The sequence below is a fragment of the Malania oleifera genome, chromosome 1 (genome assembly GCF_029873635.1).
Source record: "Malania oleifera isolate guangnan ecotype guangnan chromosome 1, ASM2987363v1, whole genome shotgun sequence".
Classification (NCBI taxonomy): Eukaryota; Viridiplantae; Streptophyta; class Magnoliopsida; order Santalales; family Ximeniaceae; genus Malania; species Malania oleifera.
Window position 1 is genome coordinate 33,482,698 of NC_080417.1, and position 72,089 is coordinate 33,554,786.

A 72,089-nucleotide genomic window follows, 5' to 3' on the forward strand; every position below is an offset into this window, starting at 1 on the left:
AATTAATTGGTATCATGAACTAATGAAATTTTCAAAGGATAATATTGCTAGTAAAGATGTTACAACACATATATGAATTACAAATATGAAATATACATGACTATTTAACTATTAAAGCACACTACACATGTCATATTGAAAAATAATGAATTGAGTGTGTACATATGCTTGATATGCAAGTTTGATATTCATATACTCAAAATATGATTTTACTTGAACTTAATCATTCTTGATATCTTACTCTTTTTGATTGATGTCAAAAGGGGGATAAGTTTTGAACAAAAATTGAGCATGGTATTAGAAAATTGAACTTGATATTTGTATCAAAAGGGGGAAAATTATTAAATATTGAATGATATTGATATTGAAGAATGTGATTTCAATAAATGAGCATGATATTGAATTTTATATTAAAAATGACATTGATCTTTTTAAGGCTCACTCCAATTTTTGCTCCTTGTTTGTCATCATAAAAAAAAGGGAAGATTGTTGGCCTTACAAGGCTTAACATCCTATTTTGATGCTAACAAACAAGTGGAACTTTAACATATTTGATTAAGTAATGATATTTCGGGTCTCACATATGACAAAGCAAGGTCTAGTGCTTATATTCTAAAGAAGGATGATCATATGAAGCTTAAGGCATGGATTAAAGCTTGAAGATCATGAGAGCATTGATATTAAAGAAAAAGCTTCAAGAATAAAAGTTCAAAGATCAATGAAGCTCAAAACTTAAAGCAATAAAGATTTAAAAGCTCATATCAAATTCAAGTAATCAATATTGAAAGCTCACGGATCTATGAAGCTCATGAACAAAGAGAACTTAAAGTAGTAACTTGAAGATTTTCAAGGAATTCAAGAAATGAAGAGAGTCAATATTTTAAAACTTAGAACATATTTCTCAAGAAAAAAAAAATTAACATTCCAAGAATTGAGAAGCAAATAGAGTGAATACAAAATATTTTAAAAACAAGATTTTTACCTAACAGAAGCCTAACTGAATCTTGTCAATCGCCTGCCAACTTAAGGGTTTTTAAAATATAGAGACAAAAGGTCATCGGGCTACTGTCTGGACCTTAATAGGCGCCTGATGGTGCAAAATGAAAAGGTTAACTGGGTTTCATCAGGCTACTGTCACCCTTTTGCCCATTTTTTTTTTTAAATAGGGAACTTCAGTGACAGGCGCCTGACCACAAGGTGACAGGCGACTGCCATCCTACTGCCAGTGAAAATTAACTATGCAATTTATTAACAGATGGATGACTAAAAGCTCTCAGGCTATTGCCACGTGGCATATTTTAAATTTCATAACAGACATATTTTAAGAATAAGATTGCTTAGGGCTCAAACTTGTTCAAAACTTGGACACTACTCCAAGTAAACTTGGGGATCAAGTTAAATGCTTTTATAACTCTATAAATACACCCAAGATCAATTAATTCACATACCAAGAATCAAATTCAGCATTTAAACTCTTTCAATTGCTCTAAATACTCAAAGGCCCTCTCACTCTCATCTTGTGCACGAAACCAACTAAAGTACTGTTGTCTTTCATCCCTGAAATTGTGCATCAAGTTCTAAATATTTCATCAATTGAAAGAACCATTTTGTGATATACTCTTGGAGCTTCAATTTTATTTTCATATTTGAATTGCTATGAAGTATATAGATTGAATTTGTACTAATCGACTCTTTTGAGAGCATCTGATGTACACCTTCTTAAATAATGTCTTGTAGACTTATTTTGATGATTCCAAGATGTTTGGATCGTTGGCTAAGGGTGGGGTATCGCTTAGAGAGGTGTAGCTCTAACCTAATTGAAGGAGTGACTGAGTGAGGGGATATCACTTGGAGAGGCGGGCTCTAGCCTATTGAAGGAGTGTGTAATGGTATTGTTCACTCGGAAAAGGAACTAATATGGTGAAATCCTTTGGTGATTTGCCAAAGGCGAGGGCAAAGGCTGGGGATAAGCCGAACCTCGTAAAAGCCTGATGTCTCTCTCTTTTCCTTACTATTTTTACTTTCAGCATACATATAAACTGCGTGGAGTTTTAAATTCCTAATCATAAATACTACGAAGTTTGGAAATTAAATAAATTGAAGTTTAAATTGTTTTTGGGATTGCGGAAACCCAAAGGGAGTACGTTGGTTTATCCATACTTTGTGGAAATCGTAATGAACTACATTGATTGGTTAAACACCCAAAGACTCTTTAACTAAAATTTTATTTAAAGTCTAAAGCTTTTGGAAAGAGTATTGGATTTTATATTGCACTTCATTTTGAGAAAGCAATGTCATATATACAGGGCTGCAAACAAACAAAAGTTGAATCTCATATTATGGTTGATTGGTCTGGTTGATTGGTTGTTTACTTGATTGATTAAATAATTGTGTGGCTGTGAATTGTATCAAGGCTTAATTTTTTGTTATGTATTGAATAAATTGTTAAGGATTCTTAAAAGGAATTAAAAGAAAATTTTTAAATCCAATTCACCCCCTCTTTGGACTACACCGTAGTTTTCAAAGAGTTTTTGAAACTAAATTGAAAAAACAAATTTTATAACTATTCAAGCGATTGAACTTTAGACCTCAGGCACGTGAAGATTTTTTTTGAAGAAATTTTGAACAAGCAGTGTAGGTTCAGGCAACTGACCCTATTTCAAGTTGAAAAATTACATTGTGTTCAGAAGGATCAGGCAAGTGACCCCGAAGCCTCAGGCGCCTAACCCTTGTTAATGGCTACTATTTTTAAAGTTTTTAAATTCAAATTTATATTGCTTATGCCCCAAACTTCGTATAAACTTGGGAAACACCCCAAGTAACTTGGGCAACACGAATTAAACACTTTTTGAGCTTATAAATAAATGATTTCTCAAATCAAATCTATACCAAGAATTGAAAATCTGTTTTCAAGCCATATTGCTCTTTCTCTCTCAAAGTTCTCTTGCTTACACAATCATACTGAGAATTTTTGAGATATATTAAGTCTCTGATCAATCTTCTCTGAACTTAAACCTCTGAATTACTGATTCACATCAAGAGAAGAATTTCAGTGATACATTTTTTAGCTTCAATTCAGTTTCTCTTTGATATTTGTTTTGAAGTATACTAGCTGAGATATAATTGTACTAACCAACTCTATCTAAGAGCATCTCTTGTACAAAAGAAATCTTTCTTGTTTCCTTGTTTATTTGAGGGTTTAGGTTTATTGGATCGCTGTACCGAGCGTGAGGTATTGCTTGGAGAGGGGGCTCCACCCTAAATAAGGGATTGTAAATAGTTTTTTCCGCCCGCAAAGGAATGTTATATAGGAATCCTTAAGTACTCTTGCCTAAGGCAAGGACGTAGGCTGGGTATAAGTCAAACCTCGTAAAAAACTTGGTCTCACTCTCTACCCTTCCTCTTTAATTTTTCTGCATTTATAAATTGTGTGGTTGTGTATTCAAGTACAAGAAGCTGAAAGTTTGAGATTAAGAAAACTTTTAATTTAAGAAAGTACATTGATTAATCTTTTGCGGAAACCTTAAAGGGAGTACGTTGATTGATTGTTTGTGGAAATCTTGTTTAAAAGAAGTGCACCAATATTCATTCATACAAGGCTTTATTTAAAACTCTAAGCTGAGTTTTTGCAAACGCTAAATCAAGGAAGTGCTTCAGCTCTTACAATTAGTTAAGTATCATGTGTTTGAATGATTGATTGTTATTGTTAAAGGTATTTGGCTTGTGTTGATATTGAGTGTGGTTTGTTGAGCATTTAAAATCAAAACATTCTTTAGTGGTTGTTAAGTATACAAAAGGTTATGAATTTGTAGAAAGACTTAAAAGAATTTTATAGACCCAATTCACCCCCCTTCGTAGGACTTCACCTTAGTTTTCAATTGGTATCAGAGCTAAGTTATAGAAAATCTAAATTAGAAGCTATATAAAGGTTTAAATGGCACCTACGTGTATCACCCTTTTCTAAAGGCCAATTCTTAACTAGACCACCTATTTTCTATGGTTTAAACTATACATTTTGGAAACAAAGAAAGAGATTATATATTCAAACTATGGATTGGAAAGCATGGAAAGTTGTCACACATGATGACTACATTCCTGCTAAATTAGTAGATGGTAAAGAAGTTCCTAAAGAAGAACAAGACTTGACCGATAATGACTATAAAATGATGTAAGTAAACTCAAGTGCCATGAATGTACTATATTGTGCTCTAGACATTAATGAATTCAATAGGGTTATGGCATGTAAGTAAGCTAGAGAAATATGGGACAAGCTAGAGGTAACCTATGAAGGAACGGTAGATGTTAGAGATAGTATAATGGACATGCTCACTAGCGAGTATGAAGCCTTTAAAATGAATCCTGATGAAACTATAACTATCATTTATACTAGGTTTACTCACATAATAAATTCCTTAAATGCTTTAGGGAAAAATTATTCAACATATGAAATGATTCAAAAAATCCTTAGAGGACTTCCTCCAATATGAGAACCTAAGGTCACAGCAATCACAGAAGGAAAAAACCTGAAAAATACCTCCCTTAATGAGTTAATTGGATCCCTTCTCACATATGAGATGGTGATAAACAAAAGAAATTCAGAGAACAATAATAAAAATAAGAAATCAATAGCCCTTAAGGCTAACAAAGAAAGTTCTAGTGATGAAGATGAAGACAACGAATTAGATGATGAAGAACTAGCCTTTATTACTAAAAGACTTGGAAAATTTTTTAGAAAGAATAGGAAATTCCCTCGGAAGTTTAAAGGATCGAAAACTAACAAGGAAGAAACAAACATAACGGAAACTAAGAATGAACCACCTACATGTTATAACTGCAAGAAGTTTGGACACATTAAACCTGATTGTCCATAGTTGAAGAAAGACAAGAAGAAGAAAAAGAAGGCAATGAAAGCTACATGGGATGACACAAGCTCAAACAAATAAGAGAATGGATCAAGTGAACAAGAAGTTGCCAACATGTGTTTTAAGGCACACAATGCTGAGGTAAACTCTTACTATAGTTCATCAGAAGAATCTAGTGGAGATTCTTGTAATGATTCATGTGATAGTATGCCTTCATATAAGGAAATCTAAGCTGAATTATTCACCTTACACAATAGGTTCATTAAAGTGTCTAAAACGAACATAGCCTTGAAAGAACAAAATGAAAATCTTAAGAATCAACTAAAAAGTTCTAAAACAGCCGAAAAAGAAAAAGAATCTCATATTGATGGTTTAATGAAGAAAATTAACAACATGTCTCAAGAGTTTGTAAAACTACATGTAAATGGTGAAAGCAAGAAAGACCTAGAAAGAAGTGATCTTAAAGGTAAAATTGAAGATAAAGATAAGATCATTTACAATTTTACTAGAGGAAAAGAGAATTTTGAAAAGATGGTTGGACAACAAAGGATGATTAGTAATAAAGAAGGAATTGGTTACAATGGAATTGAAAACAAAAGGAAGAAGAATTTATTTGTGGGATACTTTGTAAAAGAAGCAAAATACTATGCAAGTACATCCTCTATAAATATACATGAAAACATTACTTGCTACTTGTATAGGAATAAGGGACACATAAAGTTTAACTGTCCACTTAAAAAGAAGTATGTCAAAATAAAAAATGAATGAAAAGTGAACACTAAAAATAGATATGACTTAAAAAGAATTAAGAAGGTTTGGGTTCCAAAGGTAACACCTTAAATCTTTCCTTGGAGGTATGCTTTAGGACCACTCCATCAAATGAAAAAGGTACTTGGACTGCGGGTGTTCAAGATATATGACCAAGGATAGAACAAAGTTCACCACCCTAGTTCAAAAAGATGGAGGGTATTTGACCTTCAGTGACAACGCTAAAGATAAAATCGTCGGGATTGGTAAAATAGGTAAAGAACCCTCCCTTACAATTGACGATGTTTTGTTAGTTGATATTAAAGCGTAACCTTTTAAGCATAAGTCAACTTAGTGACAAAGGGTTTGACATAAGTTCAAAATCCAAGAAAACATAAAATTCTATTCACAGCTTATAGAGTAAATAATGCATATTGTATAAACCTTGAAAACTTAATCTCTCAAGATGTAACATGTTTAACTACCATGAATGAAGCCAGGTGGATTTGGAAAAGAAGACTAGGACATACAAGCATGGATCTATTATCGAACTTATCTAGAAAGAAGTTAGTCAAAGGTTTACCAAATACAAAATTCATAAAAGATAAAGTTTGTGATGCTTGCCAACTTGGAAAGCAAATTAAAACGAGTTTTAAAAATAAGAAACATATCTCCACTAGTAGACCCTTAGAAACTTATTCATTTAGATTTGTTTGGTCCTACTAGAACTCAAAGCATAGGAGGTAAGCAATATGCCTTTGTCATAGTTGATGACTACTCTACGTTCACTTGGGTATTATTTTTAGTCTCCAAGGATAAAGCTTGTAACATGTTAATAAATTTATGCAAGAAACTTCAAAATGAAAAAGGATATAGTGTTTTAAATATAAGGAGTGATCAAGGAAGAGAATTCAACAACAAAGAAGTTGAAAAATTTTGCAATGAATATAGAATTAATCATAATTTTTCATCACCTAAACCTCCACAACAAAATGGAGTTGTTGAAATAAAGAATAGAACTCTTCAAGAAATGGCAAGAATGATGCTAAATGAACATAATCTACCAAAATACTTTTGGGCTGAAGCGGTAAATACCGCATGCTATGTGATAAATAGATTTTCAATAAGATCAAGTTTAAATAAAACTTCCTATGAACTTTGGAAAGGTAGAAGGCCTAACATTTCTTACTTTCATGTTTTTCAGATGCAAATGTTTTGTATTAAATGATAAAAGATGATTTACGTAAATTTGATGCAAAAGCTGATGAAGGTATTTTCTTAGGGTATGCATTAAAGGATAAAGCTTTTAGAATATACAATAAAAGAACTGTTGCACTCTTGGAATTAATTCATGTAACATTTGATGAAGAAAATCCATTCAATAAATCAATAAAAGGTGAAGAATTTCAAACTACTAAAAAAGCAGAAGACTTAGACATAGTAGAAGCAAAAGAAGAAAAAAATGAAGTAAAATCAAATAATGATGCTGTTAAAAATACTGAATTACCCAAAGAATGAAAATATATAAGAAATCATTCAAAAGATCAAATAATAGAAGAACCATCACAAGGTATAACTACAAGATCTTTGAAAAATCTATGTAATCATTATGCTTTCTTATCTCAAAATGAACCAAAGGATTTTGAAGAAGCTTTAAGTGATGACTTATGGATAATAGCCATGCAAGAAGAATTAAATCAATCTGACAGAAATAAAGTATGGTAATTAGTTCCCAAATCGGATAACCATTCAAACATTGGAACTAAGTGGGTATTTAGAAATAAAAAGGATGAAAATGGAATTGTGGTAAGAAATAAAGCTAGACTTGTGGCTCAAGGATACAACCAAGAAGAAGGAATAGATTATGATGAGACATTTTCTCCTATAGTTAGAATGGAAGCAATAAGAATGCTTTTAGCTTATGCATCTTATAAGGAATTCAAATTGTATCTAATGGATGTAAAGAGAGCCTTTTTAAATGGTTTTATAAATGAAGAGATATATGTAGCACAACCACTGGGCTTTGAGGACATTCAAAAACCGGTTTATATGTACAAGTTAACTAAGGCTTTATATAGTTTGAAACAAGCCCCTCGGGCTTGGTATGAAAGACTTAATGGATTCTTACTAGAAAAGGGGTTTTCTAGAGGAAAGGTTGATAGTACCTTATTTATCAAAACTAAAAAAGATGACATGCTCATAATCCAAATTTATGTAGATGATATCATATTTGGTGCAACTAATGATGATTTATGTAAGGAATTTGCTAAATGTATGTAAGAGGAATTTGAAATGAGTGTGATGGAAGAATTAAACTACTTCCTAGGATTACAAATCAAATAAGCAAAGAATGAAACTTTTATAAATCAATCCAAATATATAAAAGATATGCTTAAGAAATTTGATATGGAATGTAGTAAGCCCATAGGTACCCCCATGAGTACTTCCATAAGCCTTGATAAAGATGAAAAAGGAAAACCAACAGATATGAAATATTATAGAGGTATGATAGGAAGTTTGTTATACCTAACAGTTAGTAAGTCAGACATCATGTTTAGCGTATGTATGCGTGCATGATTTCAATCAGCACCCAAAGAATCACATCAAATAGCTGTGAAAAGAATCCTAAGGTACTTGATAGGTACAATTGATTTAGAACTTCGGTATCCTAAGGACACTGGATTCAAAATGATTAGTTATTCGGATGCCGATTATGCAGGCTGTAAGACTGATAGAAAAAGTACAAGCAGGACTTGTCACTTTCCAAGATGATCCCTAGTATCTCGGTTTTCTAAGAAATAAAACTCCGTAGCCTTATCCACCGCTGAAGCTGAGTATGTAGCAACTAGGACTTTTTGTGCACAAACCTTGTACATGAAACAACAATTAAAAGACTATAATCTAGAATATTCAACTATACCAATTAAGTATGATAACATAAGGGCAATAAATATCTCCAAAAATCCAATATCGCACTCAAGAACTAAACATATTGACATAAGACACCATTTTCAAAGAGATCACATTCAAAAAAAAAAGATATGCTACTTGAATTTATAAATACAAATGACCAGTGGGTTAATATCATCAGAAAACCTCTTCCTGAAGAAAGATTTATATCAATTAGAAGAGAACTTGGGTTGTTACACAGTAGGGAAGCGATTTAAAAAGATTTCATGTTGAGTAAAAAGAGATAACTAAAAGATTAAGGGGGTCAAGCGACAGAGCTTGGAAGCTCAGGTGACTAAACAGTGTAATTTGGAGGCTCAGGCACCTGAGCCATCAGACCTTAGGCGACTAAGGTGCTATTGCCTACTGAAAAATTAGTTTCATAAATTGTCAGGTGACTAAGCAAAATCTTCAGGTGCTTGACCTCGCAAGTTCTATATATTTTTAGCGCGAAAAACCCTACCTTTTCAGATTCCAGGCTACTAAACCCTACTCCATCACTCACCTGAGCCTCCTTCTCTTGATCTTCCTTAATTCTTAGCTCAAAATCCCTCAAATCAAAGCCTCACAATCACTCTCCTACACTTTTTCCCATGGATGCTAGGGTTTCAATTAGCTGATATGGCAAGTCAAGGATCTTCTTCCGCGAGAGATGATAATAAAATTGAACAATAGCTAGCCACTCCTCAATCAAAGCTTCGATATCAAACTCATCTTTGTTCTATAGAACCAATTTTTGGTAAGGTCATAGATACCACCTTCTTTGATTTAGAATTTTCGGAAATCCTACCTATGTTTAGGAATATCGATTGGAAGAATTTTTTAGTTTATTAATCCAAAGGAATTGTATCCCAACTTAGTAAAAAAATTTTATGCAAATATGATCCATGGAGAAAATGTCCTAACCACTGAGGTTAGAGGAAATAAGATAGTCTTAACTCCACAAACCTTGCCTCCTATTTTGCATATTACCCTAGGTGAATTTGAATGTCTAGATTTTGCTCAAACATGGATTCTAGAGCAAGGTTTCACACCCAAATAATTTTTGCCACTGATTATAGTAGAGGAACCTATTTACTTTGGTCATCCTCCTATGTATAAACAGCTGAATCTTCAGGCTCAAATACTTTAGAAAATCATCACAAACAATATTCTACCAAAGGCTAGTTCATATGATTACCTCTCCTATGTAGATTGCTTTATGTTATGGTGTCTGCTAAAAGGGAAGAAACTTGATCTCTCTAGCCTAATTTTGAGATGGATGTGGGCTAAATTGGAAGCTACTCGAGTCACTCTTCCATATGGTGGTGTTTTAAACCTTATCTTTGCTCAACCCAACGTTACTACCCCTACTGAATTGTTCATCATGTGTATTAGGTATGACCTATTCACTTCCACAACCCTCAAGCAAATGGGATATGAAAATCATGATCAAGGTTGATTTTTGAAAGAAAGACAACCTCAAAGGCTAGCAGCTATACCTTCTCCTCCTCCAAAACAAGACCAAGGACCTCCAGCTGACACTCCTTGTTGGTCTATCCCCTTCTATCATGAATTCACTACTTTCAGCAAGGATATACATTCAGGCCTCCAATCACTTCAAGAGAACGTATCCTACCTCCACACTACCTGGTCTTCACTTGACTAGTGCCTTACTCGCATAGAGCAGTATAGGGCTAGCTCATCTTGTAGTGTTGATCCCATGGATACCAGTACTGCCCCTCAGAGTGACGCTTCATCTGATGAAGAATCTAAGGAAGGAAGTGAGGAGGGTAATGAAGGGAAGCTGAATTCAGTGATGATTGAAATTAGAATAGTGTTTCCAAGAGGGGGTGAATTTGGGTTAATTAAGAAATTTAAATTCTTTTCAACTTCTTACTTGTTTTAATGCAACAACAAGAATGTAAGTAATCAATCAATTTATGATCACAACTGTTGAATCAGGTGTAATCCCAAGAGGGGGGTGAATTGGGTATTTAAAAATTCTTTGACACTTATTTACCACTTAAACCCTTCTTATATATTTACCAATGAATTCTTGTTACTCAATTACTTATGACTCAATTACTTATGTGCAAGGCTATCCAACCTATATATGCAATATAAAAAATTTAAACGCAGTGCTGAAAGTAAAGAGTAAAAGGGAGAGAGAAGACAAACATGGTTTTTACGAGGTTCAGCCGACTTGGCCTACATCCTCGCCTTGAGCAACCACTCAAGGATTTCACTAAATCTCTGCTCCTTAAATTGGGATGGAGCTTCCCTTACACTCCGCTGCTTACAAGAAGTGCATCTTCCTCCTTACCCGCTGCTTACAAGAGATACAACTCTCTCCTCAAACCCTGGTTGACACACCGAACCGTGTATATAATAGAATTTGTAAAAACACTCAAAAATGCTTCCAAAAAAAAGCTTGTGAGTACATATCAAATTCCTAATACATTAACATATGACTAAACTTGAAGCTCAAAATGTATGAAAACGATACAATCGTTTTATGTATGATATGCTTCAACACACAAAACCTTTTTTTATCAAAAACTCCCAAGTAAAGAAATATTTGAAATGCTTTGGAGTATATTAGGGTTCTAGTTCACTTTGTAAAGATGCACAAATATGTCTAATGTGAACTTGTTAAAAGCTTTATCTTGAATGTTTTATCACTCTATATCAAAAAGCTTTTTATCAATTATTTAATCACAACTCAATCTTTGTAATATGTAAATATATACGATATGTAATTCAAGGATCAAAATACTGAGTATAAGGTTTTCCAAACAAAAGATCCCTCAATAGAATAGATATTTTTGAATACCAAGGATATATATTCAAGTGTTTTAATATACCTAAAATATGAATCTTTTAACTTAATACACACTTGAATCAAACCATTCAATCACTAACACAACCTTAATCAAGTAATGATCTCGTTTTAAAAAAAATATGTATAAGTATATGCACATTCAAGATCAACCTTTTAATACTAGATCAAAAATAGATTTTTCAATAATAAGCTCTATGAAAATATATATATATATATATATATATATATATATATATATATATATATATATACTTGAATCAAAAACCAATCAACCAATAGCTAAAAAACTTTCTCAAGTAATGATCTCTTCAAAAGCAATTTTTATATGTATGTGCACACTCAAGATCAAACTTTTCTAATGATAATCAAGAACAAGTAATGAGATGAAAAATTTTTGAAAATACTAACTTGAATGATCAAAACTCAATACTAGAATGAAATAAAGTTGAATAAATGAATGCCCTTTGATTTCCGAAGTAGATTTGCCCAAAGAAGATGAATGTAGAATGCAGTGCAGGCATTCAACTCAAGTTTCTTTATGTTCTTGCAATAAAATGTGTTCTTCTCTTTCTTGTGTGTCTTAGCTTCGATCTAGGGTTTAGGTATTCAGTATATATAGTGTCTTAACCTTAGGATTGATCTCAACCATTGGATCAAAGAAATAGCTCGCGAGTTCATTTAATAAAATTCAAAATTTTAAGTTTCCTGTAGGTTCAGGCACCTGAGGTTGAATGCCCAGGTGGCCGAAGTTCCTTGACCCTTTGAAAAATTACCTTGGAATGCAGGGTTAGGCACCTAAAGAGAGGGTCGGGCTTTTGAAGCCAGGTCAGGCGCCTGAGGTCCAAAGGTCAGGCGACCAAAGTGCCTCGGCCAACTTGCTGTGTTTCTCATTAATTCTTCAGGCCACCGAACTTAATCTTCAGGCTACTAAGGTTGAGTTCAGGCTACCGAAGTGCCATTTTTCTCTTCTTTTTTTTCTAATTTAAAAACCTGCTTTACTCTCTTTCTTGGGTCTTTTATAAAACATATTTTTCCATGATTTTAAAAGTATTTCTAAGCCCATGAAAGTCTCCTAATGATATACATGAAATGCATGAATCCTAAAATCATTCTAAGTTATGTTGAGCCTCAAATTAAATCATATGAAAATGTAAGTACATGAGTTCTAAATATTCATTCCCAAGATGTTCTTGAACTTTGTCGCTTGCATCTTGATTCTCATACTCTTTGAGTTCCATGGATCTTGCCAAGATTTGTAAGCTTCACTTGAAAGCTTCCATGCTCGTTATCCTTTCATGCATGCTTAATATAGTTTCTATTCACAAACTCAATGCACATATCAAATACCAAGTGATTTGTTATTATCAAAATCGGATTGAACTCGAAGATTCAACAACAACCAAATCACACCACAAGGTACTGAAAGTTAAAAACAATCCAATCAACCACAATATCAAAATCAATCAATCATTCAAGAATTTGATGCTTTCAGCTTTTGGTAGCAACCCTGTATTTATTTGCAAGCCCTGCTTTGGATTGAATTTTATTGTATTTCTCTTAATTAAGATTTATGCAAATTAACCAATGTACTCCCTTATGCCTTTCAGCAAACGGTTAATTGAAACGTACTTTCTAAAATCAAGAGTCTTCTTTGAATTTTGTTTTTAAGCCCTGCAACCCGCACTTAGCATACACAAGAATATAAATAGTCCAGAAAATAAAAGAAGTGGGGATGAGACGAACAGCAAGTTTTATAAGGTTCGGCTTATCCCCAGCCTACATCCTCGTATTGGTCAATTCCACCAAAGGATTCCATTATGTATGCTCCTTTCCAGGCAGAGCAAGCCTTTTACAAAATTCCCTCTTCTTCAGGAAGAGAAACCTCTCCAAGAAATCAACTCATGCTTGGTACAACGCTTCAAATTAGCTTTGAACCATCAAAATAGAACAAGGAGGCTACAAGAATCTGAGTACAACGAAACTCTCAAAACAGAGGAGAGTTGTACAAGTTAGAGCACATAATGTACTTCAATCAAATAATAATAAAAAGAGTATGAAGCTCAAGTATAGAGATCACCAAGGTTTCTTTAAGTGATAGAGAAAACTCAGTGTTAGAACCGTAGGTTGATGATTCAGCAGCAATTTCAGAAGTTATCTCCCAGATGGAGTATGAGCAATAGAGAAATTTTAGAGAGATTGAAAGCTTGAATGCAAGAGTGCTGTGTGATTAATTGGTTATTAAATTCTTGGGATTAAGGGAGTATTTATAGGCATTTTAGGATTAGTTTCCTTATTCCCCAAGTTACTTGGAGTGTCCACCAAGTTTTTATAACGTTCATAATTGAAAAACTAATTTTTAGAATTTTCTCGTCGAAGTTTAAAATTTTGAAATTTCGTGGAGTCAGTCGGCTGGACATGCAATTGGGTAGTATATTTCACAAGGTCATTCGGCTGGATAGGTAGCTAAGACCTTTCTGTCTGCCATAAATTAAATTCAGTAAATTGTTAGTCGGCTAACTGAACCACGTTCAAAAAAGTGTCAATCGGCTAGACATTGTCATTCGGCTGAGTAAGATTAGTTCATTTGGTCAGTCAGCTAGGTAGTTTATTTAACCATTGTATTCGTGTTAGTTGACTGACTGATCCTAGTTCATAATGGTCAGTCGGCTGGGCAGATTTTCAACATTTAGCTTGTGTCAGTCGATTGAGCCATTACAGGGTGTTCTGGTTAGTTGGCTGACCAATCCATTCTTTTTCCAAAAAATTTCAATTTTGATTTGTAAACCCTTTTAATTTAAAAGACTCAAATGTAACTTTTCAAAATCATTTTCCAGGGTTTTTAAAACTGGCCTCTAAGTCTTTGCACTCTAATGAGCTTCATATTTCTAAATTATATTTGATTTGAAGTACTTACAAACGACTTTACTGAATATGACTTCTTAAGTACTAAGTCTTCAAGTCTCTTGATGTTCATCTTGACTTCGAGTCCCACTTAGCCTTTAGGCTTTTGCATTTGTCTTTTATTGCTTAAATACTCGGAGAAGCTTTCACTTGATTTGGCTTTGATTTCCAGCTTGCTTCCATGACAAACATGAGTGTAGAGTTATGTAATCCTAAAATAAAGTCACTCAACAACACATGTTAAAACATCTTCACTTGTTATTATCAAAACAAGATTGAAAAGCCTAGTTAGGCCAACAATCTCCCCCTTTCTTATGAGGACAAATAAGGAGCAAAGATGAGAATAAAAAAGCCTCCCCCTTACTATAAGCATTCTTTAACATGTGACATCAAATATGTATAGCATGTGGAAATGTTCAATATGCTCAAAGTCAAAGATAACGATATGCTCAAAGTCAAATAAGGCTCATCATTGTTCGACATATTCAACATAAATATTCAATACACATCATAAATATTCCATACATTTAATATAACATCTTTGCTTCTCAGAACCTATGCAACATGATATATATATATATATATATATATATATATATATATATATATATTATTTATATTATATTGCTAGATTGGTAAGATATTATCAAACCTATGTGCATTATGAAACTTGTCCGTTGGAAAAAAAAGACATGTTTTTCGTTTTTATACATATAATATAATAATTTCCCATCTTAAAAATGAACATGGGATGCTTTGTATTGTGTGAATGGATATAGGAAGGGCTTGAACCTTGATTACTTTATGGTCATATTTGGTTTTTGTAATCAAATATGATGAGAGTGAAACAAGTAAAAATTTAAATGTAAATAATGAAAAATTAAATTATAGATTTAATTTCATTTTACTTAATTTTATTCAATTTTTATGCACCAAACATGTAATAATATTATTTAGCTAAATTTGCTAGTTCAACAATTTATTGACTTGTAAATTAATCTAAAATGTATGTGCTAAGGTGTTATATAATGGATTTGTCTAAACTTATATGCTATAAAAATGTATTATGCACAACTGATGTTGGATTAGGAAGCAAAATACAATGCAATTAAGGGTAAATTGTAAAACAAGATTTGCACAAGATAAATTTTTTGGGTTCTAAGGGTAGAATAATTATCTATGTTTTAGAGTGAATAGCCAGTAGTTGCCCTATATAGAAATTTACCAAGTTTTTGATAAAAAGTTGGGGGCTGAATAGGGAGTATGGACTTTTGTCAAAAATAAGCCTAATATCTTCATGCTTGTGGATTAAGCATGATAAGAATGGTCTAATCATTTAGGCAATGAGCACTTAAGAGTGTCTGAATTTTTCTTGATCAATGCTCTTGTATTAACAATGACCAAGGAAATTTTCATAGATCGAGTAAAGAAGAATCTTCTACTTTGAGTTAATGAAAACTTCTATTCCATAGTAGAAGCTTCTAATATGATCAAGGATTAAAAGTTTTTAAGGGATTATGAATGGCTCACTTAATAAAAAGTTCAGAAGAGTATTTAGAAGCATTTTTCTTTTTGAATCAACCATATGTTGTTGACAATTATGGTGTGATCTCAAAACCCGGGGGGGGGGGGGGGGGGAGATTAATTGGGTTTTAAAAATTTGGTTAAATTAAATTTACGCTGACTCACCGCAAATCATATCCCATTCAAAATATACGCGTGTATGTAAACTAATTAAACAATTAATACAGACATATACGTGTGGAGCATATCTCATTTAAATAAATGTGGATGCAAAATAATTATAACAATATATGAACAAGCATACATGTACAGAATTCAAAGTGCAGAAATTTAAATGAGAGAGAGAGAGAGAGAGAGAGAGAGAGAGAGAGAGAGAGAGAGAGAGAGAAGATTCTCAAAATAATTTTTGAAATCTTTGAATGAGATGTGTATGATAAAAGCTTCAAAGATTCAACCTTAGTAAATATTTCTCCAAAGAATATTTTTCAATAAAAATGTAGGAGAACCTAGGGTTTGCTTTTGAATGATTTTTGCAAACATAAGATTTATATATGAAAGCTCAAATGCAATAAGACTTTTCTAACACCATATATATGAGTGTAAATATGTGCTTAAGCCTTTTAAAATCAACCCAAGAATATTTTGTAAAAAAAGAGATGAAGAGTAGAATAGTGTAAATATACTCTTGTTTTGAAAGGATGAGTGAAAACAATTTTATGCAATAAAAGCTCCTTTAAGAATCTAAGCTCAATAAAAATGTTTTCTCCAAAGAATATTTTCAAAAGAAAGAGTAGGAAAAAAACTAAACTTTATGTACTCCAAAAATATTTGCAATGAAAGAATGAAATGGAACTTTGGCTTTTGAAATGAAATGCCCAAATTATTTGAGAGAAATTTTTGGCTAATCAAAAGCACTGATTAAGCTTATGAATAGGCTATTTATAAAGTGCTCAAAAATTTGACCATTAAGAGACACGCTTATCATTTTAAAATTGTTTAATTAAAAAATTAATGATGTTTAGCGTTTAAAAAAAATTTGCAACCCGAGAGGCTCGGTCAATTGAGAGCATCGCCGGTCAACTGGGCCAAGCCAAAATTCAAATTTCTTAGGGGCTCGATTGACTGGGGAAAGTGTTGGTTGGCTGGCCAAAGGTAATTTCCCATCTTTTGTAGATTCGGTTGACTAGCCTAATGACCGTTCGGCTGAGATTTTGAAGGTCGGTCGACTGAGCATTTTTTAGTACAATTTTGGCCGGTCGATTGATGCTTTAAACTAGGCCAAAATGCACTGGTTGGTCGACTAAGGATTTTGTGAGTTAAAATAGTTGGTTGACCAAGGTCATTGGAAATCTTAAGTTTGGCCTTGATTTTGACCCTAAAATTACTCCAAAACCTTTGTATAATTTTAACTTTTATGAAAAAGGTTTTTGATGAAAGGTTAGGTCCCCTAAGGTCAGTCTATGGTCTTGTTTGCGTTTAGCATTCATATCATGTAAGACAAACAATTATTATAGACAAAAAACCTAAATGCAGTTACAAATTAAATAAACATATGTTTCCTTTCTTCTTTGCTCTTCTGATTCTTCATGGAATATGCCAAGTGTATAACCTTTAAGTTGTTTAGGCTTCTATTTCCTTTTCCCCTACGTGTGATCTGAATTACAAACCTATTCCTATACTAAGTACACACATAAGATGATTGTGCTTTGTCAGCATCAAAATTGTGATTGGACTCAAAAATTCAACAATCTCCCCCTTTTTGATGATGACAAACACACATGAGTAAAATGGGTGCAGCCTGAAGAGACTCCCTCTAACAATATGTGTAACGCCCCAAAAATGTCCAAACCATAATATCAATAATACAATTATTCACATATAAAATACAACATCTTTGGTACCACAATTGTGACAACTCAAACCCAAAAGGGGGTCATGGTGCATTCCTTCCATAACATAATTTTAACACTTACAGAAGAAGCAAAAAGGCCATCCATTCTATACGTACCAGAGTTCTACCTCACAACCTTTACATCTACCATACCCAAAATTCATAGTACAACCCAGAAAGCTTAAAACATCTAATATAAACAAACTAGTGTCCCACCAACACTCGCCCTTAGCGAGAATGTCTAAGTCCTGCTCTGGAACTCCTAGGCTCGATTCCTTGTAGGCCTTGAAAAGTTGATATATTTATTGGGGTGAGACACTTCTCAATAAGATGGAATAAATTATTACCAATGTGCAGCTAACATGAGTTCAGTGAAATCAACACATTCATTAATTTGCTTATCTGACTAGCATGGCATTTGTAAAAACATAACTCACACCTATATAGTTGAAAAAACATAATTTCCTTCACAATATAAATCAGCTCAATAAATATCACCATTTTACATAAATTCACATATATGCGTAGAAAAAACCCCCGCTTTTGGACAAACAACATCATTATGAACAACCCCCATTATTAGATTGTACGATCTGAAGACTGAACTTAGGCTTGACTGGCCAACCACCAAGTTAAGTCAAAATCCTTGTCTACAAGTTCGATTTGCCTATCACAACCTGGTCCGGACTCTAGCGAGTACAACAACTCTTCGTGGTCAAATCGACTTTCCATTACCAACACTTCCTAATACAGTGTGGCTGCACTATCTCATTCACTAGCCACGTACCGTGCTCTCATTACATCTGGTCCTCAAGGTTCTTAAACTATATAATGCAATTTAAGTAATAAAAAAATTTTCATGATCTCATTTTCTCAACATACATTTCACATTAGTATTTCCAATCATTCATAATCCGATATAAAACCGTCATTTCACAATTCATAGCATTCCCAATATTTCCATAAATGAGTATAGAACCATATTCTCATTGTATAATATTATAAAAATCCTCAGATTCAATTATGCAATAAAAATAAATCATGCTCATGCCACACGATTTAAACGTCAACTCATAATACAATAAACTGCCTAGGAAAAATATGTTTTTGTTGAAAACTATGTCTAATCATCTCCACATTTTTATTGAACTCAAAATATATATATTTTTCGAGAAACCGAGATGTTGGGGATTTGTGTGATCCCAAAGAGGGAGGTGAATTGGGTTTTAAAATATTTTAACTAAATTAAACATTTACCCTGATTCACCACATGTCATATTACATTCAATAAAATAACGTGTATGAAAAATGATTAAGCTATAAGTGCGAACATACACGTGCAGCATATTTCATTTAAATAAAAGTGTGCATGCAAATAATTATAACCATAAATGAACAAGCATACACATGCTGAATTTAAAGGGCATAAATTAAATGAGATAAGGAGAGAGTGACACATGATATTTGTTATTAAGGTTCGGCCAAACTAGCCTACATCCTTGCCTTGAGCATACCCCCCAAGGATTCCACTAAACCTACTCACTTAAATGGGCGGACTAGAAGCCGTTATAACCTTTCCTTACGGGGCAAGGTAAGCCCTAGCTCAATTACAAGGGTGAACCCAACTTGTCTCACTTACGGGGCCGAGACTCCCCAATTCAAATTACGGGTTGAACCGAACTAGTCTCACTTACGAGGTTGAGACTCCCCAATTCAATTAATGAGATGAACCCAACTGGTACATTAAAAATCATTTTTCGTACAAAATAATGTTTCTAAAAATAGAAGCAGAGATGTACACATTTAAGCTCAAATACATGTACTCTCTTATGACATGCATTATGCTCAGTAGAGTAAGGGTGCTATCAAATAATTTTTCACAAATAAAATATATGTGAAAAATAAGTATTATTGTTCACCTATAAATATTTTTGCAAATAAAGAATATTCGGAGAACCTAGAAATTTAAGCTCAAGAAAATATTTGTACAATAAATAGCTTTCTCCAAAAAATGTTTATAAAGGAAACAATCGGGAGAAACCAAAATTGTACTCTTAAAAAGATTTTCAAATATAAATAATAAGTGAGAGAATGTGCATGTGAGATGATAAAATGATTACCCAAATAAAATACTCTCTACCAAAGTAGTTTTGAAATAGATGAATAGAAAAAGAGTTGGAGAGTTTTGTTCAAAAGATTTTGCCCCAAAGAAATGAGTTTTGCAATAAAAGATGATTTGGGGGAGCTTTCATTAACAAAGGTTTAAAGAGAATTTGGAGTTAATCAAAGTTGCTAATATGAGTTATGAAGGGGGTATTTATAGATTTTTCAAAAATTATTACCATTGGGGACACGCTTGGTATTTTGGAAAAGTTTAATTAAAAGTTAATGTCATTTTAGCGCTTTTAAAAAATTCCAACTCGAGAGGTTTGGTCGGCTAAATTTTAAGATCGATCAACTATATTGATAAGTACGTTTGATTGAGACACTTTTGAACTGCAGATATAGCTAGCTGAATTAAGTTGATTTTGAAAACGGTCGACTATATTTGAAATTTAATCTACTATTCATACGGTTTGGTTGACTCAATCATGAATAAACTAGAAGTTCGATTGGCAAAACAGTTGGGTGTCAGACATGAGCTAGTTCGGTCGATTGTGGAAGATACATTCATAATACATTCGGTCGACTGAAACTTGGTCAAACTGTTGACCTTTGAATGATTCAGTCGACTGAATTGAATATAACTAGCTGAGTTCAGTCGATTGAGACCATTTCAAAGATTAATTTAAGTCCTGATTTATACTAGAATTTATAGGGACCTAAAGTCAACCTATGGTCATTGAGAGTTAACCCTAAAAATTTGAAGTCATATCATGCAGCATGTACGCATTTATTATAGACCAAAGATATATAAAAATAAATGCATATACAATTAAAATAAATATGTCTTCTTTTCCTTGTTGCTCTTCTGTCTTCATGGAATGTACCAGTAGTATGTGCTCTTTAAGTGCTTCTAGCTTCCATTTCCCTTTGTCTTATGTGCATGCCAACATAGAAACCTATACAAGCACTCAACGCACAGATAAGACACTGGTGTTTTGTCAGCATCAAAACAGGGATCAGACTCAAAAAGTCAACAAGAGATGATTAACCTACTCACTTGGGTTTTCCCCAAATATGTATAATAATCAAAACTATTAATTTCATATGCTTGATTCATTCAAAAAATCATATACAACATTCACGACTCCATTTATTCGAGTTTAATCGGTTCAAATTTAAGAAAAAGCTGACATAATCTATTTCCCTTACTTGTTCTTGAAAAATGCGCCTAAAAGGTTCCTAAATCGAAATCCTAGCTCCCCTTTAACTCGACCAGTGAAGAGCTGCCACAAGTCGAGAGGAGAGAGAGACAATCGAGGAGTGATAAGGAAGACCCAAGTAGCCTTCGAAGAGAGAGAGACACGTGAGGGAGAGAGAGAGAGAGAGAGAGAGAGAGAGAGAGAGAGAGAGAGAAATGAGAGTTATAAAAATTTTTATGTTATCTCGATACTTAAGGACACTCAGCCCACCTAAAACCATTGATGATTTAGCTACTTAAAAGCTCTCGGTTGTTTTAACCATCAACGATTTTCCTGAGACTCCCTAAAACCGTCGACGGTTTGGCCCTATGCCAAACCGATTTCCTTCTTTTCTTTCTCTTTTCTTTTCTTTTGTTTATTTTATTTTCTCATTTTTTTTCTTGGTTTGGGTTCCTACAATATGCATAACTTAAAAATGAACTATGAAGCTCAAACATATTCACGAAAGAAGACATTACGATTTAATATGCATTTACTTTTTGCAGTAAGGCACATACATGTAGCATTTGATACTCATCTTATGTAAACGTTTAAAAAATGCAAGGAATATGAAATGATTATCAACATTTTGATTAAATAACTCTCCCCCTTTTGGCATCAGCAAAAGGGCTAAGATAAGTATAAAACAATTTGATCATTAAACAAGGTTTCTTAGCTTAAAACGAGAACTCCCCCTATTTGAATAAAACTTAGTCATATGAAAGCATTTTCATTGATGTTTTGGAAGATTTTGCAAGTAAGCACACAATAACAGTACAATTGGCCATTAAAAGATTAAAGTGACATGTTAAACATGGTCCGAATAGAAATAACCACAACCTATTGCAATTTAAACAATTCATAGGACCCATGAAAGATTTTAGTTCAAAGCACACGACATATGATAGCAAATATAAGTTTGAGTATAAATTCGGTCTAACTAGTTAGCATGTTTTTTAGTATGTTATCAATGACCCAATCATGCAATGCCCCTTTTAAAGAAAATGAAATAAACAATGGAAACCAAAGAAAATAAATTTCATGACAAAAATATTTTAAAAACAAAAATAGCACATGTCATGAAAGCGTTTTAACACATAAGCAAAAGATAAGATATATCTTTTATGAAATCATTTGTTGCTTATAAAGAATTTCCCCCTTTTAATATTATCAAAAGAATACTAGGGACTATGCTTGCTAAAAAAGAAACTTTAACATAAAGATCAAGCAAACTATGTTTTTCTGGTATGCATTTAAGCATAGAACCAAAAAAAAAAAAAAAACCAACTATATAGATCCTAAAATATAGAACATTCAATATCAGATCATATGGCAATTTCAAAGACACTATGGCTAGGCAAAATGTTTTCATTTAAGATATTCAAGAAAAATCATTCATGCTTTAAATAAACAAGCCACAAAAGATTTCTAATCTAGGCTATAATGTTGGTGAGCATAACATGATAGAAATTTATTTTTAGATGTTCCCCCCCCCCCTATCAATTTGAATACGTGCTTAGATTCTGTGAATTTAGGATTTACTGTGGGCAAAGAGAAATTCATCATACTAGTTATATGGGCCACAATGACCTTCTATTCTAAGCCTGGAGTGGGGAGAACATAAAAAATGGAATTTTACAAAATCTCCCCCTTTAGATATCAAAGGTAGCTTAGATAAAAATTAACTACTTATATTGATACCAGTTGTGAAAATTCATTATTACAATATAAACAAACATTTTAGATCATTAAAATAATTCTACTAGTTATAGATCATGTATTTTAACCAACCAGTAGGGTCTTTTCTATAGAACACACATGCTTTAGAAAATTAATCACTAAGTAATGCAAGGTGTTCATCCATACCATGAACAATCCATATCAAAGGAGATGAGATATTAAGTTCAAGGTATTTAGAAAAGCCTTCGGACTCAAAAACAAAAATAATAGCCATTATGAAGTAAATGAGTCCATGGGGCAGGTGAATTTAATCCTTTTTCTTAAGGATGGGGCTTAAGCTTCCTTGTATATTTGCATGCATACATACTTCCATTTAGTTCAAGGATGTTGTTCATTTAAGAGCATTCATTATATATTCATCCTTTCAAAGGATTTAAGCATGCAAAAAATATTAGTCATTCAGCACACAACATAACGTATTGCATTTCAATTTAAAAAAAAAAAGAACACGATAGCCAGTTAAGGCTATACTCAAGAATTATGCAATAGGGGTTCAGTATGAAGATGACACCACTCAAAAATACTCAATGAGTGTGTTACAAATGAAAACTACCCCAATGTCATGCAATTGTCCTAGTTTATGAACCATCATCAAAACATGTGTCATCTAATTTCAAGAATGATGCTTTACCATTTAGGTTCTGAGTGAAAGTACATAACCCGAAGAGTGGGATCAAATGGTGTCCATGAACTAGTCCCTCCTAAGATAATAAAATGTGTACATGTTTTCAATTTATATAGCATTTTGGATTTAACATGTACTAAACTATTCAATTATTTAGAATCCTGGGAAAGAGAAATGAGCTTCTTATGCTAATCATGGATTAATTCCACTGAGTATACCAAATAGTATAAGCACTCTTTTTTATGCAACTACACTGGTTATCTACTAAGGCATTTTATCATTTGACTTGTATAGTCTTCCCTATAGAACACACATGCATATGAAAGTTTATATTAAGGCATTCTATAAAGTTCATGAACCTTAGAACACTCCATATCAATTAGCTAGATATGATGTTCAAGGTTTTTCAAAAGAACCTCAATATTCAAAAAGAGAAACATGATGCATATGAGTCCTTTATACTTTTCATCTAAGAATAGAGCTTAGCTCCCATGAATGAAAAAAAAAAAAATTCAACTAAAGATGAAGTTCATTTGTTAAAACATTTATCATTTAATCATCCTACATTATGAATCTCAGCATGCAGTATGCTAAAAAACATTTAGCTCAAAGATATATGCCTATTGCATTCTGTTCAACACTCGATAGCCAACATGGCTATACTCAAGTAGTCACGCAATAGTTACATAGGACGTACAAGCATGCATTAGATCATAATTATTTAGGCACACGGTTTATGGATTTTGAACATTTTTGGGAAAAATCTAACGAAATTTCAGCAGCATGCCGTCTGTAAATTGAACATTTTTCTATATAAATATGTACCTGAAATATGGTTGTTTTTAGCAAATAATTCATATTAAGCATGCAACAACCTAAATCCACTACTAATATGCAATTCACATCACTGTATCAGCTATGTAGGTGGCATTCAATACAAGTATGCATTTTAGTAGACATTATACTAATATAACATTTGGCAAGCAATGAGTTCAGAATAGCATATAATCCATTTTAATTCAATTTTAAACTATACATCAAATAATATAGCATTTGGCAAGCAATGGATAGTGGCATCCATCTCAAAAACAGATCGTGCAAAAATAAATCATCCATCAAATATGATTAAGCATTTAAGCGAAGAATGGATTGTGAGCGATCAGTGCATTCTAGCATGCAACTCAATATATCTCAAATAAAAATTTATGTCATAAATTATCCATCCATAAAATAAACATTTAGCAAAGATGGATATTTAAAGTTCAGTGCAATAATCATGATTAACTATTCATAAAATAAGTTCAAACATCTAATAAGCTCAAATCATCCAATATAAACCGATGAGATATAAAAAAGCACAATTCAATAAAGTATTTATTAGATGAGATTTTAAATTTTCTGCTCCCCCTCAGTTATAAAGCAAAGTCATTAAGTTTTTAGCCAAAAGCTCTAAATTTTCAATATGCAATATTTGGCTTTCTTATGAACTTAGCTTGATCTAGTAATTTCTAATGAGGGGATAAGCTTCAAATTCATTTGAATATGTTTAAGCGTTTAAGTTCCAATATGAGTTTAGGGTTATATGTTATCCAGCATAAGATTAATTCTCTAAGCCTCACTTCTGTGTGATGGATAGAAAAAAAATATGCTACATATATATATATATATATATATATATATATATATATATATCTATATTGAAGCACATATAGCATTAATAATTTTTCAACTAATAAAACTCCTTTGTCCTGTTGAAGGGATATTGAAAACTAAGATGTAGTCCCAAGGGGGGGGGGGGCTGAGATTCTTAACCTCTTTTAATTCTTTCAATGAATTCTTGACCTTTTTGTTGATTTAACAATCACACAAAAACTTAGTTCTTTTTATTCAATCCACAATGACACAAAAAAATTTAATCAACCAATTAAACCAATCAATATTCAAATCAAGATATTCTATGCAACTTCTTTTGCCAATTTATAGCTTTTCAAGAATTTAAGATATTGAGTTGTATGTAGTCCTGTATATATGATTATTTGATTCAAGCCATGTAGTTAATGTAATTGATCTTTCAATATGATAATCAATATAACATTCACACTTTTTCCAAAATTCAAATTTCAAATAAACCTTCCATAAATAGGTTTTGGGTTGTTAACCAATCAACATACTCCCTTAAGGTTTCTGCAAATTTTTGATCAACAAACGTACTCCCTTTCGTTTTTTGCAATCCCAAAAACAAATTAAACTTTAGCTTATTAAAAATCCAATCCACGTAGTTCTTGTGATTAAGAAATTAAAACATCCATGCTGTTTATATGTTTGCTTGAATTTAAAGAGAGTAAGGGAAAGAAAGGAACACCACGGTTTTTATGAGGTTCGGCTTATCCCCAACCTACGTCCTCACCTTAGGCAAACCACCTAAGGATTTCACTATACCAATTCCATTCCAGGTGGAACAAGACCGTTACACACTCCTTCAATAGTCTAGAGTAATCACCTCTCCAAGAGATACCCCACACTTGGGCACTCTTTTAGTAGGCTAGAGTAATCATCTCTTCAAGCGACACCCCTCGCTCGGTCCAACGATCCAAATACCTTGAAATCGTCAACAATCTACAAAAAAACAATCAAGAGATTTTCGTGCATAAGATACTCTCCAATAGAGTTGATTAGTATAATTTCAAAACTATTTACTTCAAAGTAAATCAATATGAAATTGAAATTGAAGCTAAAATTGGAATAGCCTCCCAAAAGGGGGGGTGAATTAGGTTTTTTTAAAAAAAACTTTATTCCCTTTAGTCTTAGTTCTTTTAAGTTATAATAACAATCAAAACTTAGATACAATCACAATTAACGCAGCAAGATCAATTACTTAATTTATATAACAATAACCCTGTATATATGTGAAAATTTGTTGAACTCGTTATAAGCCCTGTATCACAATTATTATTCTTCCTAATGTTCAGCTTCTTAATAAACTTTCAGATTAATAGGTCAAGGATAATCAACCAACGTAGTCCCTTTCGGTTTCCATAATCATTGTTGATTTATCCAAAACGTATTACCTTTCGGTCTATTTAACAACCAAACATTCAAAATTGAAATTTAAAGCATCCACACAAATTATATCTTTTGTAAAAAGAAAAATAATGAGTAGAGTAGAGAAAGAAGAACAATAAGATTTTTACGAAGTTCAGCTTCAACACAGCCTACGTCCTCGCCCTTGGCAAAACCACCAAAGGATTTACTATTACCGTTCCTTTACCAGACAGAACAAGACCAATTACAAGCACTCCTTGAGTAAGGTTAGAGCCCGCCTTCTCCAAACAATATCTCCTTGTTTGGTCCAACGATTCAATACTCGAACCGTCAACTAATCCTATTACAAAGATAGAAAAAAAGACATACAAGAACTTGCTCCTCAAAGAGCTAATTAGTACAAATTTAAAACACTTATGTACTTCAGTAAATTTAGAACATGAATTTTAGAATGAAGCTCTTAGAAACTTATCACCATAGATATCTTCCAATGGATGAAAGAATCAACAACTTGATGCACAACTCAGTAAGTAACTTCAACAAAGCTTTTAGAAAATTTTGTGAGTGATAAGAGCAATAGCACACTTTCAGGATTTCAGTAGGTTTTGAAAGAGAATGAGAGCTGAATTAATTTCTTGGTGTCTAAAACAATGATCATTGAGGGTATTTATAGAGTTAGAAAACTTCCTTGCTTGTTCCCCAAGAATACTTAGAGTTGTTTTCAAATATTAAAATTATTTAAGTTTCAAAAAATTTGAATTTCAAAGATTATATCCGTTGGAAAATTGAAACATGCCGCGAGCCAGACGTCTGTCAAATTATGGCAGTCGTCTGTCCATATAATATAACTGAAAAAGTCATGGACAGAGAGGTGGCAATCGTCTGTCTCTTGATTGGCAGTCGTATGTCACCAGAATATAGTTATAATATTTACACACAAAGAGGTGGCAGTCGTCTGTCCATATGGGTGACAGTCGTTTGGCCATGAACAATTTAAGTTTTTCAATAACACAAAAGGTGGACAGTCGTCTGGTAAGACATTTATAGAGTTCTCACTTTGCATTGGCAGTCGTCTGTCAGAGCCTTGATAGTTATTTGTCAGGCTTCTGCCTTCAGTTAAGCTTCACTTAAAATTGTCCAGTCATCTGTCTATTAACAGACAATCATCTATCCAGGTAGTTTTTCTTCTTTAAGCCCTTTTTGATCTCTCTCCCTTTTATTTGAGTTTATCTTGGAATATTAACTTGTTTAACTTTTAAAAAACATGTTCCAAGGCTTAAGCTATGGTCTCTAAGTCTCCTTTTGCCTAATGAGCTTCAAAATGAACACTTCATATTTGAATAAACTTGTAGTACTTACAAAGACTTTGACCTAAGCTGTTTTGACATTTTCTTGGCTTTAAGGTCTCTTGATCTTCTTTGCTGAACTTATGATCTTCCATACTTCTCTAAGCTTTCAATTTGGATCACATGTTGAATTTTGGCTTTTCATTTTTGAATCCATGCCTCAAGCTTGATATAATTATCCTTTTCTTAAGTACAAGCTCTCATGAACTCTTTATCCTCGCATTCTTCATTTTGTCCTGAAAATCACAACACTTAACCAAATATGTTAAGTTATACTTGTTTGTTTGCATCAAAATAGGATATTAAGCCTTATAAGGCTAACAATCTCCCCCTTTTTGATGATGACAAACAAGAAGCAAAAATAAAATTTTAACAACATTTAGGTTCAAATACTTCTCATCCTTTTGATATAAATATATACACACATTATGTTCAAGCTCTATTTTTGTAACTCAATTTTTGCTAAACAACACTTCTCCCCCTTTTGACATCGATCAAAAGGAAAAAATATGATGAATAAGTTCAAATATCAGTTTGAGTATATCATCAAACATGTGTACACCTTAATTTATGTTGCAATATAGCATGGTTAGTGTGGTGTCATAGGCATAGCTTTTTCTTCCTTTGTCATTTATCCAAGATACCAACTTAACAAAATAAATGTAGCATATGATTAATAGGGAAACATACTCTTATTGTCAATTAGAATACTCAATAATTTCTTTTAAATCGTAAGTGCAAAAGAGTCAAAGTTTCATAATTAACATTAACAGTAGAACTTATAGATCATCAACTGTTAACAAACCATTAAATTTCTCCTTCTTCTGCTTCTTCTTCTTCTTCTTCTCCTTCTTCTTCTACTTCTCCTTCTTTTTCAATATATACTTCTTCTTCTTCTTCTTCTTCTTCTCCTTCTTCTTCTTCTTCTCCTTCTTCTTCTTCTTCTTCCATGTCTTCCTTATCAGCATCACCACTTCCATTTTTGGAGTCCTCATTATCACTTCCATCATCACTGGTAGGAGCAAAACTGATATCCGTAGGATCAGTGGTACTAGAGGAACTGGGTAAGTGTTTCTCGATGTGACTCAAATGGTCATCAAGTGAGGAATAATTAGCTTGAAGGGAAGAAAAGTTGGTTTGAAGAGATTGGAGCCCTGTTTGTATGTTTTGGCTGAAGTTGGTGAATTGCTAGTAGAATGGATTAAACCATGCAGGAGGAACAGTAATAGGAGGTTGACGTACTTGATCTCCACTTCCCTTTAGATTCCATCCATCCTCATACTTTTCATACCCCATTAATTTGAGAGTTATGGAGTTGAAAATGTCATAATGGGTGTGTTTGACAAAGAAATTAGAAGAGTAGGATATTTGGAGTTTTTCTAAAAGAATATTTAGGATTCCTCCATAGGGAAGGGTAACTCATCATGCCTCTACATGCGATATCATCCATTTAAGCATAAGACTTCGTAACTCTAGTTTCTTTCCCTTAAGCTAGCACCAGAGGACAAAGCAGTCGGCATAGGAGATATATGCATGGGATCTAGCTTGAGGGAGTATATTATATGTGATGAATTTTTGCAAAATTTGAGCTTAAAGATGCAAATGTTTATATAGCGCAGGATTGTCAAAAGAAATGGGCTTGGTATCTAATATCAAAGGAAGGAATTCTTCTGCAGTGAAGTCCTATTCTAGAATCCAAAAAGTACCAAAAGTAGGACTTTCAAAATCTCCATTGGTGATTTCTAAAATTTTTTGCAAAGGATTCAGGAGTGAGAGAGATAGATTTTCCCATCACTATGGTAGAAAGTCCGTTTTCTTCCTTGACAAGATTTGCATAAAAAATTTTAACAAGGTTTGAGAAGTGTCCCTTAGCTTGATAGAGAATAAAAATTTTCCATCCTAGGACCTCGAATAAGGAAATTATTTGCGGGAAATCAGATTGGAAAAATGAAGTATCAAGGATTTTACCTAGGATTGGGTCCGCCGTACTTAGATGATTTTGATAGAAGCGCTTGACGTGTGGGGCTACGAGCCATTGTTCGATCGAAGGATCTTCAGTGGGTTAAAATTAGGTGGGAGGTTTCTTACTTCCTATAAACTTTATCCTCGACATTGTGAGGCTTTTCTATGGAAAAACGAAGGTGGTAGTGTTAAATTTTGGAAATAGGAGATAAGGTTTTGGTGATTTTTGGAGGTGGAGGAACTAAGGAAAGGAAAAGAAAGAGAGCACAGGTGAGTAGAAACCGTAGGTTAGTTGGCTGACCACTCGAATGACTTGGGTTTTTATAAACGAGTCTAGGGTTTTTCCATCAGTCAGTCGGCTAACTGCAGGGTTAGTTGGCTGACTGCTTTCTATTTTAGAAACCATAGCTCAATCAATCGGCTAGGTCTTGGGTCAGGCGGCTGACTGTAACGCTCTTTTTATTCATTTGTTTAGTCAGTCAGCTGGGCTTGTGAATAGTCGGTTGACTGTTTAATCTTTCTTAAATTTTTACTTTTTACTCAATTTCTCTACTGTGTAATAGGCCAAGCTCTCTTCTAATGTTTATGAATCTATCTTCTGAGAGAGGTTTTAATGAAGATATCATCCCATTAATCATTTGTATTTATAAATTCAAGAGTTATGTCTTCTTTTTAAACATGATCTCTTAGAAAATGATGTCTTATGTTAATGTGCTTGGTTCTTGAGTGTGAAATAGGATTTTTAGATATGTTTATCACACTTGTGTTGTCACACTTAATTGTTATTATTCAATAATCTAGATTAAATTCTTTTAACGGTTGTTTCATGTATAGTATTTGCGCACAACAACTCTCGGCTGCTACATATTCAGCCTCAACGGTTGATAAGGTTACGGAGTTTTGTTTCTTTGAGAACCAACATACTAATGATCTTCCTAAGAAGTGACATGTGCCACATGTACTCTTTCTATCAATTTTGCATCCGACATAATATGTATCTGAATAGCTTATCATTTCAAAATCAGTGTCCTTTGGATACGACAAGCCTAGATCAAGGGTTCCTATTGAGTATCTTAGAATTCTTTTAACAGTGACTTGATGAGATTCCTTAGGTGCTGATTGAAATCTAGCACACATTCATACACTAAACATGATATCGGGTCTACTGGCTATCAAATACAATAGACTTCCTATCATTCCTCGATAATGTTTTGCGTCCCCTGATTTTCCCTTTTCATCTTTATCAAGGCTTGTTAAGGTACTCATAGGAGTTCCTATGGGTTTACTTCCTTCCATGTCAAACTTTTTCAACATATCTTTAATGTATTTTGTTTGATTTATAAAAGTTCCACTTTTGGCTTGTTTGATTTGCAACCATATAAAATAATTCAACTCTCCCATCATACTCATTTCGAACTCTTTTTGCATGCAATTTGCAAATTCTTTACATAATTCTTCATTTGTAGCTCCAAAAATGATGTCATCCACATATATTTGTACTATTAGCATTTGTTTGCTTTTATTCTTTATAAATAAGGTGTTGTCAACTTTTCCTCTTGAAAATTATTACTTAATAGAAATTTGCTTAGTCTTTCATATCAAGCTCTAGGAGCTTGTTTTAAACCAAACAAGGCTTTGGTTAATCTAAATACATGATTGGTATGCTTTGCGTCTTCAAAACTTGGTGGTTGTTTTACATAAACTTCTTCATTTATAAACCTATTTAAGAAAGCACTTTTTACATCCATTTGATATAGCTTGAATTCCTTATGGGCTGCATAGGCTAGAAGCATTCTAATTGCTTCCATTCTGGCTACAGGGGCAAAGGTTTCATCATAATCAATACCTTCTTCTTGATTATATCCTTGAACTACTAGCCTAGCGTTGTTTCTAACAACTATCCCATTTTCATCTTTCTTGTTTCTAAAGACCCATTTAGTTCCTATGATTAAATGATCTTTAGGTTTGGACACTAATTGCCATACTTGACTTCTTTCAAATTGATTGAGCTCTTCTTACATAGCCATAATCCATGAATCGTCATTTAATGCTTATTCTATATTTTTTGGTTCATCTTGAGATAGAAATGCATAATGGTTGCATATGTTCTTCAATGATGATCTAGTGGTTACTTCTTTTGATGGTTCTCCAATAATTTGATCTTTTGGGTAATTTTTAACATATTTCCATTCTTTTGGTAAATATTGATTTTCTATGGGTTTTTCTTGTGAAGCATCTTCATTGTTTTCTTTTATTTCTTCTTTAATTTCAATATTTTTTACCTTTTGTGTGATATCTTCTTTTTCATCATTCTTGATATCATTTGCAAAGGGATTTGATTCATCAAAAGTTACATGCATTGATTCAACAATGGTAAGTGTTCTTGTATTATAGATCCTATAAGCTTTACTATTTGTAGAATATTTTAAGAAAATTCCTTCATCTGATTTTGCATCAAATTTCCCTAAGTCATCTTTGTTATTTAGAACAAAACTTTTACACACAAATACATGGAAGTAAGCTATGTTAGGCCTTCTCCCTTTCCATAGTTCATAAGGTGTCTTGTTTAGGCTTGATCTAATAGATACCCTATTTATCACATAACAAGCTCTATTTACAGCTTCAACCCAAAAATACTTAGGTAAATTGTTTTCATTTAGCATCATTCTAGCCATTTGTTGAAGGGTTCCATTTTTCCTTTCAACAACTCCATTTTGTTGTGGAGTTCTAGGAGCTGAAAAATTATGATTTATACCATGATCACTACAAAATTGTTCAACATCTTTATTTTTGAATTTTCTACCTTGGTCACTCCTAAAGTTGGTAACTTTATAACCTTTCTCATTTTGAAGTTTCTTGCATAGAGTTATTAACATATCACAAGCTTCATCTTTATTGGCTAAAAACAACACTCATGTGTATCTAGAATAATCATCAACAATCACAAAAGCATATTGTTTTTCACCTAAGCTTTAAGTTCTAGTAGGTCCAAACAAGTCTAAGTGCATGAGTTCTAAGGGCCTACTAGTTGATATGTATTTCTTCTTTTTCTTCTTGAGTTGAAGGCAGTTCGGTTCGATATGACCTGACTTTTTGCAATGATAACATATAGGTGGATAATTTTTATTTTTGTTTTCCTTCCTACTTGTTTCCCCTTTTTTAGATTTTGTTTTACTAAACTTTCTAGGGAACTTTTTGTTTCTTCTATAGAACTTGCCAATTCTTTTAGTAATAAATGTCAATTCATCTTGGTCTAGATCACGTGATTCACTATCATCATCACTTGAGCTTTCATTAGCCGCTTTTAAAGCAATAGACTTCTTGTGCTTAGGTTCAGGATTCCTTTCTTTCATGGTCATTTCACAAGTGAGTAGTGAACCCATAAGTTCATCTAGTGAAGTGGTTTTAAGGTTCCTACCTTCCATTATTGCAGTGGCCTTTGGTTCCCATATGGGTGGAAGACCTCTAAGTATTTTTCGAATCATTTCATAGGTGGTGTAGGTCTTTCATAAGGCATTAAGAGAATTGATTATGTGAGTAAATCTTGTATACATACTAGTGATGGTTTCATTCGAATTCATTTTGAAGGCTTCATATTCACTAGTTAACATATCAATCCTATTGTCTCTAACATCAACTATTCCTTCATAAGTTACTTCTACCTTATCCCAAATTTCTTTGACTGCTTTGCAAGCCATAACTCTATTAAATTCATTAATGTCTAAAGCACAATACAAAGCATTGATAGCGCTTGAATTTACTTGTAGCATTTTGTGATCTAAGTATGTCATGTCCTTTTTCTCCTCAGGAACTTGTTTTATGTCTACTAGTTTGAAGGGTATTAGGTCACCATCTGTGATAACCTCCCAAGCTTTTCAATCCATAGTCTGAAGATATATACTCCTACGCTGTTTCTAAAAGGTATAGTTCATTCCACAAAAGATTGGTTGTCGGTTTGAGGATTGACCCTCTCCAAAGGGAGCTATTCCTACGTGTGCCATTTCGATCTTTATATAGCTTCTTGTTAAGTTTTACTATAACTAGGCTCTGATACCAATTGAAACTAGAATAGTGTTCCCAAGAGGGGGGGGTGAATTGGGTTAGTTAAAAAATTTAAATTATTTTCAACTTCTTACTTGTTTTAATGCAACAATAAGAATGTAAGTAAATCAATCAATTTATAATCAGAACCAAATCACACCACAAAGTACTGAAAGTTAAAAACAATCCAATCAACCACAATATGAAAATCAATCAACCATTCAAGAATTTGATGCTTTCAGCTTTTGGTAGCAACCCTGTACTTACTTGCAAGCCCTGCTTTGGATTGAATTTTATTGCATTTCTCTTAATTAAGATTTCCGAAAATTAACCAATGTACTCCCTTGTGGGTTTCCGCAAACAGTTAATTGAAACATACTTTCTAAAATCAAGAGTCTTCTATGAATTTTGTTTTTAAGCCTTGCAACCTGCACTTAGCATACACAAGAATATATATATATAGTGTAGAAAATAAAAGTAGGGATGAGAAGAACACCAAGTTTTACGAGGTTCGGCTTATCCCCAGCCTACATCCTCACCTTTGGTTAATTCTACCAAAGGATTCCACTATGTATGCTCTTTTCTGGGCGGAGCAAGCCTTTTACAAAATTCCCTCTTCTGCAGGAAGAGAAACCTCTCCGAACGATCAACCCACCCTTGGTACAACGATCCAAATCAGGTTTGAACTGTCAAAATACAACGAGAAGGCTACAAGAATCTGAGTACAATGAAACTCTCAAAACAGAGGAGAGTTGTACAAGTTAGAGCACATAATATACTTCAATCAAATAATAATAAAGAAAGTACGAAGCTTAAGTATAGAGATCACCAAGGGTTCATTAAGTGATTAAGAAAACTCAGTGTTAGAACCGTAAGTTGATGATTCAGCGGCAATTTTAGAAGTTATCTCCCAGATGGAGTGTGAGCAATAGAGAACTTTGAGAGAGATTGAAAGCTTGAATGCAGGAGTGTTGTGTGATTGCTTGGTTATTAAATTTTGGGATTAAGGGAGTATTTATAGGCATTTTAGGATTAGTTTCCTTATTCCCCAAGTTACTTGGAGTGTCCACCAAGTTTTTATAACGTTCATAATTGAAAAACTAATTTTTAAAATTTTCCCGTTGAAGTTTAAAAATTTGAAATCCCATGGAGTCAGTCGGCTGGACAGGTGACTAGGTAGTATATTTCACAGGGTCAGTTGGCTGGATAGACGGCTGAGACCCTTCTGTCTACACATAAATTAAATTCAGTAAATTGTTAGTCGACTAACTGAACCATGTTCAAAAAGTGTCAATCGGTTGGACATTGTCAGTCGGCTGAGTAAGATTAGTTCATTTGGTCAGTCGGCTAGATAGTTTATTTAACCATTGTATTCCTGTCAGTTGACTGACTGATCCTAGTTCATAATGGTCAGTCGGCTGGGCATATTTTCAACATATACCTTGTGTCGGTCGGCTGAACCATTCCAGGGCATTCTGGTCAGTCGGCTGACCAGCCCATTCTTTTTCCAAAAACTTTCAATTTTGATTTATAAACCCTTTTAATTTAAAAGACTCAAATGTAACTTTTCAAAATCATTTTCCAAGGTTTTTAAAAACTTATCTCTAAGTCTTTGCACCCTAATGAGCTTTATATTTCTAAATTATATTTGATTTGAAGTACTTACAAACCACTTTACTGAATATGACTTCTTAAGTACTAATTCTTCACGTCTTTTGATGTTCATCTTACTTTGAGTCCCACTTAGCCTTTAGGCTTTTTCATTTGTTTTTTATTCCTTCAATACTCGAAGAATCTTTCACTTGATTTGGCTTTGATTTCCAGCTTACTGCCATGACAAACATGAGTGTAGAGTTATGTAATCCTCAAATAAAGTCACTCAACAACACATGTTAAAATATCTTCATTCATTATCATCAAAACAAGATTGAAAAGCCTAGTTAGGCCAACAATGATGGTGATGATGTTGCTACTGATGCTTAATCTATTTTGTGTTGTATGTCTTATCTATGTATTGGCTTAGTCTTTTTTGTTACTTTGTTTACTTGTTCTTTTCTTTTAGTTTGGCTTGTAACTCCCTTGCTTCTAACTTTGTGTAATTTTTAATGACTATATGACTATGCTTTTCATGTGCTATCATAAGACTCTTTGGGACGATGCTCCTCATTTCTTTTTGATTGATGTCAAAGGGAGAGAGATATTTTAGAGAGCAAACATGAGAAGAGTGTATCTTAGAGAGCAACCATGCGAACATGAGAGCGTGGTAAATATGTAAAACACATAATCTTGACATAAAATATAGCTTGGGGGAGTAAAAGTAAAAATAAGCATAATGAGAAAAATGAGAACATAAGAAGAATGAGACCATAAGCATATATGTTGACATGAGCTATAATGCAATATACTTGATTGTGACTTATTGATTTTTGAACTTACTTATATTTGAAATCATCGTTTTTCACAATTGTTAAAAGACGTGCTTATTATAAGGGGAAGCCTTATCAAGGTTCTCTCATCTTTGCTCATTATTTTTCATCATCAAAAAGGGGGAGATTGTTGGCCTAACATGGCTTTCGAATATTATTTTGATGATACAAAATAAAGGTTAATTTTAACAAGCTGCTGTTTAAGTGATGATATTTCAAGAAACCTTGTATGACAAAGGTCAAAAGGATCAAAGAAATGAAAGTTCAAGATCACAAGTACCATAAAGTATACTCCATCAACAAAGTGATCAAAAGAAAGCTCAAGAGGACCAAGATGTCCAAAACATGTGGAAGTTTAAAGAATATTGAAGCTTAAGTCTAAAAGGATTCAAAGCAAAGATATATAAAGACTTCAAGCTTCGAGAGTTGTTATGTTTTTAGGATGACTTATGTAAGTACTTCATTATAAATATCATTTTGAAATGCTTTAAAGCTCATTAGGGGTTGATATGTGTTGGAATTGGTGTGATCCCAAGAGGGGGTGTGAATTGGGTTTTAAAACATTTTTCACTAATTTAAAACATTTTGCCGATTCACCATAGTTCATATCCCATTCAACTTATATACGTCTATGTACAGCGAGTTTAACAATAAAAGCAAACATACACGTGTTCAGTATCTTATTTAAATCAAATGTGTGCATGAGAATAATTTTGACATCAAATAAACATTCATACACATGCTGAGATTAAAGAGTAGGAATTTAAATAAGATAAAGAGAGCGATACCACATTCGTTATCGAGGTTCGGCCAAACCCGCCTACATCCCCCCCCCCTTGGGCATACCCCCCAAAAATTCCACTAAACATGCTCACTTAACCGGGCAAAGCAAAAGCCTTTTACATCCTCTCCTTACGGGGTGAGGAAAACCCCAGTTCAATAATTTAGGTTGAACCAAACTAGTCTCACTTACGGGGCTGAGACTCCCCAGTTCAATTCCGAGCTGAACCAAACCAGTCTCATTTACGGGATTGAGACTCCCCAGTTCAATTAACGGGCTGAACAGAATCGTTACATGAAAACCATTTTTGTACATGAAAATACTTCTGAAATACAAGCATAGATGTACACACTAAGCTCAAACAGATACACACTCCAATGATGTGAAATAATGCTCAGGGGATTAAGGGTGTTTAACTATATTTAAACCCTAATAAAAATATTTTCTCCAAAAAGATATTTCAATAAAACTATAGGAGAGCCTAGGGTTTTTCTCTTTCAATGATTTTTGCACAAATAGAATGTATATACAAAATGAGTATTATGTTCTCCAATCAAAGATTTGTGCAAGTTAGAGATACTTAGAGAATCTAGGAGTTAAGCTCAATAAAATTATTTGTGCAGTGAATAACTTTTCCCAAAATATATTTATCAAGGAAATAATCCGGAAGAAACTAAAGCTATGTTATCAAAAAGATTTTCAAAAATAAAGTATAAGTGAGAGTATGCATGTGAAAATAAACGCCCCAAAAATAATATGCTCTCTTCAAGAGTGGTTTTGAAATGAAATAGTGGAAGATAGTTGGAGAGGTTTGTTTAAGAATATTTTGCCCCAAAAGAATGATTTAAACAATAAAAAGCATTTTGGGGAAACTTTGATTAACCAAGGATTAGAGAGAAATTTAGAGTTAATCAAAGTTACTAATCTGAGTTATGGAGGGGGTATTTATAGATTTTCAATAAATCTGACCGTTGAGGGACACACTCGGTATTTTGGAAGAGTTTAATTAAGTTTAATGTCGTTTTAAACACTTAAAAAATATTCCAACCCGAGAGCACCAGTTGAGTTCGATCGACCGAAGTTCTTAAGGTTCGGTCAACCAAGCATGAAATGAACTAAAGGTTCGGTCGACCAGACATCTAAGTCTAAAGGCAATTTTCCAATTTAGCGCGATTCGGTCGACTGCGACATTCTGAACTGAGAAGTTTGGTTGACTAGGTAGTTGGGGCATCTCCCGAAGATCCTCGGCCGACCAGAACGTCGGAGTACATTTTGAGCTTGGTCGACTAGGTTGTCAAAAAGTTGACTCTCTAGGAGATTCGGTCGATCTGGGTCAAATGAACTACATAAGCTCGGTCGACCGGACTATGGTCAAACTATTGACCTGGTCCGGGTTCGGTCAACTGGGGACTTTTGAACGTGAACGGTCGGTCAATTGAGTGTGCACACTTTGTGCATTTCAGTCTTGTTTCAGACAACAAACACCTTATTCAAATGACTAACATATATAAGTGTATGGGTGAGTGTCCTAGGGTCATTTCTAAGTCCTTTTGAAGACATCGAAAAAATCAAGTGTCAGTCGACCGAAGGTCGATCAAAATTTTCGTAAATGTCGTTTTAGCCCTGATTTTGACCCTAACGCTATTCCAAAAAATTTGTATGATTTTAGTTTTTTTAAAAAAAAGTTTTTGGTAAGATGTGCTAGTCCCTGGGGTCTATCTACGATCATTCTGAGCATTCAAACATATCATGCAGATGCATGCATTATTACAGACCATAGATATAAAATTAAATGCAATTACAAATTAAAAACAAATGTCTTCGTCTTTTTGCTCTTCCGACTTCATGGAATGCGCTTGATCGTATAGTCTTTAAGTCCTGCAAGCTTCCATCACCATTTCATTATGTGTGTGTTAAATTAATGGACATGTTCACATGCTAAATACACACATAAGTTACATGTGCTTTGTCAGCATCAAAACAGGGATCGAACTCAAAAAGTCAACAATCTCCCCTTTTTTTATGATGACAAACGCACTAGAGCAAAACGGGTATAGCCTGAAAAGGCTCCCCCTAAGAATATGCATAAAGTAAAATATAAAAACCTCAAACATATTCATGAAACAAGACATTTCAAAAGATTATGCATTCAGTTTTAACGTTAAAGCACATGCTCAGATATTTACCCCTATGTTTTCGCCCCTTAAGATATTTGCCTCTATGGTCATAAACATTTTGCTCAAAAATATTCTCCCCCTTTTGTCATCAGCAAAAGGGCAAAGTTAAGTAGAAAGGATTGATCATTTAAAACAAACTTAGCAAAGAGAACTCCCCCTTTTTGAAAAATTCTCGCCTTATGTGATATAGCAGTTGGGCATAAACATTTAAACATGTTTTAAAGATATAACCATTAAGCATACAGAACAGTTTAACTGGTCATTTAAAAGATTAAACTGACATGTAAAACATGGCTAGAACATAAATATACACAAACCACTGCAATTGAAACATATCATAAGACCCGTGGAAGATTTGAGTTAAAGACACACGACATATGATACCAAAAGGAAGGTTTGAGCATAAATATGATCTAACTAATTCACATGCATTTCATGTAAGTCAATGAACCAGTTATGTAGCACCCTTTAAAAATTAAAATTTCATGACACAAGATTTAACACAGAAAGGCACAAGTCATGAAAGCATTTAAGCACACAAGCAAGACATCAAATATATTCTATATTAGTTCAATTCTTGCTTTTATAAATGTATATATATATATCTGTGTGTGTGTGTGTGTGTGTGTGTGTGTGTAAAAATATATCCCCTCAAAATTTTGAATAAATACTGAGGGTTTATGCTTGCTGAAAAAAGAAACTTTAATTTAAAAACTCAAGCAAGCATTATTTTCTTAATTTATCAATTAAACACAAATCACAAAGTACCATAAAAATACAACCATATAGATCCAAGGATATTAAATAAATTCAAGAAAGGGAATCATATGGCAAAACCTAAGACCCTATCACAAACAAAATATTTTCATTGATATTCAATGAAGACATTACAATTAAGCATAATCCACAATAAATTCAAAAAACCAAATCTAAGCTAGAAATGTTGTGAGCACAACACGATAGAAAATTAATTTCTAGGTGCTCCCCCTATCAATTTGAATACGTGCTCAGATTCTTTTAACTACTTATACTAACATAATTTGTGAAAATTCATTAAAAGTCCAAACAATATAAGTATTAATTTCATATTTTACTAGATAAGTGTTAGACGAATAAATTTCACCAGTAAAATGTCCCTAAACACACATGCGCCAAAATTCAAATAGTAAGTCAAGCATGGTGTTCATGTGTACCCGAAACAATCTATATCAAAGATGTTTAGTAAAGACGGGATATGATGTTCAAGGTATATAGAAAGGATTCGGACTCAAAAAGTAGAAACAATAGAAATAATGTGAGTTCATGGGTCAAGTGATTCTACTCTTTTTTCAAGGATGAGGCTTATGCTCCTTGGTATAGTCTCAAGCATACAAAGGTGCATTAATGTTCAAGGATGGATTTCATTTAAGCATACTCAACGCATGTTCATCCTTCTAAATATCACTTAGCATACAGGAGATTATAGGCATTAAGTTCATTTTTCTTAAAAGTGGGGCTTAAACTCCCCCTGTATATTTGCATGCATATATTCTTGCATTAAGTTCAGGATGAAAGTCATTTAAGAGCATTCCTTAGAAATTCATCCTTTCAAAAGATTTTCAACATGCAACAAATATAGGCACTTAGCACATACTAGCATAACCTATTACATTTCATTTTAATACACAATAGCCAATCAAAGTTATACTCAGAGGTAATGCAATAGGAGTTTAAAAAGGATGGCACAACTCAAAACACAATGAGTGTGCACAAAATGAAACCCCCCCCCCCCTTTAAGTCATGCAAATTCCTTAGTCAATGGACCATCATCAAAATATGGGACGTTCAATTTAAAGGTGATGATGCTCTACCATTTGGGTCCGGAATGAAAGTACATAATCCAAAGAATTTGACCAAATGGTGTCCATGAACTAAGTTCCTCCTAGGTTCATAATATGTGTACATGATTTCAAAATATATAGCAATTTGGATTTTACATGTACAAACCTATTCAATTACTGTGCATCCTAGGCAATAAACATAAATCTTGTGCATGTTTTTCAGTTTAGCATATAACATTTGAAACATTCAACTTGCACCAATAGACAATTCAACATGCACCTATAACTAAGGATGAAAAATAAATTTCTTTTATGATTCATTCATCCTTTCAAAAATATTTTAGCATGCATTAAATTATCTATCCTAATACATGGTTTCATTTATGGGAAAATTTCTACCGAAATTTCAGCAGCATTTCGTCTATAAATTGAACATTTTCCCATTTTTACCATGTACCTAAAACCTAATAGATTCACGCAATCAACAAATAATAATCCAGTTTAAGCATGCGAGAACCTATTTTCACTACCAGCATGCAATTCTCATCAACTGCATCCGACATACAGGAGGAATTCTAGACTAAGCATGCAATCAGGTAATCAAATCAATATATCACATAAAGTATAAACTATCCATACAAAAATATGACCATTAGGAAAGTGATGGATAGTGGCATTCAGCTCAAAGCAGATCAAATTTAAAGAATATCCATCTGTTAGAAAATATATTCATTTAGCACACACATGGATATTTGCATTCAGCTCATACAAAGCATCCAATATATATGAAATAATAAGCACAATACAAAAAAGTGCATATTGGATGAATTTTCAAAACATGCTACTCCCCCTAAATTATGTAGCCAAAGAATTATATGTTCAATTGATTGTATTTGGCATAACAAATATTTTCAAGTATGAGGATGAGCTTATGAATTCCTTGAGTTCAATTCATCATTTGAAAAAGATTTATCTTTTAAGCTCAATTATGAGTTTAGGATTATACATTACATAGCATAAGATCAATTTCCTAAAACTCAATACTGTGTGATGGACAAAACATGTTATATTTAAGATTTTTCATATATATATATATAGCATTACGAATATAATGACATTTTTAAAACAATTTGTCCATTTGAATGAGATTTTATTTAAACATGCTTATGACATTTAATTTAAGAACTGATAATGATATAAGCATGCACTAGCGAATATTAGCATATATTAACCAATCATAATTATATGTATACATTAAGCTCAGATTGGATGTGATCACTAAAAATCAGTATTTGCTAGATTTCCTTAGGATTCTCTGAATGATAATAGAGTATACTGAAATATAATCTTTTAAGCACACAACTCTATCTAATCATTTAAAGCATTTTGATTCCTTATATATATATATATATATATATATATATATATATATATATATATATATATATATATCCTAAAATCTTATGAGTATTAATAAGATATTCTTCTTAAGTGCACCTCATAAGACATTATGCCGTTATCGTAAAAGATTTATCATGATTTATACAAAGATTTAATACACGATATATCATACAAATCATGACATGAAATCAACACAAATGTCATATGATTCACAACAACAAATCAATCAAACACAAGATACATCATGTGAATCATACAATGATTATTCAATATATTAAAAGAAGAATAGATATACCTTTATAGTTTACTCCTCCATAATAGTTCAAGCTCAAAGTGGTGTCATTTTCTCTCTTAGTTTCTTACACCTCTTATGTTTCCCAAAAGACCTTAGCACTCAAAAGAATGAACTTTATAAAAGCATTAGTAACTAAGGCAAAGTAAAAGTATGCATGACACTCATATTGTATGCATTAAAACAATGTCATGCAAATTCAAAATTATTCTTGGGTTTGGGAAAACTTTGCATTTTAAAAACATTTTGGATGGAATATGATAACCTTGACAAATACTTTCCAAGTCCTCCAATCAATTTATTTTACAAACGTATTTTCAATAATCAAATGGTAAAATCTACACAATAAAACTAGGGGAGGATTTGCAAAGACTTGACCCTCAAGACAGGGATACACCGAAATGTGAGTCATTGTAATCTTTATGCAAATAGCGATTAAACTTATTGCAACCAAGCTCTGATACCAATTGTTGGAATTGGTGTGATCCCAAGAGGGGGGTGAATTGGGTTTTAAAACATTTTTCACTAATTTAAAACATTTCGCCATTTCACCACAGTTCATATCCCATTCAACTTATATACGTGTATGTAAAGCGAGTTTAATAATAAAAGCAAACATACACGTGTGCAATATCTTATTTAAATTAAATGTGTGCATGAGAATAATTTTGAAATCAAATAAACATTCATACACATGCTAAGATTAAAGAGCGAGAATTTAAATAAGATAGAGAGAGAGATACTAGATTTGTTATCGAGGTTTGGTCAAACCAACCTACATTCCCGCCTTGGGCATACCCCCCAAGGATTCCACTAAACATGCTCACTTAACCGGGCAGAGCAAAAACCATTTACATCCTCTCCTTATGGGGTGAGGAAAACCCCAACTCAATTATTAGGCTGAGCCAAACTAGTCTCACTTACGGGGCTAAGACTCCCCAGTTCAATTCCGGGCTGAACCGAACCGGTCTCATTTACGAGACTGAGACTCCCCAGTTCAATTAACGGGCTGAACAGAACCATTACATGAAAACCATTTTTGTACATGAAAATGCTTCTGAAATACAAGTAGAGATGTACACACTAAGCTCATAAAAATACACACTCTAATGATGTGAAATAATGCTCAGGGGAGTAAGGGTGCTTAACTATATTTAAACCCTAATAAAAAGGTTTTCACCAAAAAGATATTCAATAAAACTATAGGAGAACCTAGGGTTTTTCTCTTTCAATGACTTTTGCACAAATAGAATGTATATACAAAATGAGTATTATGTTCTCCAATCAAAGATTTATGCAAGTTAGAGATACTTGGAGAATCTAGAAGGTAAGCTCAATAAAATATTTGTACAATGAATAACTTCTCCCAAAATATATTTATCAAGGAAATAATCCGGGAGAAACTAAAGCTATGCTCTTAAAAAGAATTTCAAAAATAAAGCATAAGTGAGAGTATGCATGTGAAAATAAATGCCCCAAAAAGAAACATGTGCTTTGTTAGCATCAAAATAGGGATCGAACTCAAAAAGTCAACAATATGGAATTAGAGATTGTTGACTTTTTGAGTTCGATCCCTATTTTGATGCTGACAAAGCACATATATCTTATATGTGTATTTGGCTTGTAAATAGGTATAAAATTCAAATCACACGAGATCAAGGGAAAATGGAAGCCAAGAGGAACATTAAACTCATATCATTCTAGCGTATTCCATGAAGACTGAAGAGCAAAAGATGAAGACATTCATTTTAATTTGTACTGCATTTAAGGTCTCTTATTATTTGGTCTGTAAAAACGAATGCATTTGCATGATATGACTTGAATGCTCAGATGACCATAGACTGACCTTAGGGCACCTACACTTCATACAAAGCCTTTTTCATGAAAATATAAAATATTACAAAAGGTTTAGAAATTGCTTTTTGCAAAGACTTCGGTTGACCTTTGATCGACCAACATTGGGTTTTTAGGCTTAATTCAAAAGCATCGGTCAACTAATTCCTTTAGTACAAATCAGCTTGGTTGACCAAACAAGCCTTGAGTCAAAGTTTGACTATCTTAGTTTACCGAACCCTTGGTAGTGTAAATGTCATGGTCGACCGAACCGTTTGGAAGTCAACCTTTTGACTTCACTCGATCGACGGTTCTATTTTGAACGTATCTTCCACGATCGACCGAACCAACACGTGTCTGACGCCCTAACTATTTGGTCGACTGAACTTATAGTTCATTTTGGCCACAGTTGACCGAACCATATGACCAGTCAATCGAACCTAAGCCACAGCCAACCGAACCTATGAAGGGTTCAAAATTGCCTCAAGACGATCGACTATATCTGCAGTTCAAAAGTACCACAATCAACCAAACATAGCAATACGATCGACCAAACCTTGAATATGATCGACCGAACCTCTTGGGTTGGAAATTTTTTAAAGGGCTAAAACGTCATTAACTTTTAATTAAACTTTTCCAAAATACCAATCGTGTCCCCAGCGGTCGTAATTTTTGGAAAATCCTTAAATGTCCCCTCATAACTCTAGATTAGTAACTTTGATTAGCAAATATTTTCTCTCAAATATTTTTAACCTTTTGTTAATCAGAGTTCCCCCAACTTATTTTTTATTGCAAAAACTATTTCTAGAGGCAAATCTTCTACTCTCCAAAACTCTCTTTCATTTATTATTGTAAATCATTTTTACAAGAGAGTATTTTATTTGGGCTTTTTACTTGCTTTGACTTGCACATAGATCTTCAAATGCATATATATTTTTTTTTTTGTGCAAAGTTTTTGAAACTATAACCCTAGGTCTCCTACGTCTTAATGAAAATATTTTTTGGAGAAATATTTGGTTTAGGGTTTAAATCTTTGAAGTCTTCATCATACATGTTATGTTCAAAGATTGCAAAAATATTTTGAGAAACAGACCCTTTCTCTGCTGAGCATAAATCATATCATAAGAGAGTGCATTTTTTATCAGCTTAAACGTGTACATCTTTTCTTGCATTTTTAGAAGCATTATCTTGTACAAAAATGTTTTTAATGTACTGATTGGGTTCATCCTAGAATTGAACTGGGGAGTCTCAGCCCCGTAAGTGAGACAAGTTAGGCTCAGTCTTGTAATTGAGTTAGGGTTTTCCTCGCCCCGGAAGGAGAGGATGTAAACGGCTTCTGCCTCGCCCATTTAAGTGAGTAGGAATAGTGTAATCTTTCGGGGATATACCCAAGGCGAGGACATAGGCTGGTTTCGCTGAACCTCGATAACAAATATGTGTGTCACACACACACACACACACTCTCTCTCTCTCTCTCTCTCTCTCTCTATCTCATTTACATTTTCGCATTTAAATTTCTATATGTGTATGTCTGTTTATTCACGATCACAATTATTTGCATGCACATATTTAAATTAAATGAGGTTAACTGCACACGTGTACACCTAAACTCATAGCTTAATTTTTTTACATATATGCGTATACATTGAATGGGATATGATTTGTGGTGAATCAGCGAATTATTTAAATTAGCTAAAAAGTTTTTAAATCCAAATTCACCCCCCTCTTGGGATCACACCATTCTTAAAAGAGACCTTATTTTGAAAACCACAAAAAAAGCTTTTTTTAAATAACAAAGCAAGATTGCTAAGAGTTTTTGAAACAAAATTGAAAAAATAGATTTTATAACTGTTCAGGCGACTGAACTTTAGACCTCAGATGCCTGAAGATTTTTTTTGAAGAAATTTTGAACTGGCAGTGTAGGTCTAGGCAACTAACCCCTGAAACCTCAAGCGCCTGACCCTGTTTCAAGTTGAAAAATTACACTGTGTTCAGAAGGATCAGGCGACTGACCCTGAAGCCTCGGGAGCCTAACCCTTGTTAATGACTATTATTTTTAAAGTTTTTAAAGTTCAAATTTGTATTGCTTGTGCCCCAAACTTCGTATAAACTTGGGAAACACTCCAAGTAACTTGAGCAATATGAATTAAACACTTTTTGAGCCTATAAATACATGAGTTCTCAAATCAAATCGGTACAAAGAATTGAAAATCTATTTTCAAGCCATATCGCTCTTTCTCTCTCAAAGCTCTCTGACTTACACAATCATACTGAGAATTTCTGAGATATACTGAGTTCTGATCACTCTTCTCTGAGCTCAAACCTCTAAATTACCGATTCACATCAAGAGAAGAATTCTGGTGATACATTCTTGAGCTTCAATTCAGTTTCTCTTTGATGTTTGTTTTGAAGTATATTAGCTGAGCTATATTGGTACTAACCAGCTCTATCTGAGAGCATCTCATATACAAAAGAAATCTTTCTTGTTTCCTTGTTTCTTTGACAATTCATGTTTATTGGATTGTTATACAGAGTGTGGGCTATCGCTTGGAGAGGGGGCTCCACCCTAAAGGAGGGATTGTAAACGGTTTGTTCTGCCCACAAATGAATGTTATAGTGGAATCCTTAAGTGGTCTTACCTAAGATAAGGACGTACGCTGGGTACAAGATGAATCTTGTAAAAAACTCGGTCTCACTCTCTACGCTTTCTCTTTAATTTTTCTGCTTTTATAAATTGTGTGGTTGTGTATTCAAGTGCAGGTAGTTAAAAGTTTGAGATTAAGAAAACTTTTAATTTAAGAAAGTACGTTGATTAATATTTTGCGAAAACCTTAAAGGGAGTACGTTGATTAATCGTTTGTGGAAATCTTGGTTAAAAGAAGTGCACCAATATTCATTCATACAGGGCTTTATTTAAAATTCTAAGCTGAGTTTTTGCAAATGCTAAATCAAGGAAGTGCTATAACTCTTACAATTAGTTAAGTATCGTGTGTTTGAATGATTGATTCAAATTGTTAAAGGTATTTGGCTTGTGTTGATATTAAGTGTGGATTGGAGTTGGTTGAGCACTTAAAATCAAAAAATTCTTGTGTGGTTGTTAAGTATACAAAAGGTTGTGAATTTGTAAAAAGACTTAAAATAATTTTATAAACCCATTTCACCCCCCCCCCCTCTCGGGACTACACCTTAGTTTTCAAGTACGACTGGCCTACGCACTCTTGGTCCAGATGCTAGGTGACAAAACTACCTTTTTTCACTAGCTTAATCGGCTGCCACGCCACACTCTTCACGAGATCGTGTGGTTGCACTAACACCTCGGTAGCAACGGTACCGTGCTCTCTAACCAAAAATCGTCCATCAGGGTTCCCATTTCACTATTCAGTATTCACATTTCAATATTCACATTTCAGTATGTTGTTGCATTACATCACATCAGAAATATTCTCACCATTTTCTGTATCATTTTCATTATTTCAGTACACCTTTCATCTCATTTCAGTATAAAACTCAGTTCAATATTTCTGCATAAAACATTTTTGTACTAACATATCTTTCTATCACATATATCATTCTTTCAATGAAAACACATTTGCATCTCATATTTTTATCATATCACTGTAAAAATATATCTGTATAACATATTTCATCATTTCCTAGTAAAAATATATCTATGTTTCACATTTCATCAATTCTGTATATAAACCTTGTATCATCATACTTATATATATGCACATATTACTGGGTTTCCATTTCTTCATATCTATATAAAATATTTCGATATAATCATATCGTGATCTCATTTCTCAATACAATTCACATATTTTAATTTCAGTCACATTCTCAATTTTAAACAATCATTTCATATTTCCTTATGCCACACAATTTTCACCTGATATTCATAATATAATAACCACCGTGAACATATCATATTTTCATTTTCACATATTTACTCGATCAGTAATTTTCAAAAATAACTGTTATAATTCATTTCCCTTACTTGGCTTACTAAGAGGTCTGCTAAAATCCCTAAATCCTCACCCACGGCATATGAAACTCAAAACCCTTAAATTTAAATTTTTCCTCGTTTAATCAACTTTAACCCCACATTTATAATCATTTAAATATCTCTAAACTCATATTCTTCATTTAATCAATCAAATACCAACATTTAACATTCTTACCTCAACTTTGGAGTGGTGCGTAGAAACCCCAAACCAAAAATCTGCTCTAATTAAGTTATAGAGAATCACCCCTAAATCCTTCTGGTGGTTCCTGATCGTCAAATTAGACTTAAACGGAGCCGAAATCGAAGAGAGATGGGAGGAGGCTCCGTAGGGGAGAGAGAGAGAGAGAGAGAGAGAGAGAGAGATTAGGTTTTTATTTTAACAAAATGCTCACATGACTTCCTTATATTTAGCACTACAAACAAAACCATTGACGATTTTCTACACCCTTCACAAAACCGTCGACGGTTTGGGTTTTTAACCTGCCCCTTTTATCGTTTTACCTATAATTGGCCCACAATAAATACAAACTCGTCGATGATTTGGTCTTCACCAAACCGAATTTCCTCCTTTTCCTTATTTTTTTTATTATTTAAATTTCCTAGGTCTCTACATTGTAACTCTTATTGAATCTTATGTTGAGTTTATTGATGCTTGCATGTCATCTTATGAGGTTCATTTCAAAGAAATTTTTATATACTCATAAGATTTTAGGATACAATATATAAGGGGTTATAATGCTTTAAAAGCTTAAACAGTGTCTTGTGCTTAAAATTCCAAACCTTAGTGTACACTATTGTTATACTAAGAACTATAGAAAAGCTAGCCATGTTTAAAAATTTCATTGATATGCCCAATATGTGTTTAATTGGGTATTTTACGATAATATTGGCTATAGCATAAGTGTTGGCCTAACAATGCTTATGAATTTTATTTTGATGATAACAAAGCAGGGAAATTTAATATGCTTCAAAGTTATGATGTTTCAGGAAAACAGATCTTGGAAGCTCAAATTCAGGAAATCTAAGCATACAACAAATGATCACAAGGAATATTTTGAAAGCTTACATCAATTCAAGTGATCTAGAATGAAAGCTCAAAGAAAGATGAAGTTCAGGATCTAAAGGACTCAAAGCAAACAAATTCATATGTGAAGACTTCAAGGAATTCAAGAATTGAAAAGTTGAAAGAGTCTATAGGACATGTTATGTAAGTACTTCAAGTATACACCAATATGAGATTGTTTGAAGCTCATTAAATATAAGAGATCTAGAGACCTAATTTTTAATCATGGAAAATATTTTTTAAGTAAACAAAACAAAATTTCAAGATTTGAGAAGCAAAAAAGAGTTTTTGCAAAGAAATCTTAATAACTGTATTTTGAACTAGACAAAAGCCTCACTAAATACCCTCAATAGGCTGCTATATTTAAAGTTTTTAAGATGGACAGACAGAAAGTCATCAAGCGACTAACCCAACCTTGACAGAAGCCTAACAAGGTAAAATGGGAAGCTTGACTGGGTTTTGTCAGGCGACTTCCACCCTTTTGACTTTCAAATTAAATTGGGTTTTAAAGGGACAAATGTCTGACCTAAAGTGACAGGTTCCTGCCACGTGGTAAAATTTAAATTTTTTTTATAATGGGAAAGTTTTTAAAATTCATTGCTTAGGGCTTAAATTTATCAAAAACTTGGGCACTACTCTAATTAAACTTGGGGACCAAGTAAATTACTTTTTCAAATCTACAAATAGCCTCCAAGGCCATTGATTTTATTCACCAAGCATCAATTTTAGTTCTTAAATTCTCTAAATTGCTCTCATCTTTCAAACATTCTCTCGCTCACATATTGCTCACGAAATCCGCTGAGATTTGCTAACTCTCAATCACTGATTGTGTGCTCAAAGTCTGAATCTTTCACTCATTGAAAGAATTAGTTGGTGATAAAATTCCTTGAGCTTCAATTTCAATTTCATATTGATTTACTTTGAAGTATATAGTTTTTAAATTGTACTAATCAGCTCTATTGGAGAGTACCTTGTGTACGAAAATCTCTTGATTATTTTCTTGTAGATTGTTGATGATTCCAAGGTGTTTAGATCGTTAGACCAAGCGAGGGGTATCGCTTGGAGAGGTGATTACTCTAGCTTACTGAAGGAGTGCCCAAGCGTGGGGCATCACGTGGAGAGGTGATTACCCTAGCCTATTGAAGGAGTGTGTAACGGTCTTGTTTTGCCCAGAAAGGAACTGGTATAGTGGAATACTTAGTTGGTTTGTCTAAGATGAGGACATAGGCGGGGAGAAGCCAAACCTCATAAAAACCGAGGTCTTCCTCTCTTTCCCTTACTCTCTTTAAATTCCAACAAACATATAAACTACGTGGATGTTTTAATTTCTTAATCACAAGAACTACGTGGATTGGATTTAAAATAAGCTGAAATTTAATTTGTTTTTGGGATTGCAAAAAATGAAAGGGAGTATATTGGTTGATCAATAATTTGCGAAAACCTTAAGGGAGTATGTTATTTGGTTAACAACCCAAAACCTATTAACGGAAGGTTTATTTGAAATCTAAATTTTGGAAAGAGTGTGGATGTTATATTGATTATCATATTGAAGGATCATTTTCATTAACCATAGGGCTTGAATAAAATAATCATATATACAGGGCTGCATATAACTCAATATTTTGAATTCTTGAAAAGATGTAAATTTCCAAAAGAAGTTGCATAGTATATCTTGATTTAAATATTGATTGGTTTGATTGGTTGATTAAGTTTTGTTGTGTGATTGTCGATTGAATAAAAAGAACAAAGTTTTTATGTGATTGTTAAATCAACAAAAAGGTCAAGAATTCACTGAAAGAATTAAAAAAGGTTAAGAATCTTAAAAAAATTAAAATAAAATTTTAAATAACCCAATTCACCCCCTCTTTTGGCACGACACCTTAGTTTTCAATTGGTATCAGAGCGGCGTTGTAGCAAATCCTAATTGGAAGTTACATAAAGAAATATATAGCACACTTAGGCGTAACTCCCTTTGGAGAGGGTAAATCCTCAACTAGGCCTCCAATCTTTTTTGGAATAAACTATACCTTTTGGAAACAAAGAATGAGGATCTACCTTCAAACTATGGATTGGAAAGCATGAAGGGTTGTCACACATGGTGACCTTATCCTTACTGATTACACACTTAAATTATGTAATTAGGTATTTTAATTCATACATTATGAATTATATTTTTAATTAAATGTCTAATTACTCTCAATATTTTAACATTTTGTTATATTTATAATATTTGGGTTTTATTGAGTAATTTATGAATTTTTGGTATTTTTTATTGTAGGGCAACTATTGGAAGCTAAAAACCAACAGAACTTCATAATTTAGGCATAACTTTCTCGATCAAGCTTCGATCGAGGCTATTCAAAATATTGTGGAAAGCCAAGAAAGAGCTCTATGACTTTCATGTTTCAAGCTTTGAGAGATACGGGTTCTACGATGGTCAAAATTGGGCTTGTTTGCTGGGAAACAAAAAGAAGAAAAAATAAGAAACAACAAACAAAAAGAAAAAAAATTAATATACCATGATTTGACCCGGCCATGCAGCCGGGTCCTCTCCAAATGTGCGCTGGGTAGGTCTTGGGAAGCCTTATATATATATATATATGTATATTTCTTTTCTTTCTTCCAACCCAACAACTCCCTCTCTCACTCTCCCTCTCTTCCCTTCTCTCCTTCTCTTCCTTTCTCTTTTTCCTCTTCCCTCCTCTCTTCCCTACCTGCTAAAACTTCATCAACCCGAGTCCTCCCTAGTTGTTGCTGCTGCTGCTCGTGAAACATCGCAGCTGGCACTCTCTCCCTCTCAAGCCTCACTCTCCCTCTTCTCTTCTACTTTCGGTCTCCCTTTCTCTCTCTCTCTCTCTCTCTCTCTCTCTCTCTCTCTCTCTCTCTCTCTCTCTCTCCCTTACTTCTCTCCCCCTATAGCCTGCTGCATCCAAACCTCCTTTGCTTGTTCTAATGCACTCGAGCCTCCTCTTCCTGTTATGCTGCACCTAAAGTCCCCTCCCTGGTGGTTATTGTTTCTTTTTCAAGCTCACTACTTGCCGTGTGCTGCAACGAAGCAAAGAACTCTTTGCTACTACCTTGAAAGCTGAGAACCTCCTTGTTGCTAATGCTTCCCCCTCGTGCTGCTATAGCTGCTGCTACGTACCTACACCCTCTGCTGTATGCTGCAAACACAAGGGCCTAAGAGCCTCCTCACGTGGTTGTTGTTGCTCTCGTCTCCAAGGCCATCCATATTCTCTTTTATCTTTTTTTTTTTTATGTATTTTTATTCTTGTAATTAAAGGGTATATTGAATATTGTTAATTTAGTTGAATTTGGGTTAAAGTTCTAAACTTTTTGAATCTTGTTGGGATAGTATTATTCAAGTTAATTTATTTACCTTCTCTTCGTAATTAATATTAGTGTTTGAGTTAATCTCTGCTTGGTTTAATTTTTTGGTTAAAATTCAGTTTAATCTCTTAAAAAAGAAAAGATAAAAGAATATCTTCTTTAGGATTTAAATTAGATGTCTTCTTTAAAACTAAATTTTTTTGGGTTCTATTTAGATTAAGGTCATTTAATTAAAGTCCAAATTTTTGTTATCGTATTAGTCATTGTTTAGTTATTATAGTCTTAATTTTGATTCAAGTTCTTGATTGTGTTAAAAATTTGGTTTTTCTTGTTTGAGTTTGGGTTTGGTTGAGTTTTTTATTTTATTTTATTGCATGCTTAAGTCTGTGCTTAAAGTTATCGTTTTTAATCTTTTTCCGAAGTTCAAATGTTGGTTTCAATTCTTGCCTGGCTATTAAACGTAGGATTTCCATTTCTCATTGTTAAAATTAGTTCGTGTTAGGAATTATAATTTAAATTGCACGTTATTTTAATTCGTTAAAGAAATCTCAACAAACTAGAAAACCCGAATCTGAACTGTGTTTTGTGATTTTTTTTTTTTTTTTTGGTTTCTTATTTTTTGATCGGAATTACGTAAAATTTGGAGTTAAACTGCATTTCCTAAGGAGACAATCTGGCCTTTAGGCTAAGTATTACATGACTGAACTCCTATACTTGGGAAAGCTTTTAACCTGCTCATTTTTTGAGTGAGTCAATTTTTTTGTGCCTTAGCCAAAGAATGTCAGTTTTAGTTTCAAATTAGTGTTTTTCCTATTATTTTAATTTTTCTCATAAAAAAGAAAAAAAATAGAGAAAAATCAAAGAAAAAGGAAAAAAAATTAAGTTTTGAAGAAAATATGGTTGCACCTACACCACGCATGCTTATGGAATTTTTGCAGCCTACATGCACCACTACACCATTTTACACTGTTTTACCTAATGACGCACTTAATTTCATGATGCAGCACGGGAGGACGTCATTGATACCTCAGTTCTATGGGACGGAATCTGAGTGTCCTTATTGGCACCCGATGGAGTTTGAGTTGATTTGCAATATTTTTTTTCCATCGTGCTAAAACTAATGAATTTACTAGACTTCGTTTATTTCTTACCTCTTTGAAGGAGAGGGCTAAGATGTGGTCTAATTCTTTGAGACCTCACTCTATCTCTAATTAGGCCGACATGAAGCGTGAATTTCTACATAAGTTTTGTCCCTCACAGAGAACTCAATTTTTGCAGGAACAGATCATTCAGTTTATGCAGAAGGGTGACGAGACTTTTCGGGCTTGCTGGGAGAGGTTCAAGGATTTGTTAAGTACTTTTCCACATCACAGGTTTGAATCATGAAGGTTAATAAATTATTTCTATACAGCTCTTACTCATGATTGCAAACAATTTGTCCAAACTATATGTAATGGAGAACTCTTTAGCAAGGAACCGGATCAGGCACCATCATTCTTTGATTACTTAGCTAAAAGTGTTCGACAATGGAATACACGATACGATCAGGCACCCATGGCAGTACAACCTATCAGTACAATCAATGGTGGAGGTAAATATAAGCCAACATATTATCCAAACGTTCCTCGGCCTCAATATCAGCCACAGCAAATCTATCAGAGCTACGCACTTCCAAAATTTCAATCTAATGAAGCTCCTATTTCACCGATGACATCTTTTGAGGATAGCATGGCACAAGTGGCTAATACACTTCAGGAATATATGCAAATTAATACTCATACCATGAATGAATTTTGGGACACCATTAATGAGTTGAGCACGCAGTTGAATATCTTAGAAAAAAGGGAATTTTTGGTAGAACCTCAGTCTAATCCTTAAGAATACCAACACCAACATCAACAAATACATAATGTTTCTCTTGAGACAGCGGAGGTTGTTATTACTTTGAGAAGTGGAAAAGAAGTTTCCCAACCTGAGATACCCATTGATAGACCAACAATTGTCTCGATACCTAAAGTTACAACTAAGATAGATGAGGTCAAAGAAAAATCAGAGGAAGCGAGCCTAAAAAGGAAGAAGTTAGTTAAAGAGGAGACCGAGACCAGTAAGGGGTACCAACCTATGGTACCTTACCCTCAGAGATTGACAATTGTGCAACCATCACTCCCTAAGGGAGTAAATGTCATGAAGTGCAACGCTGAAGCAAATCCCCACAATGGTATGGTGATGGATACACCCGATAAAGAGGGTGAGCAGAATGGTGAAATTTTAATTTTCAAGGAACCAGGTAAAAATCTTAATATTGATACTTATAATGAACCAAAGGTAACTGCTTTGACAACTTTGCCTCAAAGACCAGTTCTCAAAGAAGTAAATTTCCTAGAAAATATGCTAAATAAAATCCTTTCTTGTTAAAACAAGGAAGGAAGTCTGCACATGTTTTTTCTAGCACCTTAGAACGTATTGATTTATTTGAGGCTAACTTTTGTGCACGTAACAATACAGATTCATTGTGGCGACTCAAATTTGAAGACTCACCTATTCAATTTATAAACCTGCACCCACCAGATGAAATTCCTCTAGAGCCTCCACCAGATAGACTGCGATGTTTTCCTTTCCTTCTTTTTCATTTTGTTTTACCTTGTTTTATTTTTAGTTAATTTTCTAGTACATTTTTCCTTAGTTTTAGTTTTTCTTATCCCTTACTTCTCCACCCAAGTACGCTCTACTTCCCCTATGCTTTTACTTTGAGGACAATGTTCCACTTTAGGTGGGGGGGATGAGACATTACAAAAAAAAATGAATATGGATGATTAGGCCATGATTAACACTAACTTATACCCTTTACATACTTGCATATAACCTAAGAGTTACACACTCGAGTTATTTATGTGTAGTTTCTCTTTATATGGCTAATCTAGGAATTGTAACTCTTGTGGGTTGACTAGTAGTTCATTCGTGTGAATCTAGCTATATAAAATTTTGCATTTACATGGTATCTCATGAGGCTGAAAATACACATTCACATGACTTGTAGCACATAGGGTTCCTTGTGAGCATTAAGAGAGCGCCCGTGGCGACTATGACACCTTGTGAGGTACTGTTGAACCATTTATCGTTCTTTTGAGTTTTGACGTCAGCTCAGAGTTCATGAAACTCAACTTTTCCTTTTTTTTTTTTGGATATTATTTGTACATTAGTCTTGGCTTTTGAGTTGCTAGTCTAAAGGTGACATCTAGTGGGGAGATAGAAACCTAGGTCTTGTAGCTTACTCAAGATTTGAAGACCTAGCCACCCCTAGAAATAGACTTATTTCCTGAACTACTGTTTGAACTTAATTCACATGGGTGGTATGAAGACAACAAAATAAGTATAATTATTGTCCAAATTAACGATGAAATGAAAGAATTGAGAAATGAGCAGAAGAGAGAAAAAGGAAAAATAGAAATGTACATGAAGTGAAAGGTTAATACCTGCTCCACATAAATACCACAAAAAGTTAGGGACACGACACATATTCTCCACATATGAAGACTCTTCAACCACTTAATGTCTTAGATGTATTCACGCTTGGTTTGTGAATAAGTTGATCTATGGTGGTCTTGGTTGGATATGGCAAATAGGTGAGAAGATGCTAGGGTGAAGGACCCGACACCTGACAAATAGGATAGATCCTTTTTAGACTAGTTCACTCCATATATTTAGCTTTTGTTCCTTGCAATATGTGGAATGTTTGATTACAAAACTCCTCCTCACATATGACGAGTGAACCCATCCTTTTTGAGTGTTTTTTAGGGTATACCAGTAGGCCGAGTCAAAATGACCGTTCTGTAGGTGTCCACTGGTATCATGGGTGTAACGAGTCATACACATTACACATGCCTTGAGATTTCACCTATTTATACTTGAAATTATATGGCTACGTTAATACTGAATTGTAATTGCTAGTTAACTTTATGTAAGTATACTGTTCTTAATGGCTACATAATGATGAGAATTGCATGAATGACTTACTTCGGAATTGCGTACATTGTATATGATGAGCTTGTGTGAAATTTGGCTATATTCCTATATGTGAAATTGTAACATCCTGCTTAAATATTCATATAATAAAATATAATTAACAACAAAGTCAACCCAAACCCGTGGGTATCGGGGACACCTGTCATTCATAGTGGAAACCTAAGCAGCAGTAAATATAAATCACATTTTCGTAACCATAAAATCCAAATATCAGAGTTAACTATAACCCAAAAGATTGTGTTTATATACATCTCCTAAAAATACAAAATATATTCATATCTAGGAACCCACCACACCAATCTATGGCTCCTAGATCAAAAACTTACCCTCCTAGCAGGGTAGAACTACACTACCTCAACGGTGGCCTAGCCCCACCGGTTCTTCTCGATTTCCTGAAAATCATTTAATGTTTGGGGGTGAGACACTTCTCAGGAAGGGAAAATAAACTAAATACAATTGTGTGACAACATGAATATTTAATGATAATGTAGATATACAATACATTCTTCATACCAAAAAACATACATCATTTAATAACTGCAAAAACGTATACTTTCATATTTCTAATAAATCATACTAATCATAATTTTCTAGCATAGCTAATAATACTAAAAACATACCTAGGATGAATAGCTAGCTAATGTCATGTATTACCCCCTATGATAGGTTGTGTAGCCCGAAGGCGGGACTCGATAATGGCTGGCCGACCACTATTGAGTCAAAAATGTCTGTAAGTACGATAAGCTCGCCACACCCTGGTCTGGACTGCCAGGTGGACGTCTACAACTCTACACTGAAAGCTACATTGACTATTCATCTCCCACTACCTTGTGAGGTAATTAGCACCAATATGAACATAGATATCTGATCTATAAGCTACGATACCGTGCTCCTGAACTGAACTAAACTAGCATCCGGGTTTTGATAACATATAATACATGATAATATAACGTTAAACATAAATGGATTGATAGAATTTCCTCTAATTCCATAAATACGGTCTTGCTTTCACAAATACGGCCTCACGCCAAACATTTCATAAGTACGGCCTCATGCCAAAATCATACGTAAAACACGGCCTCGCGCCGGCTATCAATCATGGTCTTGCGCCGAATATCTCATACATATCATTCTAAATAATAAATCAATTATCATGTATTTTCAACATCATTATGTACTGTGTTAGAATTGGTGTATTCCCAAGAGGGGGGGTGAATTGGAATTTTAAACTTTTCTCCTAAGTTGAACTAGATGTCAGCTGAGTATAACAACTTAGGGTCTTTCTATCCAGTTCCAAATACGCTGATAAATATAATATGCGGAAATTTAAATCAAGCGCATCATTCACATAATAACATACACGTGCGGTAAATATAAAGTGCGACAATATACACAAACACACGATATGTTATCGGGGTTCGGCCAACTATGCCTACATCCCCGCCTCTAGCTCGCAAGCCAAAGGATTTCACTAATAGCTCACTTAAGGGTGGAACGACACCGATTACATCCAGGTCAAATTAACACAGGGCTGACCTTGACCTACACGCCTTAATAGGACGACGCACCTAGCTTTCCTAACCATGTCTAAGCCAATCCGGGACTATTTTAGGTCTAGTCTCCCTATTCAGACCCATGCCTGGAAATACAATAGATATGTATTACAATCAAATGGTACAATGATTGTGCCTTCGTGTAAAGCAGATATGTACCCAAATGCGTGCAATAACATACACCACAATATGATTCAATATGTAAGCTCAGTGTGGTCTAGATGGTTCAACTCTCAAAAGTATTTTCTATTAGTGTAATGCATATGTGAGAGTGTCAAATAAGCAATCTTTGTATCCCAAGATATTCAGCCAATAAGTTCACTCAAAGATGCCGAGTCTCAAGTATTTCAATCAACAGGGTATCTCAAGCATGTAAGTATCAATTAAAGTATATGCTTGGATTGCAAAAAGAGTTCAATCTTTGTATTCAACTAGAGATATGAATCAATGAATATTGTAACAAAGATTTTTCTCACACAAACAAATATCTCTTTAAAATATTTATCAAGATAAAGCACACTAGATATTTGAAGGTATTGTTCAACCAAAAACAAATACAATCTTCTCAAGATCTTGCAATGAAGGTGCAAGCTTGGAAGATCTATCAAAGTCTTCTTAGGATAGACTTATCAACCAAAGTTCCCTAAGAATCTTTAGGTATTTCTCTCAAATAAAATCGTGTCAATCAAATAGAACAACGGAAAGCAAACCTTTCCAAACAAACACTCAATCCACTTAATAATGATGTAGACACAAATAGAAGATAAGCATGAGTGAATGAGGCTCAAAAATAAGTAGTAGAGGCTTTTGGGTTTTCATAGAATTCTCCTCTAATCAAGGTAGCTAATCCCTACTTCATTTCCACAAATGATTACACATATATAGGCATGGGAGAAATATGATCGTTGGGGACCTATTGGGTATTATTAAGAAAGTTAAATGATGTTTTAGCCATTTTAACCCTATTTAAAAAATATTTAACTGCAGTAAAAATCAGCGCAACCCAAGAGGTCCGGTCGACCAGAAATGTTTCGGTCGACCAAGTCTCATATGGTTCGGTCGACTAGGGAAATTTTGAACTAAGGGCTCAATCGACCAAGAGAGGGCGATTTCTCAATTTTTCGAGGTTCGGTCGACTAGGCCATTTTGAACTGGCTGGTTCGGTCAATCAGACCGCTGGGATTTCTCCCGAGGACCCTCGGTCGACCAGATGGTCAAAATGTTGACCCAATGAGGTTTCGGTCGACCGAGACTTTTTGAACTATGTGGTGCGGTCAACCAGTGCCTTGGTCAACTGTTGACCCAGGCCTGGTTCGGTCGACTAGGGCAGAATGAACTTCCTGGTTCGGTCGACCAAAAGTGCACAAAGTGTGCATTTCGGTATCGTTTTAACACACATAAATCCTAATGAAGTGCCTAACAAACATGGGTGCAAGTGTGTGTGTCCTAGGGTCATTTATGATTATGAATACACTGAAAAAGTTTGGTATTGGTCGACAAGCCCTAAGGTCATTCTATGGTCACTTTTCATTTATGTTTTGTTTGAGCTTACGTAATAAATCATACATGTGATATGTGTGAACTTATTACAAACCAGAGCCCTACTTACTATTACAAACCGATTTTCAAAAATGAATTATACTACAATTAAGATTGATAATCGGTCTTCAGGCTTTACTTGCTTTGTGCTCATCTTGATCTTAACAATCTTAGTTCCTACATAGAACCTCAAACACCCATTAGATACAAAGAGTATTTGTCATAATCAAAACCAGGCGTGACTGATAAGGTCAACATACTGTATTATTTCATATTCCTGAAAACCTGCTTTACTCATAAAATTGCCATATCATAATACTTTTCATGAAAAATAACATTCATGCCACACAAAACTGAGTAAATTCGTACATTTCATTCTAAAATTTCATTTCCTATATAACAGTAGTATTTTCCCAAATATGCATTTTCTTAATAATATTCAAATATAATATATGTTTCTCTGAAAATTAATTTACTGATAAATAATAATAATATACGTGGAAAAATAACTGTTTTAGTTTATTCCCTTACCTGACACTGAAAAGAAACCCCCTAAAATTTTTGGTCCTGCACTCGCAGGGTCCCCCGTTCAACTCCCTGAAAACAATAACTCGCAGAACTAAACTTCGGTATTTTTACGTGAATATCATTTTCTATAACTACAGTAAGACCAAATTTGTCATAAAAAGTCTTACCTCAACTCAATGATGAATTTCAACTCGCTTCCACCAACGATCTGCTCCGGAAGATTTGGAGAGAACTTCCCCAGGAGCGTTGTGGTGGCCTCAGATCGCCATTCGGCGAACGACGAAGCTTAAATTGAAGAGAGAGGAGAAAGAAACCAAAGGGAGAGAGAGAGAGAGAGAGAGAGAGAGAGAGAGAGAGAGAGAGAGAGAGAGAGAGAGAGTGAGTGATTTTTCTTAATTTTCTGTGTTTAAATCCGGGTTTTGGGTTATTTATACGACTAGATTCGTCGACGAGACACGTCACCTTGTTGACAAGTCCTGTAGAAAGTTTGTCGATGAACCTGCACCCTCGTTGACGAATTTTAGACTTCCAAAATCCTCTCTCAGTATCTTTTCGTCGATGAAACTTGTCTTCGTCGACGAGGCCCTCTTGTACCCTCGTCGACGATTCCTCTGTATTTGTCGACGAGGACTTAATAAATTTCCTTCTATTATAGTTTCCATTTTCCTTCCTCTTTATTTACATACCATTATGTTGACCTTATAGGTCTCGCTCGATTTTGATAATGACAAATACTCTTACATTTAATGAATATCTAGTTCTTGTGCAGGTCTACATTAGCAGATACATTGACGGCACGAAGAGAAAGTGAAATTGAAGACCAAATCTCCTCTTTGTAATGCATTTCATATCTATTTGGTCTGTAATAGTAATTAGGTCATTTGGTTTGTAATAACCACACACATCACATGCATGGTTTATTTTGTAAGCTCAAACTCAATGCGAACTAAAAGTGACCATAGAAAGACCTTAGGGTATACCCTTCAGTTGACTGACACGAACTTTTTTGGTGTCTTATTTTTGGACCCCAAGTGACCCTAAGACACTCATACTTGCACATATGTTTGTTAGGCACTTGAATAGGGCTTGTATGCTTCAATACGGGACCGAAATGCACACTTGGGGCACTTTCGGTCGACCGGCCAACACACTTCATTTTTGGCCTGGTCAACCGAACCGGACCTGGGTCAAGAGTTGACCAAGGTCCTGGTCGACCGAACCATTGCAGTTCAAAAAGCCCTGGTCGATCGAAACCTCCCTGGGTTAACAGTTGACCAAAGACCTGGTCGACCGATTAGGTAGTTCAAAAAGCCTCGATCGACCGAAACCCTCTTTAGTCAACATTTTGACCATCTGGTCGACCGAACCATTTTTGTACTCCAACGACCTGATCGACCGAGGGTCCTCGGGAAAATTCCCAGTGGTCTAGTCGACCGAACCAGCCAATTCAAAATGGCCCGATCGACCGAACCTCGGAATATTGGAAAATCACCTTCTCTTGGTCGACCGAGCCCTCAATTCAAAAGTCCCCTAGTCGACCGAACCATATGAGTGTTGTTCGACCGAAACTAATCTAGTCGACCAGAGCTCTCGGGTTGCACCTAATTTTTTACCGCAGTTAAAATTTCTAAGCAGTGTTAAAATGTTTTAAACATCATTAAACTTTTCTAACAAACCCTAATAGGTCCCCAAAGGTCAAAAACTTCGGCATGTCTATATATACTCCTTCATTTGGGAGAATTAAGTGATCGATTAGAAAAACGATTAAAGATTTCTCTTTCAAGCAAAAATACTCTTTTTGATTCTTATTGCTCATACTTTCCCTACAAACACTTTAGCTTTCCTTCTCAAGTTCAAAATCATTTGTAAGTGCCTTGAGTGTATATTCAAAAAGGTCTCGCTCTCATTGTTTGAAGTGTTTGAATCGATTTTTCTTACAAGAGCATAACCTAAGTATTCTTAGGAGGCTTTGCTAATAAGCCTACCCTAAGAAGACTTGTGGTGAACTTCCGAGTGTTGCATTCTCATTGCAATACCTTTGGAAGTTTGTATTTGTTTTTTGGTTTGCAAAAACGTTTTCAAACTTACTCAAATATCTTATGGAATCTTTATTGAACTGTTTGTAAAAAGATATTTGTGTTTGTTACATTAATCTTTGTGGCAATATTTATACAAGTATATACATCATTTGTTGAAAACAAAGATTATCTATTTTGCAATCCAAGCATATACATATTCATGTGATTGAGATATTCTACTGATTGATATTCTTGGGGATTGTTTGATATTCTATGTGAGCACATTTGATTGAAACATTTTGAAATACATAGATTGTTGTTGATACTCTCACATACTCACTACATTGATAGAAAATATTCTTGAGAGTTGAACTATTCAGACCACACTGAACTTACATTTTAAATCATCTGTGGTGTTTGTGATTGTGCGCATTTGTGGTACAAATTTGCTTTACATGAAAGCACCCTTATACTGTACCTTTTGATTGTATATCTGAGAGATTTCAAGCATCGCCTGAGGGGGCGGTAATCCAGTCTGGTAAGGATTGTTATCAAGTTTGAGGTCAGCCTTGTGTTAATTTGATCTGGTTTGTATAGGTGCTGCTCCACCCGTTTAAGTGAGCAAGTTATTGTGATAATCCTTGTACTGGTTAGCCAAGGCGGGGACATAGGCAGTTGGCCGAACCTCGATAACATATCTGTGTGTCACCCTTCTCTTTACTGCTTTCTGGTGCTTGTGTAATTGATTAAACTGCTTTATTTAATTTCTGATATTACTCGCACTAAATTGACCATAGGTTTGTGAACATACTGCTATTAGGAGGAATACCCAGGGGATAGATTTTAAAAATACCAATACACCACCCCCCCCCCTCTTGGGATCACGGTAAAGTTAACACATTATTATTTGGGTCATTACAGAAATGGTACGGTTGTGTCGCATATGTAGTCATTTCATGTTTTTTGGAGTTAGTACTTGTAGGTATCGCCCTAGAATTCATTCATGTTATTTTCTAGAGACTAGTAAAAAGTTAGTTTGATGGTGTGATTACGCGCTTAAATTGCGTAATTAGGTGTTTTAATTCTTGTATTATGAATTATATTTTTAATTAAAAGCCTAATTACTCTCAATATTTTAACATTTTGTTCTATTTATAATATTTGGGTTTTATTGAGTAATTTATGAAATTTTGGTACTTTTTATTGCAGGGCAACTATTAAAAGCTAAAAACCGATAAAATTTCATAATCTAAGTGTAACTCTCTCGTTTGAGCTCCGATCGAAATGATTCAAAATTCTATGAAAAGCCAAGAAAAAGCTCTACGACTTTTGTGTTTTAGGCTTTAAGAGAAACAGACTTTAGGATTGACTTGGGCTTGTTTGCAAGGAAACAAAAAGAAGAAAAAAGAAGAAACAAGAAACAAAAAGAAAAAAAAATTAATATACCACGATTTGACCTAGCCATGCAGCTGGGTCCTCTCAAAATATGCACAAGGTAGGTCTTTGGGGGGAAGCCATATACATTTTTTTTCTTTTCTTTCTTCCAATGTAGCAGCTCCCTCTCTCACTCTCTCTACTCTCCCTCTCTTCCCTTCTCTCCTTCTTCTCTTCCTTTCTCTTCTTCCTCCTCTCTCCTCTCTTCCCTACCTACTGCAACTTCATCAACCCAAGTTGTTGACCTAACTAGGCTTTTCAATCCTATTTTGATGATAACAAAATGAAGGATGCTTTAACATATGATATTAAGTGATGTGTTTTAGGTAAAAGAACTCTTAAGATTGATAGGTTGAAACTCAATGCTAATCTAGTGAAAGCTCCTCGGAATGTTGAAGGCAATGAATGACAAATGAAAAAGTTTAAGGGCAAGCAAACCCATATTCAAAAGTGAACCTCAAAAGGCTAAAGGAGGTTGAAGAATTTAAGAAGACCATAATTAGAAAAACTGTTGTAAGTACTTCAAAGCCAAGTGCTAGTTAGATATGTGAAGCTCTAATAAGTCAAAAGAAACTAAGAAACACCTTGTTAAAAGAGTTTAAAATATGTTTTTTCTTTTTTTCATTTTGAAGCTTATTAGGCAAAGAGACTTAGAGACTTTAGCTTAAGTCTTGGAACACATTTTTCAAGGTTAAACAAGTTAATATTCCAACATTAATTAAGCAAAGAAGAGTTTAATTCAACAATTTAATTAAATGAAGAAATTGTTCTTTGGAAAAATTTTGAATTTCAAAATTAGTTCAATAATTTAATTAAATGAGGAAATTGTTCCTTAGAAAAATTTTAAATTTCAAAATTAATTCAATAATTTATTGCTACCTAATTAAATGAGAAAATTGTTTTCTGAAAAATTCCGAATTTCAAAATTATTTCAATAATTTAATGCTACCTAATTTAATGAGGACATTATTCTTTGAAAAAACCTATAAATACCTCTTTGGGTAATGAAAAAACATGATGGAGAAAACACAAGAAAAGAGAGAAATCAGATAAAATTTGAAATTTCATCTTGTGTTGAAATTCTCCTGAAGTTCTTCCTTACTCACATCTTTTGCTTAAGAGGAATTCTACAATTTTGGTATATCAAAAATATCAAAGCTCGGTTCCGGGTTGCAATTCCATTTCTCTTTTAAACGAACCATTGGTGACTTCTAAAAACTTTAGAGCTTCATATATTCTAATTTGCTTTGGTTTTTTGAAGTACAATTTACATCTCAATTTGTACAATCTGCTCTAAATTTTGAGAGTATTTTTTGTACGCAAATTTATATTATATTCTTGTAGATTGTGACGATTCCAGGTTTTCTGGATCGTTGGCTAGGCGAGGGATTATCGCTTAGAGAGGTGCTGCTCTAGCCTTCTGAAAGAGTGTGTAAAGGTATTGTTCCGCCCGATAAAGGAACAGGTTTAGTGAATCCTTTGGTAGTTTTTCCAAAGGCGAAGATGTAGGCTGTGTTGAAGCCGAACCTCATAAAATCCTGTGTCTCACTCTCTCTTTCCCTTACTCTTTATTTTCAGCATATTTATATTGTGTGGATGGTTTAAATTTGAAATCATATACACTACGTATATTTGGAAATCAAACAAACTTAAAGTTTAATTTTGATTTGGGTTGCGGAAACCGAAAGGGAGTACGTTGGTTAAACCATACTTTACGGAAACCATACGGGAGTACGTTACTTGGTTAAAACAACCAAAGAAAATTAATTGAAAAAGCATATCATTCAACTATAGGGCTTGATTCATATTTATAAGGCATACATAAACAAACAACCGTCCTAATTTCTTACTACTGTATATCTTAATTTTGGTTTGGTTGTTTGCTTTCAAATTGTGTTTAATTAGTTTGGATAGTGTGGTGGATTGAAAGGTTGTTTGGTGATTTAGTTGTTTAAGTGCTTGTGTTGTTGATTGTATAAAAGAAACCAAGTTATTGTGTGGACAACAAATTAAACAAACAAGTAAAAGAATTGGTTAAACAATAAAAGAAGTTAAGTATTCTTAAAAGGAATTAAAAAGAAAGTTTTTAAATTCCTAATTCACCCCCCTCTTGGGAAGCTATCCTAATTTCACAAGTCTTCCCTGACGGCTACTGCTGCTCATGAAATGTCCCAGTTGGCACCCTCTCCCTCTCAAGCCTCACTCTCCCTCTTCTCTTCTCCTTTCGGTCTCACTTTCTCTTTCTTTCTCTCTCTCTCCCTTACTTCTCTCCCCCTACGGCCTGCTGCACCCGAGCCTCCTCTACCTGTTCTGCTGCACCCAAGCCTCCTCTACCTGTTCTGCTGCACCCAAAGTCCCCTCCCTGCTAGTTGTTGCTCCTCTTTGAATCTCACTGCTTGCCGTGTGCTGCAACGAAGTAGAGGACTCTTAGTTGCTGCCCTGAAAGTTGAGAACCTCTTTGTTGTTGCCGCTTCCCCTTCATGATGATGCTGCTGCTGTTTCATACCCACACCCTCTGCTATGTGCTGCCAACACAAGCACCTAAGAGCCTCCTCACGCGGCTGCTGTTGCTCTCTTCTCCACGGCCAGCCATATTCCCTTTTATCTTTTTTTTGTATGTCTTTTTATTTTTGCAATTAAAGGGTATATTGAATATTGTTAATATAGTTGAATGTGGGTTAAAGTTCTAAACTTTTTGAATCTTGTTGGGATAGTATTATTCAAGTTAATTTATTTACCTTCTCTTCTTAATTAATATTAGTGTTAGAGTTAATCTCTGCTTGGTTTAATTTTTTTGGTTAAAATTCGGTTTAATCTTTTAAAACAAAAGATAAAAGAATATCTTCTTTAGGATTTAAATTAGTTGTCTTCTTTAAAATTAAATTTTGTTGGGTTCCATTTAGATTAAACTCGTTTAATTAAAGTTCGAATTTTTGTTATCATATTTAGTTATTGTTTAGTTGTTAAAGTCTTAATTTTGATTCAAGTTCTTGATTGTGTTAAAAATTTGGTTTTTCTTGTTTGAGTTTGTGTTTGATTGAGTTTTTTTATTTTTATTGCATGCTTAAGTTTGTGCTTAAAGTTATCATTTTTAATCTTTTTCTGAAGTTCAAATGTTGGTTTCAATTCTTGTCTGGCTATCAAATGTAGGATTTCCATTTCTCATTGTTAAAATTAGTTCATGTTAGGATTTAGAATTTAAATTGCACGTTATTTTAATTCATTAAAGAAATCTCAACAACCAAAAAACCCAAATCTGAATTGTGTTCAGTGATTTTTTTTGTTTCTTATTTTCTGATTGGAATTACGTAAAATTTAGAGCTAAATTACATTCCCTAAGGAGACGATTGACCTTTGAGGTAAGTATTACACGACTAAACTCCTATACTTGGGATAGCTTTCAAGCTACACATTTTTCAAGTGAGTCACCTACCATACTTGTAGATGGTAAGGAAATACCCAAAGAAGAAAAAGAATGGACTGACAGTAACCATAAGACGTTGCAAGTAAATTCAAGTGCTATGAATGTTTTATATTTTGCTCTTGATATAAATGAATTCAATAGGATCATGGCTGACAAATCAGCCAAAGAAATATGGGATAAATTAGAAGTAACCTATGAAGGTACTATTGATGTAAGGGATAATAGGATCGATATGTTAACTATGAACACGAACCCTTTAGGATGAACCCAGAAGAATTAGTCACTAGCATGTACACTAGGTTCACCCATATTATAAACTCCCTCAATGCACTAGGAAAAACTCACAGCACCTATGAAATGATCTGAAAAATTCTTAGAGGGTTGCCACCAATTTGGAAACCTAAGGCCACTGCAATAACTGAAGGACGAAATCTTAAAAAAACTTCCCTAGATGAACTCATAGGTTCTCTCCTCATCTATGAAATGGCTATAAATGAAAGAAGTGGAAAATCTAAAGCCTAAGAATTTGTTGCATTTAAAGTCTCAAATAAGAACTCTAGTGATGAAGATGAAGATGAGATAGATATAAATGAAATAGCCTACATATCCAAGAAGCTTGCAAAAATCCTTAGAAATAAGAATAAATTCACAAGAAAATATATGGAACTCAAAATCCGAATCAGATGAAGAAGAAACCAATAAAAAGAAATCAAGGAATAAAATCCCTACATGTTATAATTGCAAAAAGGATGGACACATAAAACTAGATTGTCCACAACTTAAGATGGATTCCAAAAAGAAGAAGAAAAGGGAAATGAAAGCCACTACTTGGGACAACATGAGTACAAGTAGTTTAGAAAGTGAATCAAGTGACCAAGAGGTTGCTTACTATATGGCATGGGACGATGATGAAGAACAAAGTTCCTCATCCAAATCGGTTAATGAGCATAGTAGTGATTTATCTAATGAATTCAATGATGAGAGCATGCCATCTTATGAAGATTTACAAAATGAATTATTCAAAGTTCATAAGATCCTAGTCAAAGTAACTAAACAATATACTTCATTGAAAAATAAGAATGAAGGTACAATAAAGGAGTTGGCATCCCTTAAACTTGTTGAAAGAGAAAAAGATTTAAAAATCAAGAAAATAGAAAATAAGAATGAAGTTGTGATAAAAGAGTTAGAATCTAAAAATCTTGCTAAAAAAGAAAAAGATTTGAAAATCAAGAGATTAGAAAGTAAGAATGAAAAGTTGATGAAAGAATTAGAAGACTTAAGATCCCAATACTCTATGGAAAATGAGAAAGATCAATATATTTCTGAATTAGAGAATAAAATCATAAAAATATCTCAAAATCAAGAAAAGGGCAAAAATATACAAAATTCAAAAATTTATGATCTTAAGAGAGAAATTGAGGATCAAACCAAAATCATCTATAATTTCACAAAAGGAAAATAAAATCTTGACAAAATGATTAGGGCACAAAGAATGTCCTTAAATACAAAAGGCATAGGATTTAATGTGATTGAGAATACAAAGAAAAAGAATTTCTATATGGGATACTTTACAAAAGCCTCTAAAGATAATGCTAGCTCCTCTTCAAATGCTTACGCTCACACCACTTGCTTCCTATGTAAGAAGAAGGGACATATAAAGTTTGAATGTCCATTAAAAAGAAAGGGTGTAAAAACTAAATAAGTATGGAAAGTAAAAAAAACATCCCTTATTAAACCATTTGAACCCAAGAAAGTATGGGTACAAAGATGAAATAAGAAAAAAAATCTCAAAGATGAGTTTTTGACTAATGAAAATTGCTGGCCTCAATTAATGAATGAATCATACAAGACTTAAATTAGAAAGTATTAGGTTTTAAAAAGAAATATGAATATTGGGAACCCATATGAAAGAAAATGTAAAGCAAAAATCAAGCTTATTGCATGAATATTTGGATTAAGAAAAAGTTTTTGAACAAAATGAGAAATATTTAAGAATGAGAACAATTTGAGCAATATTGTAGCACAATGCACATGATAATGATATGCTAATATACTTCTATGCTAAAATACTGAAATTACCAAAGACGTGTATGACTTGACCTGACTTATATTGATGATTTATGGCTTACTATATATTGAAAATTTGAGCATGAAGTTATTAAGCATGATCATGAAGAATGAAATCTTGATATGATATATAAGTATGAGATTAATTCTTAACCATGTCAAATGATGGATCACCTTATATATATATCTTGCATGATGTGACATTAGCATTGGTATTTATGAAGTATATTGGTATCCATGAATATTTCAATGAACATATCAATTGGTATTTGAGTATGACAGCATATTTATATCGATGAGCATGTTATGATATTAATATTGACATGATATTGGTATTAGTATTCATGAGCACATACATGATATGAATAAATATTTGAAGCATGTGATGATAAACTTAAAAGCATAATTGGTATCAAATATGAATGTATTAAATTCAGGGGGAGTGTTATGACTTTTTGCTTGTATTATGATTCTTCCCTAATTGTCAATTGGTATCATATGAAATTATCAAATTGGTATCATGAAATAAACAATTGGTATCATGAATTAATGTTGAAAGAATGATGAATTATGAATGACAAATATGACTTTTGAAGTATTTTTAGCAAAGATGAATGTTGTGCAATATATGCTTGATTGTGAATTTAAAGATGCTACAGCACATATGTAATATAAATTACAAATATGAAATATGCATGACTATCAAAGAATTTTTTGAGCAAATTTTGAGCATGATGAATTTTGAGCTAATATGAACCTTCACTAAGATCTATACTTTTGCTTATGTTTGCTCATAGCCCTAGTAATTATACGTTTTTCCTGTTTATCTTACTCTTTGATTGATGTCAAAAGGGGGAGAATTTTTGGATAAAAAATGAGTATGAGCACGATATTAAAAATTGAACACGATATATATATATATATATATATATATATATATATATATATATATATATATATATCAAAAGGGGTAGAAGTACTTGATATTGAATGATGTAATTTTAATATATGAGCATGTCATGTAAAAATAATTTATAATTTTTGAAATTGACCTTGATATTGCAAATATTGTTAAGATGATGCTTATTGTAAGGGGGGTCATTTAAGGTTCACTATCTTTTTGTTCTTTATTTTTCATCATCAAAAAAGGGGAGATTGTTGACTTAACAAGGCTTACGACTCTTATTTTGATTATAAAAAAGTAAGGAAATTTAATATGCTACAAAGTTATGATGTTTCAGGAAAACAAATCTTGGAAGTTCAAATTCAAGAAATCTAAACATACAACAAATGATCACAAGGAATATTTCGAAAGCTTACATCAATTCAAGTGATCTAGAATGAAAACTCAAAGAAAGATGAAGTTTAGGACCTAAAGGACTCAAAGCAAACAAATTCATACGCGAAGACTTCAAGGAATTCAAGAATTGAAAAGTTGAAAGAGTCTATAGGACATGTTATGTAAGTACTTCAAGTATACACCAATATGAGATTGTTTGAAACTCATTAAATATAAGAGACCTAGAGACCTAATTTTTAATCCTAGAAAATATTTTTCAAGTAAATAAAAAAAAATTTCAAGATTTGAGAAGCAAAAAGAGTTTTTGCAAAGAAATCTTAAAAACAGTATTTTGAATTAGACAGAAGCCTAACTGAATACCCTTAGTAAGCTGCCATATTTAATGTTTTTAAGATGAACACACAAAAGGTTGTTAGGCGACTGACCAAACCTTAACAGAAGCCTGACAGGTTAAAATGAGAAGCCTTACTGGGTTTTGGCAAACGACTGCCACCCTTCTGACTTTCAAATTAAACTGGGTTTTAAAGTGATAGACACCTAACCTAAAGTGACAGGTTGCTGCCACACTGTAAGATTTAAATTTTTTTTTTATAACAGGAAAGTTTTTTAAATTGATTGCTTGGGGCTCAAATTTAAGAAAAACATGGGCACTACTCCAAGTAAACTTGGGGACCAAGTAAATTACTTTTTCAAATCTAGAAATAGCCTCTAAGGCCATTGATTTATTCACCAAGCATCAATTTCAGCTCTCAAATTCTTTAAATTGCTCTCATCTTTCAAAGGTTCTCTTGCTCACATATTGCTCACGAAATCCAGTGAGATTTGCTGACTCTCAATCACTGATTGTGCGCTCAAAGTCTGAATCTTTCACTCATTGAAAGAACTGGCCGGTGATAAAATTCCTTGAGCTTCTGTTGGCCTTAGAAGGCTTAATATCCTATTTTGATGCTAACAAACAAGTATAACTTAACATATTTCGTTAAGTGTTGTGATTTTCACGACTAAATGAAGAATGCAAGGATAAAGAGTTCATGAGAGCTTGTACTTCAAAAAAGGGATAATTATATCAAACTTGAGGCATGGATTCAATAATAAAAAGCCAAAATTCAACATGTGATCCAAATTGAAAGCTTAGAGAAGTTTGGAATATCATAAGTTCAGCAAAGAAGATCAAGAGACCTTAAAGCCAAGAAAATGTCAAAACAGCTTAGGTCAAAGTCTTTGAAAGTACTACAAGTTTATTCAAATATGAAGTGTACATTTTGAAGCTCATTAG